Source organism: Papaver somniferum, unplaced genomic scaffold (genome assembly GCF_003573695.1).
Source record: "Papaver somniferum cultivar HN1 unplaced genomic scaffold, ASM357369v1 unplaced-scaffold_99, whole genome shotgun sequence".
Lineage (NCBI taxonomy): Eukaryota > Viridiplantae > Streptophyta > Magnoliopsida > Ranunculales > Papaveraceae > Papaver > Papaver somniferum.
The window spans coordinates 6,770,103-6,842,191 of record NW_020653081.1 but is presented as its reverse complement, the minus strand read 5'-3'; the positions used below and the strand labels follow the sequence as shown (position 1 = coordinate 6,842,191).

At 36.1% G+C, this 72,089-nt stretch overlaps 3 protein-coding genes and 1 pseudogene across 3 annotated transcripts; 3 read left to right on the top strand and 1 right to left on the bottom strand.

Annotated features, from left to right (window-relative positions):
• Positions 1-29,091: 29,091 nt before the first annotated feature.
• Positions 29,092-31,923, top strand: LOC113346512 (annotated as a pseudogene).
• A 413-nt stretch (positions 31,924-32,336) lies between these two features.
• LOC113346511 (long chain acyl-CoA synthetase 9, chloroplastic-like) lies at positions 32,337-38,614 on the top strand. The gene is made up of 12 exons (XM_026590060.1): positions 32,337-32,579; positions 33,360-33,856; positions 34,116-34,196; positions 34,687-34,956; positions 35,392-35,523; positions 35,651-35,824; positions 35,930-36,159; positions 36,653-36,770; positions 37,265-37,396; positions 37,520-37,654; positions 37,733-37,939; positions 38,174-38,614. Exons 2-12 carry the CDS (start codon positions 33,413-33,415, stop codon positions 38,345-38,347), a joined length of 2,097 nt encoding a protein of 698 aa, XP_026445845.1. The 5' UTR covers positions 32,337-32,579; positions 33,360-33,412; the 3' UTR covers positions 38,348-38,614.
• A 1,132-nt stretch (positions 38,615-39,746) lies between these two features.
• Positions 39,747-42,043, top strand: LOC113346319. Its single transcript, XM_026589861.1, has 2 exons — positions 39,747-40,506; positions 41,329-42,043. The coding sequence occupies exons 1-2, from the start codon at positions 40,152-40,154 to the stop codon at positions 41,730-41,732; spliced, it is 759 nt and encodes a 252-aa protein (XP_026445646.1). The 5' UTR covers positions 39,747-40,151; the 3' UTR covers positions 41,733-42,043.
• A 1,396-nt stretch (positions 42,044-43,439) lies between these two features.
• Positions 43,440-47,987, bottom strand: LOC113346280 (magnesium transporter MRS2-F-like; the record flags this gene model as incomplete). Its single annotated transcript, XM_026589827.1, has 5 exons — positions 43,440-44,027; positions 44,222-44,354; positions 45,304-45,455; positions 46,116-46,244; positions 47,379-47,987. Coding segments are annotated over 5 exons (1,329 nt in total), but the record flags the coding sequence as incomplete, so codon positions are not given.
• Between the last annotated feature and the right edge of the window lie 24,102 nt (positions 47,988-72,089).

Sequence of the window (72,089 nt, the reverse complement as noted above, 5' to 3'; positions counted from 1 at the left end):
GACGATCAGACATATCTACAAGGAAACACAAAAACAGTTTAGAGAAGAATACGAGGAGATCACTAAAGATCAAAAAACCCATAATTGATGGTTCATTCGGATAAACATGAGAAACTCTAAGAAACTAAAAAATACTCCATCCTAGGATAATACTCATACACAGACTCACAGACGCTATAGAAAAAGAACAGGGGCAAGCATATATGCTTCGACATATATGATCTTCATCACAAAACCAAGAACACAGTAGCAGGAGACAAACGAATAAAAATACAGATAAAACAATGGTGAACAACCGATAAGAAAATCCCATACCTGTATAAAAGAGGACGACAAGCAATAACTGCAGTAGAAGAAATGAGGATCAGAGGTATCAACAGATACAGGGGCAGCAACAATGAAGAACAAAAGAAGTAGAAGAAAGAAACAGAAAATTGAATGCTATATTCCTCACAAGGACGGTGATAGTAAATGACTAAAGAACAAGAACAAGAAAACAAGAAGAGAATGAACACTGACAAGAAGAGGATAAAAGTTTTTTTTTCACATTCTCTTTCCTATTTATGAAGCTAGAGAAGACAATAATTGCTCCTCGTACCAATGAGCAGTTACGGGAGAAGTTAATGCAAAGTGGGAAACGTGTAGGACTACCATTCTTATTCAAAATTGCGAAATACTCCCAAGTTAGAAGAAGAGGGGCAAATTGTATGTACACTTCTCATCATCCTCCACGTATACAGAAAGAGACATGTGGGAGGCATGTGAAGCGAGAAATCGAAACATGATAGCAGGCATTTCATCAGAAGATGACATCGGTCAGCAGATCTGACGGTCAGGGACAGAGGACCACAGAGGTATCATGGCACAGAGGAGCACCAGATAATACCCCTTGGGTATTAACGCGCCCAATCCCGAGGAAGATCCCAGATCAACGGCCGAGAGGAAGTTTGGATGACATAGATGTGACCAGACAAAGAGACACTTGTCTGACACGAGCAGACATCCATCTTCCCGCATTAAATACCAAAGAGATATACACGTGTCGATCAGCTCGTGGAAGAAGCGAGGATAATCCTTCGTGTTCAAGCTCAACCCGCGGCCTATACCGAAGACCTCTGCGTAATAGGCACAAAGCACAAGAAGATAAGATTACAACGGCACTTCAGAGATGGGACCCACGTTCTCTCCCTATAAATACCCCTCTCCAATAAGAGAGAGAGGGCGGACGATTTGGGAGAGCAATTAGAAGAGAATATAAGAGAGAGAAATAGGAAGAGTAAGTGATGCATTTACTTCCCCAGACCCATGTATATTCTAAAGTCATTCGACTATCTTTGTAACCATTCAGTACATAGTGAAACACCAAACCCCGTGGACGTAGGCCTTAGTGCCGAACCACGTAAATCTGTCTCATTTACATTTCTGCATCTTACATTCTGCATTAAACTTCATATGTTTTATATTTGTACTTATTCCATGATTTATTTCCTTGCACGAGCATTATTTGTGATAATATTTGACTAGACAATGACAAGCCCAAAGGCTTTGAGTCGATGAATCGATATAATCGTCCCATTACCTATACGATGTACGATTCTAGAATTAGGACGTATGTGAGTACTATCTGAGAATACTTGTTTGTGAACACTTGGATGGCCTCGTGATTTATGTGTTCACAACAGACAAGAACTGTCCTCCATAATACTCCAAAATAGTTACTAAGCAGCATAAGAAGTACGAGAAATTGATACAACTACCACAAGCCTCCGTGTGTTAACTATTCTACAAGAAAAAACCCAGACCTTAATTGATCTGACAGAACCTCAAAATAGTAAACCACGGTGTAGAAACTTAAACAATTTGATAGAGAGAAAACTCAATTGCCAGCAACACCAAAACAGACCATTGAAACATAGATACGAGCACTTTATGGACACTGTAGAAATATTAAAAGGTAGAAAACGAAAATGCAAGACTAGGACATCACATGATGTATGAATGATAAAATTCGCCTGGAAAAAAACAAGCAAAAGATGGAGAGGGAAGATATGAAGCCTATACGATGGATTGCATCCAAGAAACTAAAACAGACAAAGGTTCAATTGAATCCCCTAAAATAATAAGAATTGATGCTTATTGAAAAAATCAAACCTAGGTTGAAAGAGAGGACTCACTGATTGAAACAAATCAGAAATGGGAGAAAAAAAATATAAACGTTTGTGAAGTCCAGCTTTGAAAATTGATGTCTAATTCCTGGATTGTTGAAACTGCAGCAAAAATACGTCCACCAAGAGGGAGAAGATGATATCTCACCATAATAAAATAAATATTATTTTGATTCAATGGTTGCTATTAGGGATACATGGTTGGTAAGCCAAAAGAATTAGCCGGACATGGGGGATGAGTTTTTCGTAAATCCAACTTCAAAAAGGTTCTGAAAACTCACGGAAGAGATAAAAAATTGGATATAGAATCAAAACAACTGATTGTATATAAGAAAAACTTATCAAATGAGGACATGCAAGGATTAGTCGATCCAATTTTTCTGAGAACCGGCTGAGGTTGATTTGACTCGGTTTATCGTCCAATCCGGGGAGCTCTAGCTAGCCAACACTAATCCATTTCTTAGTAGATAACATATTTTTGTGAGGGAAGATATTTTCTTCTTAATCAAATTGTTTTATGTCACTGTTTGGATGTTCCTTTTTTTCCCTAGTGTCGGGCCTATAAGAGAGAGTCGGATTAATTTGGATAAATGGATTTATGATACTATGATCCAATTTAATTGCTTTTTTGTATGTACAGAGATTCAACAAAAAGTACAACCCTCAATATTAAAACGAAAAGAGTATAACATGGTGCACGGGTTACTTCCTAATTGTTAAAGCAATTTCAATAGGACTGCCCAAATTTGATAATTTGCTTGTCTACATGGATGGACAAAATAAATTTTGGGCAGGGGTAAATTAACCTATCGGGACCACTTTTTATATAAACAAATATTTTATAAATACAGTGGGACCCGTTTTTATATATTTCTTTTCTTATAATATCAAATGGGACACTTTTATTAAAGGCATCTTACATATTTAATTTAAACATGTATATAATAATAAAGAAATTAAACCGTGATTACGCGAGGGAATGTAATTGCCATACAGTCACTTAAGAGAATCTGATTAAGAAAAGGCGGGTTTGCGTGGTCTCATATCGTTGTCGACTAATTGTCTTCTTCGCACTTATCTGTTGCGAAGTTTACTATACCATCAAATGTTTGGTTTTCTTCTCTATAATTGTGTTGAATGTGGTAAGAAGGTATTTGGCGCATTTTTTGTTTGATTTCTGCAATCATTTGTTATATATACCAAGGAGATTTTGATGGTGTTTTGATGAAGCGTATGAGATTCTCAAAGTCCGTTTCAAATAGCACCCGTGGTCATTGTCCTTCCGTAGCTATTTTAGTTTATATGAAGGTTGCCCATGTGTCTTCCGTCAGCGCACTAGTTAAACCTGACAAGTTGTGCAAGAGCCATTATGGTTTGCGCGTTCGAGTCCCTGCAAATGAATCTCGCTCCTTCCATACCAGGGTGGCCTCTAGCAGCCCCATCTGTGTTTATTTTTATCCAACCCGAATCTGGAGTAGACCATCCAACTTGAATGATTGTTGTTGTTCTTGGGATGGTTGTTACAATCCTGGGTGTTGGATCCTCAGGTAGCACTGGCGGGGAAATCTTTTTTGGCCACTGAAATTCTTCTTGTTGTGCTAGAGATTTCCTCAGGATGAGATTGGGATTGGTTGAAGACAAGTTTATTTCTAGTTGTCCATAGCGACCAGAAAAGAAAACCAAAAGATGTGATGGAAGAAATATTGGTAGAAGGTTGCATTGGATGCAATATGGTTGTTTGAGGACTTAAGGTGATTGGTTGGTTGTTATCTTGTAGATGGTTTGTTGATATGCGGTTTAAAAGGCTGGTCCACGTCACTATTGCCACCGGAAAATGAATAAGCATGTGCGCCACTGTTTTCAGGTCGGATTATCATCTGGGGCAGATGTTTGAGTTGGTGAGATTGATTTGGTGTATTAAAGAGAAGGTTGGTAATCCTTCGTTGATAGCGAAAAGCTGAAATTTTTGAGAACATGGTAAGGTCCATAGAAATTTGGTAGTTGAGAGGGGGTTTATGTGTGTATGGTTATCTTGTTGGGCTAAACAGTTGTATCCAGAAGCAATGGTGTATTTTCCTGATTTTGAATATGGACAGATTTTTTTATTCGGGTTGTTGTCAAGGGAAGGTGGATATTGAAAATATGTTATATTGCATCAGGGGGAAGGTTGTTTAGCTGATGATGTATCCAATTATGAGAAAGAATGTCAATTATATCAGCTACAGTTTGGATATGGTAGCAACGGGTAGGATCATGGTTAGGAAAACGAGGTATCCAATTAGCTTGGATGGGAGTGTCTAAACCATTCCTTATGCGATGAAATAACTGTTATTTAACAAAAGGTATAAGGTATGCCATTTGCTTACATTGTGGGCTTGTAATGACCCGTCCCTCCATTGATACTCTCCCACTTAGCCACTGCGGTTATCCGGCAGTGTGGGGTTTTCAACGGACATCGCTGCGGTAATCCAGCAGAAACTTCCCGGATGGTCACCCATCCATGGATTACTCCCACCCGAGCACGCGTAACTGCAAAGTTTTCTGCCAACTCTGGAGCCAATTGTGCTGAAAATGCCTTGGTGTTAGGAAAGGAGAAATCATTACTTATATTCCATTCGGCCAACCACTGCCGAATATCGGGATATTACAATGCCACCACCTTAGATTGGAGCCGCCCTCAGCTCCGGAATATATTTTCAAGCCCAGATCTCCAACGTTCCATGCCCCTCATGAGAGAAGCACCTGGACTAACCCCGTCCAGTGTGCCTTCCCACCTCGACAGGTGACCTGTCGTCGGCTCTGATACCATTTGTAATGACCCGTCCCTCCACCGATACTGTCCCCACTTAGCCACTGCGGTTATACGACAATGTAGGGTTTTCAAAGGACATCGCGCAGAAACTTCCCGGATGGTCACCCATCCCTGGATTACTCCCGCCCGAGCACGCTTAACTGCATATTTTTCTGCCAACTCTGGAGCCAATTGTGCTGAAAAGGCCTCGATGTTAGGAAAGAATAAATCATTACTTATATTCTATTCGGCCAACCACTGCCGAATATCGGGATATTACAGGGCTGGCAGTAGAAGGAAAAGTGATCGTACCTCGAAAAATTGGTTGATGATGAAGGTATTTCTCTTCGTGGGATACAGGTGCAGATGGAATGTGGTTGATCGTGAATGTTCCATAGTCTTTTCATGAGCAAAGCTTTATTGTGATGGCTACTCTTCCTGATGTCGAGTCCTCCTTTCGCTATCGGCTTGCTGAGTTTGTTCCATCCCAAAGGGTGAAGGTTTTTAACAGAGGAATCATGCCCCAGGAAAAAATTCTGGTAATCCGATTGATTTGTTTATGAACATGATTGGGGAAAAGTTGCGTCTGCATAAGGTGGTTACAGGTTGGTGTTAAGGAGGTTTTAATGAGAATTAACCTCCCCGAAGGTGTAAGGAATTTTGTCATCCATCCTTGAGCTTTACGGGCAAGACTTTGAAGCAAAGTTTCGAAGATGTGACGGGAGGTTCTCCCGTGTTTGAATAGGTTGGCATGTCGTAAAATTGGTGTAGAGTATTTATGGCATGTGGTTGTAATCTCGGATGGTGGATGATTATTGATTTGGCTGTGTCTATTATTTGTCCTGCCGAAGAGCCATAAGATTGAAGAATATTTTTAGGTGGATGTTACTCTCTTGGGAGGATTTGTAGGTGATTAGGAGATCGTCTGCATACATAAGATGTAATATGGGTGGTGCTTTTTTCGATTTTCTGAGACCTCAAACCAGATGTTTGGCTTCCATTTTGGCAAGATTTGTTGATAGAATTTCAGCACATATAATGAAAATGTATGAAGATATGAGATCACCTTGTCTTATGCCTCTCGCTGGTGTGGTGAAACCATGAGGGGTACCATTGATGTTGATGGAGTAGGTGACTGAGCTGATACATAACATGATATAGTTCACAAATATCGCTGAGAAGCCTAATTTGGTGAAGGATTTTTTTAATGAAACCCCAGTCAAGGCTATCATATGCCTTTTTGATATCTAGTTTAAGAGCAATTTTGGGCTTTTTGGTGATGGTTGAAGTTTTGATGTAGTGGAAGATCTCTCATGCAATAGCGATGTTATCATGAATTGAGCGTTAAGGGACGAAGGCGCTCTGGTATGGGCTTATTATAAATGAGAGAAGGGGTTGAATGCGGTTGACTAGAATTTTTGATATGATTTTGTAATAGACATTGCAGAGGCTGATAGGTCTGAACTGAGATGATTTTGTTGGGTTGTCCACTTTTGGAATGAACATAATGTTTGTCTGGTTCATGAGGGGGTGGATAATTTAAGAACTAAAAAAACTCCATACCATGGCTATTATTTGAGTGTGTATGGTATCCCAAAAAACTTTGAAAAATTTACTTGTACAACCATCCGTCCCAGGGGAAATTTCTGAGTTGGTGGAGAATAGAGCTTGCTTGATTTCTTTTACTGTTACTTTCGCCGAGAGTAAATCACATTGTGTTGTTGTTAATCTTGGCGTTATTTCCTCAAGTCTGATCTCATTTATGAAAAGTTGGATTCATATTTTATAGACAATTCATTATAAAAACAAATTATTCTAAAGAAACTTATAAAAGTTCGGTAAACTCATAACACTAAAATAAAAAATTCAATAATCTAATAAGTACCAACGCAAATAATAATAAAAAGGGGGCTTTTAATATAATCAAACATCTTCAGAGATTAATTTATTTGTAGCTTTATAAAATGACTAAAAATAATGTTTGTTAAATTTTTTAAGCTTATGTTTTTATTCGAAAAGTAAATTACATACTTTTGGTTGGTAACCTAGCAACAAGCTGAGATCCAACACCTTTTTGAACAGCAATACCTAATCTATGAAAAATAAAGCTACCAACACCACTACTAGCATCATTACTAACTAAACAGTTCTTCAGACGCTTAAAAAAACATAAAGTATCCTCACTTAATTCCCTTAAGGTAGAGAAAGCTAATACACCAAGACCATATCCAAGTGAAACACACTTATCCAAGTATTTAGTGTGTTTTCGAGCAACATCATTAGAAATAGCTTTGCCAGGAACAAAAGAGCGAACGCCTTCACCCGTGAAGGGAGAAACCCCTGTAACATTCATGCAAACATCCTTACCATTTTCCCAGTTAAGGACGAGGATATCAGCCGTCCATAGGTCTTTGTCATCATTTGACAGAATCCCAAGAGAAACTTTCTTGCGCGAAGGTAGACTAGCTTTGTAACAAATGTCAACAACTATATCACGTACAAAGTCATGTCGAAACTTAACCCCAACATCCTTAGCACAGTGAAGCGCATGATATCCATAAATATCCATAGACTTGTTACAACTAGAGCATGAACCATTCTCAACAAACAATGGGATACCCAAGTGGTAAAAAAAAACATCTCTGAACTATCTCGACCCGAGGCACTGATTAATCCCACTAATAGGAATTGACAATAAATAATATTGAGCATGCTTAACTTAGTTACACAGCCACAAAATAGAATCTCTAGCAGACATGGAAAACTGGCCTGGGATTTTCTTCTTAATTGCATCAAAGTAAGTAACTGCCAGGGAACGCATGGAGGGGGGAGGGGTAGTATCATCAATGCAATAAGAAGAAGGTAGTCCACATACCTGAATAAAATTCTGTAGAGCCAACTGATAAGCATGACATTTGTTTGTTGGGAATAGGTCACCAAGAATCACCTTTTGCACTGAAGTCGTCTGACTCTGAGAAGCAATATAACAGTAGGCTTGGGTGTCTTCCATGGTGTAAATTCCAAAGACACCATCTTTGGTAGGCAAGGTAGCTAATCTATGCTGTAAAGGTCCAAACCCCGAGCCATAACCAGTGATAAGGAGCCTCAAGTACTTGAGCAAATGATCGTCAAAGATCTCAGTAGCTTGCTGAAGGGCAGCAGGATTGGTAGAGTGCAATGCAAAATATAATCTAGAAACACCAGTATAATTGTGAAGTAATAGCATCTCGCTTTGAGGATCCTTGAGTTTGTTGATGGCAGTCATAAGTTGAACAGTCTTGTTCACTCGACTCAGCAACATATCACTAATAAAGTTCAAATCCAAACTCACAGGACTACCCAAAAGTTTAACACCATTAGACGGTCTACCAATATTAGGCGGGAAAACACCATCATCAATACTTCTGGGATCAATAGAAGGCCAGAAGACTTCCGTTTTCTTAACATTGAGATGTAAACCTCTACCGGGTCCTTCAGTTTCTATAATGCATAAATCCTTAGACACCTCAAGCGTATCGCCAATGATTGTACCATCATCAAGGTACCAGGCGTGCAAATCGAGTTTACAGCTGGAAGCAATAGTCTTCACTAGAGGGTGAAGAGTCAAAGCAAATAATAAGAGACCGAGAGGGTCACCCTATTGGACTCCAAGGGCAGAAGCGTCTATTATGTGCCTTTACCTCATTAGCAGAAGCGTCATCGAGATCCTGATGTACCAAAGTAAGAGAAAACTATAAAAATAATCATAAAAAATTACTTGAATAGAATGTTAAAGTATCCTCTAATCTAGTAAAATTTAATTTATACAATAGAATATTTTGGTCGTCATTGGTACCGCAGTGATATACGTCTGTTCAGTGAAGTGCAATCTCAAATTTCCTGAACATGCCTGCATTTATCATTGAAAATTGAAACCACAACACCTTTCATGGCATTGTATATAGATACTTAAACTTTTCCTTGTGACTTTCTTGGTGACTTCATTTTTGAAATAACTGCATGTCAATATGGAGATACTCTTCTTTGTTGGATGGTCTTGTTTTCCATATTTTAATTACTCTGACTTTGGTAGAAGCTACAAGTGCTCCTCTTTCATGTCTGTTGAAAACAAGCTTTGGAATCTCTCCACATTATTACTGTACGTTATAACAAAACTGTAACATGTAACATAAGATTAAAATCATTATTATGAACTTGGGAGGCCGCATTCTGAAATTAATTACATAAAAAACAACTAATATTATAGTTAGAAATTTATAAAGCAGTTATGCCCATTTTTTTTCCTTTTTTTTTCTTTTTTTTATATACTTGTTTGTTTTCCTAAAGAAACAATATCAGAATACTTTTACAGTTTTAATAAACTCATGAATTGTTAATTATCTATATATATATATATCGTGAACTAAGATAGATTTTTTTTTTGTGTATAGAGAATCTAATTCTTTAGTTTTAGAAATAATTTCCTAACACCTAATTTTTATATAAAGTATACACTCCACTTTAGTTTTGTGTTATAAGATGTTTTGTTCAACTCTTTTTGTACATCAAATGATCTTCGTCATATTTGGAACTATATTTGAGGCTTAGAGGTGCGTTGTATTCAACTTCTTTTGTTGATCAGATGGTACTCTTTTCCCTCTTTTGGAACTCATATTTGTGTCACAGGGATGTTTGACGAACGATTGCAAACTTCACAATCTATCCACTAAAATTAAACATTGAATATCGCATTTTTGTCATAGAAAAATCAGTTATTGATAAATATTTTCCAACCTGAAAATAAGTATATTTTGCAAGCTTCACAATCTACCGAAGCATATGATGTAGCATTTCATAATGAGTATCCTATGTTTTTGTAAATCTTTATAGTATATTCTTTCTAGTGCAGAAATTTCAAAACTCTACAAATTAAGAGCACTGTAAAGCCTGCTTCCTCCGATCAGGCTGCAGTCATCCACTTAACCACTAGTACATACACTAAACTACCCTCAACCAAGATTTGATAAAACATTTTAGAAGCTATAACTGTGAAATACTTGTTACAAAGGAATCCAAAATACAAACTAGTGGATTATGTTACCTTTAGCAATATCTTCCCAATTCCAAATAATTTGTCACGTAGAATATCTGATAAATACATCGACACTTCTATTAATCACATAATGTGCTTGTGAGCAACCCTCTTTGGACAATTCCCACATGATGTTGAATGGCATTGGATCAATATCAAATATCTGCATACATCTGTCCTTAAGACCCCTTATCACCAATTTAAGTTCTCTGACTTCGTGCAGTTTCACCTGCGTCATTCTCAACATGTTTAATAAAGGTTCCCCATTTCTTCATCTTTATGTGTCACGAAGAAAGCACCAAGTCAAGCCACCAAGATACTTATGTTTTGCAGCATCATTTTTTTTTTAATACAGACTTATGAGTTCGAAGAAACCTGCTCTATAAGGAAATGATCCCTCATTCTCCGTCCCTATGGAAAACAGAGCACCTTATTTGTACTCCATCATCGAGTGTTTTTCACCAGTCCACAAATGAATCTCTCTTAGCTCGTGACATAGTTCCAGCAAAATCTATAAATTCTGCTGGGTAAAAAATGTAAAAAGTGCCAGCAATATTGAATTTAACTTATAGATGCTTCCTACATTGATTGAACAAAAATATTCAAAAACCTAGGATATTTGATATTTAACCTTTAAAATGTTAAAACGGAAAGATCTTTGATCAAGGTAATATAAAAGTAAGAAAAGTTTCGTATCACTATAAGAAATTGATGCCATCCAGACTAGTTGTATTGAATACAAGTATTAAATGTTAACCAACAGATACAAGAGAAGACACACCGGACAAGAGTATTCAAACATTATACTCTTGTCAGAATACAAACAAAGAAAGGACGATTGGTCTTCAGTACAGCCTGTCACAACTATTAAACATGACCGACACTAACACATACGAGTGATATGAGTGACTGTACAGAATCAAATACTACAAACTACACAGCTCTGCTATTACTTTAAGCTTGTGTCTGAGAAGATCAAACCGTGGACCAGCTAATCCTTTCGTGAAGATATCTGTTATTTGATTCCATGTGGAGATGTAAGTGACCTGTAGACTTTTGTTGTGAACCAATTCTCGCACAAAATGATAATCAATATCAAGATGTTTCATCTTACTATGAAATCTACAGATGTAGTAATAACAGAACCAGCCCAATCAGCATCACTAAATCCATGAATAGCTAAGAGACCCTTTGAAAAGAGAATGCCATAGTCTAGAGTGTGTTTAATGTATCTGAGAATCCTTTTTGCTGCTAGTAAATGAGAGTCAGTAGGAGCCTGCATATGTAAACAAACTTGATTGACAACAAAACCAATTTCAGGTCTGGTCCAAGTTAAATATTGTAAAGATCCCACAAGAGACCTGTATGTGCTAGGATTTGCCAAAAGGGTACCATCTGTTTTGGATAACTGAGAAGAAGGAGATATAGGAGTACTGCAAGGCTTGGCACCAGTCATATCAAACTTCTCTAGAAGATCAAGAGCATATTTTGTTTGAGACAAAACAAAGATGATCTTTATCCATTTTAACCTAAAGCCCAAGAAAATAATGAAAATTTCCTAAGTCCTTGAGGGGAAAATAGGATTGCAAAGTGGTGATAAATGAGTTCACAAAGTCTTGGGAGTTTTCAGTGATCAGAATATCATCAACATAGACTAAGATGATTGTTATTATTGAACCAATCTTCTGCACAAACAAAGAAGAATCTGCAACTGGGGGCTTGAAGTTATGACAAACAAGAATATTGAGAAGTTTTTCATACCATGCTCTTGGTGATTGTTTAAGTCCATAAATAGACTTATGTAGTTTGAAAACATGATGAGGCTTTGATAGACACATTTTTGTGTCTGAATTGTCCTCAGTGTCTCTATTGCTAGTGCTTAATTTTGTACTTATTATGGTGTTTTTATGTTTGTGTAGGTGTTTTTGAAGAAATACACTTGTGTGGAAAAAGTTGCTCAAAAAGTGCTATTTGGACCCCCGGAGGACACATGTTATTCGGACTCTGAGTTTTGAACAAGGGGCACCTAACTGATAAGGGGCACCCCAGGGAACCAACTGCTAATCGCACCCCATTACTGGTTAAGGAGGCTTCATCTTCTTCCTTGATTTGAAAAGAAAAAATTGGCGGGAAATTTGGTTTCAACGGTAAAGGATTTATTATCTTTAAGATAAGAATATCCTGCCTTACAAACATGAAGTTTTGAAGAAAAAGGAAGTTATCTTGTATTAAACAAGAAAGATATCCTTAGAATATTTTATCTTGGATTTTATTTTCCGAATTAAAGAAGACATGGGTTTAGTAAAGAAATATATAGAATAAAGAGAAGGAAAAATTCTGAAGATATTTTTAATTAAAAAGAAGAAGATTTTGGAGTTATGGAAGAATATATTTGAGTGATGTGTATTTGTGTGTATAAATAGAGAGCTAGAGAGAAAATTTGGGGAGGGTTTTTGGGAGAGAAAACAAAATCATTGTTTTATCATTGTTTCTCCCATTTCATCTTTGTAAACACCTTTGAGCAATAAAAATGAATTTTGAGTGTGTTTCCATGATGATGAGCTAATTCTCACGCAACCAAGGCAATGAATGAAGCTATCTATGCATGAATGATTGGTAACAATTTTATTTTCTCTAATTTACAATTTATAATTCATTCAATCACCGCTTTTGCGGAGTTCTAAATGTTCACATAATTTTCTTAATTACTTGTGATTCAATTTGATAGATTATACTTTGTTTAATTGATTGATAGTCTATTCTTAGGGAATACAATTAATATTTGGGAATATGTTTGATTATGTGTGAATTAAGAAATAAAGGACTTAAAGGATAGTTAGAGTTTTGAAACATATTTGGTATCGCTCATTCATGTGTAATAGTGGAATCTAGTGTCTTGGTTACTTTTAATATCTTGAAATCAATTTTGCAATAAGTTTTCTATTTTTAAGTTTTATAAGTCTAAAATCTTTTGCTTTCACAAGTCTCAACGAACTTATTACTACAACATCATTGAAAAACACACCAATTTTTGGCGCCGCCGACCCGGACTTGTTTTTAGGCTAGAGTTTTTAGATTTTTTTTAGGTTTTTATTTGTTTTTCATTTTTATTTTATTTGTTCTTCTTTACGTTTCCGGGTTTTTGTCTTTTCCTTACAGATTTTGGAATTTGTAGCGAAAGAAAAATTTGCCAAAGCTTTTGGTGAATACTTAAAGATTTGGAGTAAAAGCAAAGCGAACGAAAGGAAAGAAAAGGAGAATAAAAATTAATTAAAAAAGAGAGAGAGAGAGAGAGAGACAATTATTTATATATTTTTAGAAATTTTTTTCAGATTATCTTTTTCTTTTGCACTTTATTTTTGGACTTTGGGACTTTATTTTTTTAAACCCTACGGAAGGGTAGTTTAAATGTAAACTGTTTGCAGAGAAGGACGGCGATTGCGATATCGCCTCGGCCCCTCGGGTTCGTACATGACATAGGAGTCGTGGCCCGAGTCGACTTCAACGGTTCATCCCCCGTCTGGTACGGGAGGTAAGTTTGTCGAAACACTCGCGAATCTCCTGTCAGCGAGTTACCGTATTCCTTCGTTTGCATATATGCTGAGGATTTGAAAACGGCTGCTTTAATTTCCTAGTAAAGGGCAAGGACTGGCCATACAATATAAGGGTTCGGATTTTAAGCATGCTTCAAAGTTCATGATGGTTTCTGCGAGTTGAATACGCCGCCTGGTAACGCCGGTGAGGCCTTGGGTATCAAAGCTTCATTGAGCTTCCCTCGTCTCGATTCAACTTACTTAAACTCGGATTGATTCCAGAGGGGTTTGCTTAAATTGTAACGAATTCCATTTCGAAGGATTAGAAGCTGGTCTAGAAACAATCTAAGTGGAGCCATCATGCTTTTTGTTTGCTAGAAATATTTAGGTTTGCTTTGGTGGAGTCAGCCTACTTTGTGTTTGCATAGAACTTCCCTTCCTTTTAGGATTTCTTTTTCTTTTGTTTTGTTTTTCTAGTGTATGCCCAAGGTTATTAAATAGCGGGCTTGGAAAAGAAACACTCTAGGTCGTTTGATTAGTGATAAACCTAGTAGTTCTTCTTGTGAAGGCGGGGAGCTCGAAGACTCTTCTTTTGAGAGCCCTGTTTTTGGAAACTTCAGTTTTGAGAATCTGTCTCTTCGTGAGGAAAATATCCCTAGTACTTCAGATGTGCCAGCAATGACAACTTTGAAAGATTACATGTTCCCAACTAGGTCCACCCGAGCTTCGTGCATTAAATTGCCAGCCACTACGGCTAATTTCGAGATAAAACCTAGTATTCTGCAGATGATCCTTATATTCTTAGGAAAAGATGATGAGAACCCTTATTTTCATATTAGGGACTTTGAGGAAATTTGTGGGACAATTAGAATAAAAGACCTTACTGATGAAGTCTTGAAACTTAAGATGTTTCCCTTTTCCTTGAGAGATAAAGCCAAGACCTGGCTGAACAACCTACCATCTGAATCCATTGAAAAATGGAAGGAACTTATTGCTGCTTTCTATATGAAATTCTACCCTAAGCATAAAACTGCGTCTGTTAGGCAGAAAATTAGTGCTAGTGTGCAACAAGAGGGAGAGTCTCTTTATAGGTTCTTAGAGAGATTCAATGTTCTCCTATCCCAGTGTCCTCACCATGGATTTGATAAGATGAAACTCGTAGAGATTATTTATGATGGTTTAGACTATTCAACCAAAGCCATGGTTGAGTATATGTGCGCTGGTGAGTTCACTAGTAAAAGTTTTGATGATGCTTTCACCTTCTTAGGAGCTGTCGCTGAAAAATCCCAACGTGAGAGCCTTGTGTTGAACCCCCCAAAAGACTCTTGGTCAATAGAAGTAGCACCAATGTGGTAGATACAAGCTTCAGGTTTGATGCTAAGTTTGCTGCTTTGTATAGAAGGTTAGAGGCTTTGGAATTGAATCATCCTAAACATAGGTCTCTTGTTGAACCTGATGATGGGTTTAGAGCCTCTCAAGTGTCTAATTGTGGAGTAGAACCCAATAACTCGTTTTGGGAAGGTCAGGTTAGTGAAGAGCAAGCCCATGTTGTCTATAAAAATGCTAGGTTTGAGAACCGTCAGAAGTTTGACCCATACTTAGAGACTTACAACCCTGGTTGGAGAAACCATCCTAATTTTTCTTGGTCTAAGGGTCAAAATCAAGGACAGTCTAGTAATTCTCAGCCTCCCCCGGGTTTTGGTTATGCTAAGAACTCTTCAGGTCAACCCCAGTTTCAGAATGATAAAAAGATCTCCACCTTAGAAGAAACCCTTACTATGTTAGTAAAGAACCATGAGATGTTATCAAAGAACCACTGTGGTCTTCAAGAAGAAACCAGGCAGAATTTTAAGAATAATTCCCAGTCTCTTGCTAACTTAGAACTTCAAGTCGGCCAAATAGCTAAATTTCTTAGTGAAAGAGAAGATGGAAGATTCCTTAGTCAAACTGATCCTAACCCTAAAGGAGATAAATCGTACAATCATGTGAATTCTATAACAACCCTTAGGAGTGGAAAGAAAGTTGACAATAAGGTTGCAATGCATGATAGTGAACATGCTATAGTTCACCCTTCTGAGCCAGAAAATGAGGAGACTGATAGTCCAAAGAGACCAATGAGGGTACTGCTGAGCCCGGCTTTGTTCCCAGAGCCCCGTTCCCCCAGCTGCTAGTTCCAACTAAGAGGGAGTCCAACTTTAATAATATATTGGAGGTTTTTAAGCAGGTTACTATCAACCTCCCATCGTTAGATGCGATTAAGCAGATTCCCGCTTATGCCAAGTTTCTTAAGGATATGTGTACGCGAAAGCGAAAACTTAGTGTCCAGAGGAAAGCCTTCCTAGCTAGTCATGTGAGTTCTATTATTCAGAATACCACTACTCCTAAGTATAAAGACCCAGGTTCCCCTACTATTTCTTGCACAATAGGTAAATACCGTGTCGAGAAAGCTTTGCTTCACTTAGGAGCCAGTGTGGACTTACTGCCATACCATGTGTACCTTAAGCTAGGACTTGGTGTGATGAAACCTACCCAGATGACACTTCAGTTAGCTGATAGGTCCGTTAAAATTCCTCGTGGTGTGAGGACGTTCTTATTGAGGTCGACAAGTTTATTTATCCAGTGGATTTTGTTATCCTAGATACCCAACCTGTCCCTGACCCAGAGAACCAAATACCAGTGATTTTAGGTCGCCCGTTTTTAGCTACATCCAATGCGATCATTAACTGTCGAAATGGTATTATGAATTTGTCTTTTGGTAATATGACTATTGAGCTGAACATTTTTAATATTAGTAAGCTACCCTCTGAACTAGATGACTCGAACATAGAAGAGGTGAACATGATAGGAACATTAGTCGAGGAGTCATTACCAAACACTTTGTTAGAAGATCCATTAGAGAAATGCCTAGCCCACTTTGGGATTGATTTTGATGATGACGATGTGATTAATGAGGTGAATGCTTTGTTAGATTCAACCCCTTTGATAGACACTAGTAATGGCTGGAAACCTAAGTTCGAACCTCTACCCGTTTCTGAGTCTACCCTAGTTCCTTCGTTAGAAAAGCCTCCTAAGTTGGACCTTAAACCATTACCAGATTCCCTGAAGTATGTGTTTTTAGGCCCATCTGAAACTTTACCTGCGATTATAGCATCCGACTTGGATAGTGATCAGGAAAGTAGGCTAGTGACTGTCCTTCAGAATAACAAGGAAGCTTTAGGGTGGACCATAGCAGACATTAAGGGTATAAGTCCTACTGATTGTATGCATCATATCTATTTAGAGAGTGACACCAAACCTTCTAGGGAGATGCAACGTCGACTGAACCCTAATATGAAAGAAGTAGTTCGAACCGAGGTTCTTAAGCTGTTAGATGCAGGCATTATCTACCCCATTTCAGACAGTAAGTGGGTCAGCCCCGTTCAGGTTGTTCCCAAGAAATCCGGTATTACTGTAGTCCAGAATGATAACAATGAGTTAATCCCAACCCGGGTGACCACGGGTTGGCGTGTCTGTATTGACTATAGGAAATTGAACAAGGTCACTAGGAAGGACCACTTTCCCCTTCCCTTCATCGACCAAATGCTAGAGAGATTAGCTGGACGTAGCCATTATTGCTTTTTAGATGGATACTGCGGTTATAATCAGGTTGTTAGCCCCAGAAGACCAAGAGAAAACCACTTTTACCTGTCCCTTTGGTACCTTTGCGTATAGACGCATGCCTTTCGGGCTATGTAATGCCCCTGCGACCTTTCAGCGTTGTATGTTGAGCATATTTTCTGACATGGTAGAACGGTTCTTAGAGGTCTTTATGGATGATTTTTCAGTGTTTGGTTCGTCTTTCGATGAGTGCTTGCATCATTTGTCATTAGTTTTGACTAGGTGTAAGGAAAAGAATTTAGTGCTTAATTGGGAGAAATGTCACTTCATGGTTCGTTCAGGAATTGTTCTAGGGCATATCGTATCTTCGAAGGGTATAGAGGTAGATAGAGCCAAAGTTGACCTCATTAAAACTTTACAGGTCCCAAAAACCGTAAGAGATATTAGGTCATTCTTAGGGCATGCAGGTTTTTATCGTCGATTCATTAAGGATTTTAGCTTAATTTCTAGACCTCTTTGCAATTTGCTTGCAAAAGACGTTAAGTTTGTCTTTGATGATGCTTGTTTAGAGGCTTTTGAGAAGCTTAAGAATTTACTCACTACCGCCCCCATAGTCCAGGCACCCAACTGGAACCTACCCTTTGAGATCATGTGTGATGCTTCAGATTATGCTATTGGTGTTGTGCTAGGTCAGCGAGAAAATAAGTTACTTCATGTGATTTACTATGCTAGCAAAACTCTGAATGATGCCCAGTTGAACTATACCACTACGGAGAAGGAACTATTAGCTATTGTGTTTGCCTTAGACAAGTTTAGATCCTACCTCTTAGGTTCTAAGGTCATAATCTTTACTGATCATGCTGCTTTGAAGTATCTTCTTTCCAAGAAGGATACTAAACCTAGATTGATTAGATGGATCCTATTGTTGCAGGAATTTTCCTTAGACATTAGAGATAAAAAAGGTGCAGAAAATGTAGTAGCAGACCACTTGTCTAGGCTTGTTGTGGATACCCTTAATGATTCTCCTCCTGTTAGGGATAGTTTTCCTGATGAACAACTGTTCTTTGTTACCCAAGCACCTTGGTATGCGAATATAGTGAATTATCTTGTTACTGGTCGAATGCCCCAACATTGGGGTAAACAAGATCGTTCTAGGTTTTTAGCCGAGGTGAAGCACTTCTTTTGGGATGATCCTTATTTGTTTAAGTATTGTCCAGACCAGATTATTAGGAGATGTATACCTGAGAGTGACCAGTCCAGTATTATTTCCTTTTGTCATGATCATGCTTGTGGGGGTCACTTTAGTGCTAAGAAGACTGCTGCTAAATATTGCAGTGTGGATTCTATTGGCCTTCGTTGTTTAAAGACTCCCAGTACTGTGTTACTTGTGAACGTTGCCAGAAATTAGGAACCATTTCCCGTAGGAACATGATGCCCTTGAACCCTATTTTTGTTGTTGAGGTCTTTGATGTGTGGGGTATTGACTTTATGGGTCCGTTTCCTAATTCTTTTGGTAACTTATACATCCTTGTCGTGTAGACTATGTCTCTAAGTGGATTGAGGCGGTTGCGTGTAAAACCAATGACCATAGGGTTGTGATTGAGTTCTTGAAAAATAATATACTTACACGTTTTGGTACACCGCGAGCTATAATTAGTGATGGAGGGTCGCACTTTTGTAATGGACCTTTTAGGCTTTTGATGAAGAAATATGGTATTACACATAAGGTAGCTACCCCATATCATCCACAGACTAGTGGTCAGGTAGAGGTTTCCAATAGGGAGATAAAGCGTATATTAGAGAAAACAGTTAATCCTAATCGGAAAGACTGGTCGTCTAGGCTTACTGATGCCTTATGGGCTTACCGTACTGCGTTTAAGACCCCCATTGGAATGTCGCCTTATCGGCTTGTGTATGGAAAGGCATGTCATTTACCTGTTGAGTTAGAACATAGAGCTTATTGGGCTGTTAAGTAGCTAAACTTTTCACTTGACAAGGCAGGAGCCCATAGGAAACTCTAGCTCAATGAGTTGGAAGAGATTCGTATAGATGCTTACGATAGTGCGAAGGAGTATAAGAATAAAATGAAACTTGTGCATGATAAGAATATTTTAAGAAAGTCATTTTCTCCAGGTCAAAAAGTTCTTATGTATGATACCCGCTTGCATCTTTTCCCTGGGAAGTTACGTCCTTTTATTGTTCGCACTGTCTTTCCTCATGGAGCTGCTGAGATCGAGACGCCATATGGTAGTAGTTCTTCGAAGGTTAACGGTCAGAGATTGAAACCCTTTTTAGAGCCCTTTCCTACAGGTGATGTTGAGGAGGTCCCTCTGGAGGACTCTGTTTACCCTTGATTGACCATCGAGGCGATTGTATGTTGTATATTAGTTTTTGATTTCTCTCTTCACCCAGGTACTATCTTTCCGACTTCTCTCTTTACTGATTCCTCGTGTTACCTTACTTTTTGGTATTGCTCCTTCATTAGAAACATTGAGGACAATGTTAGATTTAAGTTTGGGGGTGGGGAAGAAACTTTTTGTTAGCTTTTAGTTGCAATAAATAAACTCCAGAGCCTAGAAATTTATGCTTATTAAGGTTGGCACTAACCAATCTAAGTGGATGGGAACATCTTGGTTGTAGGAGTTGAGGAACCAATCTGATTAGATGGAAACATCTAAAGAGTCTATTCATAAAAGCACAGAGCTCAGGTGTTAGAATTAAAAAAAAAAACATGGTAGTTTCGCCATAACTCGTTGAATCCTAATTCCTTATGTTTTTATTTCTTAAGTGATTTTGTGGGGCACACGACTCAAGTTGTTACCATTTCTAGGGTGATTGAGATACCTAAAAATTAGAAAGAAAAAAAAAGTTTGAGACCAGACCATCAGACCAACCGGAATAAAATCAATAAAGTCGACCACTGGTGCCCTTGTATATGTCAGTTGTGTTGACCTAGAGTTAGGTTTATCGACCACTGGTTCCCTTGTATATGCCAGTTGTGTTGATATTAGTTAGACCGGTATCTCAGTCCATTAGGATAGGTTCATCTTGGCAGAGGCTTTCAGACAGATATGGGAAACACCGTTCACTTTTACCATCTATTTTCTCTTTATCCATCTTCTTAATCTTTCCATATGATTGGTTGACTCCGGTTATGATGTCTAGAAACTATCTGAGTAGAGCTCTGTCACTTATATATGAATTTTAGTATGCTGAGTGCAAACTCGTGTACAACAATTGGAATTTCTCATCAGGGTACTTCCTTCTATAGTCAATGATTGTATGCCAACCAAGGAGATTCTTTAGTGCCTTCCAAGGTTCAGCGTAGATAGCTAGGGTCTGGAGTAAAGGTTTTGTGGGTACACCTCTGGTAAACCCTCCGGAAACAACACTCCGCCGCTAGGGCCACCTAGCGGTTTAACGGCTTGCTGCACGTGCTAAGTGTAGAAATTTTATATTAGATTTGCTCGAGGACTAGCAAATAATAAGTTTGGGGGTATTTGATAGACACATTTTTGTGTCTGAATTGTCCTCAGTGTCTCTATTGCTAGTGCTTGATTTTGTACTTATTATGGTGTTTTTATGTTTGTGCAGGTGTTTTTGGAGAAATACACTTGTGTGGAAAAAGTTGCTCAAAAAGTGCTATTTGGACCCCCGGAGGACACATGTTATTTAGACTCTCAGTTTTGGACAAGGGGCACCTAACTGATAAGGGGCACCCTAGGGAACCAACTGCTAATCGCACCCCATTACTGGTTAAGGGGGCTCCATCTTCTTCCTTGATTTGAAAAGAAAAAATTGGCGGGAAATTTGGTTTCAACAGTAAAGGATTTATTATCTTTAAAGATAAGAATATCTTCTTGCCTTACAAACATGAAGTTTTGAAGAAAAAGGAAGTTATCTTGTATTAAACAAGAAAGATATCCTTAGAAGAATTTATCTTGGATTTTATTCTGCGAATTAAAGAAGATATGAGTTTAGTAAAGAAATATATAGAATAAAGAGAATGAAAAATTCTGAAGATATTTTTAATTAAAAAGAAGAAGATTTTGGAGTTATGGAAGAATATATTTGAGTGATGTGTATTTGTGTGTATAAATAGAGAGCTAGAGAGCACATTTGGGGAGGGTTTTTGGGAGAGAAAATAAAATCATTGTTTTATCATTGTTTCTCCCATTTCATCTTTGTATAAACCTTTAGAGCAATAAAAATGAATTTTGAGCGTGTTTCCATGATGATGAGCTAATTCTCACGCAACCAAGGCAATGGATGAAGCTATCTATTCATGAATGATTGGTAACAATTTTATTTTCTCTAATTTACAATTTATAATTCATTCAATCACCGCTTTTGCGGAGTTCTAAATGTTCACATAATTTTCTTAATTACTTGTGATTCAATTTGATAGATTATACTTTGTTTAATTGATTGATAGTCTATTCTTAGGGAATACAATTAATATTTGGGAATATGTTTGATTATGTGTGAATTAAGAAATAAAGGACTTAAAGGATAGTTAGAGTTTTGAAACATATTTGGTATCGTTCATTCATGTGTAATAGTGGAATCTAGTGTCTTGGTTACTTTTAATATCTTGAAATCAATTTTGCAATAAGTTTTCTATTTTTAAGTTTTATAAGTCTAAAATCTTTTGCTTTCACAAGTCTCAACGAACTTATTACTACAACATCATTGAAAAACACATCAGGCTTCTCTGCATTAACAAAACCAGGTGGTTGTTGCATATAAACATCCTCCTCCAAATCTCCATGTAGAAAAGCATTACTCACATCCAATTGTTAGATTAGCCAAGAGTAATTCACAGCTAAGGACAATATAAGTCTTATGGTAGTTGGCTTAGCAACGGGACTAAAAGTCTTTGTGTAGTCAACACCTTCTTGTTGATGAAAACCCTTAGCAACAAGTCTAGATTTAAATTTTTGAGTGGTGCCATCTGAGTTGTATTTGATCCTAAAGACCCACTTACAGCCAACAACATTGTAGAAAGGATCAGGATCTACTAAAGACCAAGTACCAACATCTTTTAAGGTTGTGTGCTCTTCAACCATTGAATACCTCCATTTTGGAATTTTAAATGCTTTAGAAAAGCATGTAGGTGTAGGTTGAGGTATTTCAGAAACCAAATTTGCAGATAAAGCATGTTTAGTATTGAAAACTTTAAGTTTAAAAATACCTCTGTTTCCTCTAGTTACCATTTGATGAGGATTAAGAATTGGGACTTTAGAAGCAGTAGTTGTATTGAGGAAAGCATCATCTACAATTGGTGAAGAACTAGCAGCTTGAACTGAAGTAAAATCTGCATTTGATATAGAAGGAATATCTTCTGAAATATTTGTAGGAGAACTAGCAACTTGAGATGAAGTAGAATCTGTATTAGTAGAAGAGCATGTAGGAGAACCTGATACTGAATTAGAGACCAAAGGAAAATCATTCTCATTAAATACAACATGTCTTGAAACATAAACTCTGTCGATCTTAACATCCAAACATCTATACCCTTTGTAAGTGGAGCTGTATCCAAGAAAGATGTAATGTATGCTTCTAGGCTGTAATTTGTGAGTTTTATAAGGTCTTAACCAGGGAAAACAAGAGCAACCAAATGATTTGAGGAATGAATAATCTGGTACTTGATGAAATAACTTTTCAAAGGGAGAAATAAATCCAATGCTTCTAACATGTAGTCTATTAATCACATAGTTTCCAGTTTGAAAAGCATCAACCCAGTAAGAATCAGATAAACCAGATTGGATAAGAAATGTTCTACCTGAATCAACTAGGTGTCTATGTTTAGATTCAGATACTCCATTTTTCTTAGGTGTATGAGGTCATGAAAATTCATGACTTATCCCATGAAGACACAAAAAATCCTTCAGTTCATTATGTAAGAACTCTCCCCCTCCATCTGTTCTTATTGTAATAATAGAAGCATGAAGTAAATTTTCAGTCATGGACTTGAAAGATAAGAAGATTTTCTTGAACTCTGATTTGTCATACAAAGGACATATCCAACAAAACTTGGAGTAATCATCTATAATGTTGACATAGTACTTAAAACCACTAATAGAAGGTACATGACTTGGACCCCATAAGTCCATATGTAATAATGCAAGAGGAGAAGTAGCTCCATGAGTAGAAACAGAAAAAGGTAATTTGTGACTTTTACCTAGCTGACATTCATTACAGAACAAAGGTGTCTTGACAATGTGAGATAGTTCTAAAGTTTTACACACTTTTTGGAGCACTTGGAATGAAGGATGAGCAAGTCTTCTGTGCCATGTAGTAGCTGAAGTTGTTATTCCTGAAAAAGATTTGTATGAACTTTGCTTGAGAAATTGCATAGGATATAATCCATCTTTATGTGGCCCTTGGAAAGTTATCCTCCCAGATAGAAGATCCTTAACAGTGAAACCAAGAGAATCAAATGTGATGGATCAATTATTATCACTTATAAATTTGTGAACAGATAGGAGATTTTGAGAGGATTTTGGCACAAGTAAAACATCAATAAGAACAAAATCATTTGAAGCTATTGTTTTAGAAGTATTTCCAATATGAGTTATTTGCATACCTTCACCATTAGCAGCTTGAATTTCTTCAGAACCACCAAAATGAGTAGAGTGATGTAATTCAGTTTCATTATTGGTAATGTGATTATTTGCTCCAGAATCAGCATACCAAGGATTCTCTCCCATAATGTTGGCAGTTGCAAGCATAGCACTTAAGTTGTGAGGAGTATTAGAGATTTGATAAGCAAAATTCAATCTGTGTCTACAGTCAAGAGCTTGATGACCATGTTTCTTGTAGATTTGACAAGGTGGATCTGTAGTAGATGAGGAGGTTGAAGCTGAAACAGCAGGAGTGTATGAAGTAGAACCATGGTGAGGTCTATATTGAAAATTTGGCACAAATTGAGGTGTTGGATATAGTTGAAATTGAGAATAACCTCTGGGAAAGGTATATTTCACAGGAAATGAATGCTGAAAAGGTGATGGTTGAGAAAATTGAGAATAACCTCTACCTCTACCAAAGTGAGAATTAGGTCTAGCATTAGCAGCAAAGGCTTTGGCATTAGCTTCATAGAGCAAATCTTTCTATTTTGTTGTGACAACTACTTCTTCACTGAGAAGTAAGTTATGTAATTCCTTAGATATAACAGGAGGATTGCGAACACGAATAGAAGTAGAGAAAAAACCATAATCTGGTCCTAAACCATTAAGAATGGTGATAACTAATTCCTCATCTGAGATTCTAGATCCAGCAGCATATAATTCATCTTGAATCTTCTTAATTTCACCGAGAGAAGCAGAAATAGTACCCGAACCAAGACGTAATGATTGAAGCTTTAAACGAAGTTGAATTGAGTGCGTAGATGAGCTTCTTGAAAATCTTGATTCAATATTATCCCATAGATCCTTTGATGTATCAACTCCAACTACATATGGAATTACATAATATGAAATTGACATCTGAATCCACAAAACAAGTGTTGCATCATCATCATGCCAAGCTGTACAACTTGGATTTACAGCGTTATCGACCAGATATGAAGGACATTGGATGGATCCATCAAGAAATCCATAAACTCGATATATTTTCAGCAAGGGAAAGAGTAAAGACTTCCAGGTTAGGAAGTTATGTTCTTTCAGTTTATAAGAAAGAATGCTAGAAATTTGATTAAGAGGAACAGTTGAGATTCTTGATTCGTAGTTCTCCATTTAGAACACAGAGAAAAGAAAAATCAAAGGACAATCTGATGATTAATAGAAGAAGAAAATAGCAGCAGTAAGATCTGAAAGAAAGAAAATAAAGTAAAAAAATTCCAGATCTGAAACAGAAGCCATTAATGGCGGTGCGGAAGCTTTACTACTGATACCATAGTTGTATTGAATACAAGTATTAAATGTTAACCAACAGATACAAGAGAAGACACACTTGACAAGAGTATTTAAACATTATACTCTTGTCAGAATACAAACAAAGAAAGGACGATTGATCTTCAGTACATCCTGTCACAGCTATTAAACATGACCGACACTAACACGTACGAGTGACATGAGTGACTGTACATAATCAAATACTACAAACTACACATCTCTGCTATTATAGACTTTATTTTTTCGAAGTTGTGGCAACTAATCAAAGAAAAACTCTATTGAATAAAATGTAAAACTCTCTCCACCCAAAGAAGAATCATGGTTGTGGGCCTAGTGGTGCTAGAGAGAGTTATTGTCAGACTCATGAGTTCCTATAACAAAGTTCAATATTTGGCCTGAACGACCACCATTGCGTTGTCATGTACAATCAGGAGGATACGTGGAAGTGGTTGCTATCTCCTTGATTACAAAATTCTATTTGTAGGCGCCAAAGGAGATGCATAGCCCCCGAGATGGGATCTTCATCTCTACCTCAACCATCCCACCAAATGCGATACGTTTTCTTAGCAAATAGTCGATCATGAGAAGAAAAAAAAATCTTATTCAATATTCCAAGTTTTTAGCACCATTCATTGAGCTAACTTTCTCTCAAAAGTAGTACAATCATTAATCAGTAACTGCAATCAAAATTATTGCACAGGTCAGATGTGAGGATTTCTGGTGACAATCTTAAGAATAACGAAGACACCAGGCAGGTGTTTGAGTTGCCATCGTCTTACATGATGTACATGCATGTCTATACCAATGATTTCCAATTTGTTATTGTACCAAAACATGCATGCTGCAAAAACATATACATATTATTGGACCGCGTATTTCTGTTGGCTTAGATAGATAATAAAACGCTCAAAAGCTACATGAGAAAACCCCAAACCCAAAAATATATTGTGCTCGAGTCATCATACCTAATATTTTGAACCTGCCGTAAATATCAAAATTCGGAATTTTCCCAATACATAAATATCAAATACTGTTGGCTGAGGCATGTGGCTGCGAAATGCAAAACGGCCTCTGAGATGAAGATTGGAGATGATGTTTTGCTGGGTAGTTATCCTGATTTTGTTGCATAAGTGAAAGTAAAGGAAAACTTTGCATAAGTGAAATTAAAGGAAAACTTTCTGCTGTAGTGGCCAATAAATTCAATGCGTCACCCATGAGAATCCTAAGCAGTATGAAGATTCTATACTTTATGATTCAACCAATTCCAACCAAACATCAAACATGAATCTGAATATTTTAGCCAACGATTAATATGGACATAAACCGTATAAAGTTGAGCAATTAAGACCAAAATCTAGCAAGTTTGGTGCTTATCTCACCCGTCCGTACAAAATACCACCAGAAGCTAGCAAGTTCTCCTCATACAAAATGCCCCGTCCAATCCTGAAGCAAAAGTTTGCTTCCATATGCACCTACAAAACAACATCTACAAAGTAAAAAGAAAATGGCATGAGAAAAAAAGAATATGAAAATTAAGTATCACCTTATGACTATGATTAGGAATAGTGAGCACCAAAAACAACACCGGCGGAAAAGATTGTTCTGCAGCAAACAACTAATAAAATGTACAAAACTAAATCAGCAGAAATAAAGCGATTTTTTATATATTTCATTCATACAACAACCGGATTAAAAGAAACAACATGAATAGGAGAAAAAGCTGTCGATTACACTTTCTTGGACTACACACTGATAATTCAACTGCAAAACAAACAAAATACACATATCAGTCAACAAAACCTTAACAAAGCGAGAAGCGGGGAAAAACAATAGGAGTTTTGGCTTTTGCTCCAACGCCATTTATAGAGAGATACTGATCCTCGAAAAAAAAAACGCTATTTTTGAGAATTATGCTAGTCAAGATTTAAATATGTCTACAATTTTATTATTTTTGTTTAGCATATTAATCTTCATTACTTATTATAAGATTCTTGACTAATTCGTAAATATATTTCTATATGTTAAAATTCAAATTTATAAGAAGATTATACGGCGTATCGGTGATAAAGAAAAAAAATCTCTCCTTTAAAGATTTGTTTCCAATTTTATTTGATTTTCTTGGTATTACGCTTCAAATACGGAATTATTTCTAAGATATACCTTAATTAGCTAAATTTACGTAGAAAAGTAGATATGTTTTTGGGCAGCGACGTTTACTTTTTACAATATTTTTGTACAAAGAAATATTGAGAATCTCTAAGTTCCATTACTCGGTAATTCATCATCAATTGATATCTTCAAATCATTTTCAGCGCAAGCACCATTCATTGTTTGACTTGTTTCATCAACCATTCCACTTTTAGCGGCATCCCTCCTCTGAATCTCCTCATCAACATAATCTTTTAGACTCCTAATCTGCTGATTTTCAGCGATGCCTTCCATAATTGGTTGGAATTAGATAAGATCTCAAAGTTCCATTAAGAACAAAAATCAGGGTTTTATCTACTGAATAATCAAAATATCAATGGGAAAAGGAATCTAAAAACGAAAATCATGCTCAAATAAAAAAAACCTTGAAATATGATCGCGGAAAGAGAAAAACCACCTTGAAAATATTTCCGATTTTTCCGGGTTTTAGTCCGCAGCAAAGCCAGAAAGTCCCGATTTCTTTGGGTGTCAAGTACCTGAAAACCAAAATAACCACCGGCAATAACCACCATTATTTATTTTTTTAGCAAAATTGATAAACCCTAATATTCAAAACCCTAACCGTGTGTAAAGAAAAAAAACTACCGGGAGAACGATGAGATTCCACCCTTGTTGCAGTACCTTATATAGAGAGCATTATGCAAAATTTTACAATTATATATAACGATGAAATAGGAAAAAAAAACTGGTTAACGTTAACAAAATCCCATACAAAATAGGCGCAATTAATTAGTAACCATGAAATAAAGATTATAGAAATCATGTATTAATTATTAAATAATATTTTTTAATAAGGAAAATAATATCTTCAATATTTTGCTTACGTTTTCTTTGTTTGTTTAATTAATTATCAACTACTGAACATGAAATTAAAAAAAATTAATAAGGAAAATAATCTGTAAGGATTTTGTTTGTATTTTTTATGTTTTTTTTAATTATAAAAAAACAAATTAAGAAAAATAATTTTTGGAAATCATAGTTTCTTGAATGCTTGTTTGTTTTGTATTAGCGCAATTTTTTTCTTTTTGTATTAGCTTTATTCAAATCATAATTTTTGTTCCAAATCATTCATACAGATTACTAAAAAAATCTAAGTGATGTGCAGGACCACCAACAAAGATTTGCAGAAAAGAGATTCATGACCGGGCCAATCAAGTTTTGGAGAATAGAGATTTATGACCGGGCTAATAGGTTTTTTTTTGAAATTTATTTTTTTCTCGATTTAATTGATAGTTTGGGGATGTAATTAGGAAAATAACATTTTTTGTGTATGTAAACGGACAATGGACACTGGACACTTGATAATCATTCGATCCATTTTTTTCATCACGTGATGATTATTCGATCCATTTTCTCATCACGTGATGATCATTCGATTTATTGTTTTGATTATCATGATGGAATCATGATTTGATATATTATTGTCATGTTAGGAGATTTTCAAGATTTTGTGTTATGCGAGGCAAGAAAAAGATTTTTCAAGATTTAATTATTTTATTTTTAGAAAAAACATTATTCTATTAGTTAAAATTTAATATTCTATTACTAAAAAAGAAGGTGATGGGCCAGAAACGAGAATTAACGTGGAGCTCCGATGAATAAAAACGCTTTGAAACTCTGTTATTATACAGAGAATATATTTATATATAAAACTAATTTAACTAACATTAAACTTTTTATTCCTTTTTTTTACACCAGTCCTATTGGACTTGCTCCCATTATTTTTCTCCTTTTTTTTTGTGTATAGTGGGGTGCCTATAGCAACGTACCACATCTTTGCAGAGCCCCAGACAGCTGTACCTTTTGTTCTCCCTCTTACTATTATCTTCTTTTCTTTTGGATTTCAAAATCTGCAAGGATGAAATGTTGCACCAGCTTCCAATTTCCTTGTCAGTCCCAAAACCCTCCTCCTCTTCTCTTCATTTTCTTCCGATTAATAAGAAAACAAGACCATTAGCAATATTAATTCCATCAATTAAGAATGGGAAAAGAATGTCAAATTCAATTAGGGCATTAGTTTCTTTAGACGATAATACTCTTATTCCATCAAATGCCCAACGTCATAAAATCGATCCACAATGGCGAGGAGGATTCAGTTTTGGTGTAGACCTTGGAATGTCACGTACTGGGATTGCTCTCAGCAAAGGCTTTACAATTCGACCTTTAACTGTAAGTAATCATAGAACAAACAATTACCTTTCTCTATGTCATCTTACTTTATTTTATCTTAGGGTTTAATGTTATCTGGTTTAGGTTTTGGAGTTACGTGGGGAAAAACTGGAGCTTCGACTACTTCAGATTGCAGAAGAAGAGGTGCACACCATTGATTTTTGTTGTGTTCAATTACTGTTAAATTTAAGTTTCTGAGTTAGTTTTGAATGGGTGCTTGATAAATTGTAGGAAGTTGATGAGTTTATTGTTGGGCTCCCTAAATCTGCTGATGGGAAGGAGACACCGCAATCCAATAAAGTTCGTAGTGTTGCTGGACGGTTTGCAGTTCGAGCTGCTGAGAGGTGATTCTATGCAAATTTGTTATTTATAGATTGTAGCTAAAAACATTACAAACTTAGGAGTTTATACTCCTTTTACTTTCTAGTGTAATTGCCTTTTGCACATAGTTTGTAACAAAATTTTGTAGATAAGGTTGCCAGTGCATTTTGTTGGTTGTGTCAACATGACGTTGTCATGCTGTAAATCATTGGCCTTCCCTTCTTTTCATTTTACTAGAAAAACCAACATTTATAACTGATTAAACATCAACATTTACATAGTCTGGATCCTTAGTCAGGATCGTAATTACATATATTGGGGAGCTTGTCCATATTTCATCATGTTTAAGCGTTCTAATTTTTTTACAATACAATCAGGTGCAACGTTACAACCTCTGTTGACAAAACCTATCGAGTGCACGAGGACTAAATGTATTGATTAGAAATCAGTAAAAAGTTAATCATGATGTCCTGTAGTTCTAATATGAAAGCCACTAAACGAGAGATTATCTCCCCAGCATCCTGGGCTTTTCTACATGCAAGTGATTTGTAGCAATTGGACATTATCATTAATTCAAACCTTTAAACTACTGGACCTGGTTTTGGCGCAGATGCCTCTGTAGTAGAGTGGTAAAATCGTTGGGTGTTGATACCCATGACTGGAGTTTGAAACATGTCAGCGCTCAGCATTCTAATTCCTACTGACCGATCAATCTAAGTGATGACAGTTTTTACCGAGATACAATGTGACAGTCTCAGTTGGGTCTTTCTTGGTTTCTAACTGTTCTGTCTTGCACTTTTCTACATTCAGTTGATTCAGTGGATATCAAATCTCAAGATGCACATGTTCGATAATCTCTCAATAGTATTAGTTGCAATTGATATTAAAACCCCAAAGGTGGTATGTTATCTACTTGTAGTATGTGTTTCATCCAGTACAGTTTTTCTTAAGCTATTTTTGTGTCTTGGCCAGTTATGTAAATGTGTGTGTGTGTTTTTTGTAAATTTTCAATAATAAACTTGCTACTATGTATATATCTGTGCATTGTTTTAGAATTTTAACTTCCATTTACATTGATAAACAGGGGTTGGAGAGTATTCTTGCAGGATGAATATGGCACATCAATGGAGGCCCTTGACTTTATGATTGATATGTAATTACTTTCTGTGTTGCATTCAAATTAGTTTGAATTTAATAGTTATTAGCTTGTACACCAGCACGTTCTGCAACCTTCCTACCAATCTCAATTTACGTTGCATACTCATGTTTTCTGATAATGTAGTATAGCCTTCTTTATTTAGCAGTTGCAAATATGGTATCAAGATGATAGCTGGTAAACTACCTGTGCACTATGTTAATATATCTTGAACATAATATAACTTTCTTAACTTATCTTTAGGGGTGTCAAAAAATCTGCTCGGCAAGGATGCATACGCTGCCATGGTGCGCAAGAAACCTTTCATTTTAACGATATTATGTCAGTTTTTGTATTGAGATTTTATTAGTTCGCACTATACAATATTCAGATTTTCAAAATTTCTTTTGAACCCAGATGGTGCTGCAGAGGTATTTTTCATCATCGGGTGAAAGAACTGAATTAGTTCTTCCCAAGCAGTTGAAACTACAAGAAAAATTTCGTCAAGGTCCACCGAAGGATTTAGATTTCTTCCCTGAAGAGCTTGATGCCTGAGATGTCGCTGTTCAAGAATTCAACATTCTTCCCTTGATTGACATGGTTAGTATAGGGGCACAGAAGTGGGCTAATGTTGGTCAAGCAATTTGGTATAAAACATTAGCAACTTTGCAACCATGGCCTTTTATGAGACAGGTGGCTAGGTGGCCGTAGCAGGTCAGTAGCTCCTCCATCAGAAGAATTACTCCTTAAACTGGGGTTATTTGGGTTTCAAACCAAACCTTGTTGCATATGCAGATTGAGGAAGTAGTGCTTTTTGGTCAAAGGTGAGATTTCTTGACGCATCTAGGTTGTATTTGTATTTTGGATTTGGTGTAACTTCGGTGTGCCACAGAATAGCACATCAAAGAATAAAAAGACCCGAGTCAAGCTTTCTCATGATAATAAGATCATCAGACCATGTCAGAGTTTGATTTATTTTCGCAAAGGTCCGTATCTTTTGAAGTGGTCACATTTTACAGCCCTTTGGTACATGTTTAACAAATCAAATTCAATTTGTTCCCAGTCCTTCCCCTTTCTGAAGCTTTCACCTAAGAGAAATTTACATTTGTTGTCAAGTGCATTTTGGGGGGTTACAAATTTGCGTCCCTCTTATTATCAAGTGCAAAGAGAATTGGTTTTCGCTCAACAACTATGAAACAAAAGTGATGCAAGATCAGCCATTCTCGTTTTGTTCATCAAATCAGCCCGACTGGCTAACAAAATCCAACCGATCCGAACGATTTGGTTCTTGAATCGGGGGTGTCAGTCATTTATTAATGAGTCAGGTTCTCAAAAAAGATCAAATTTGTCCGCGACTCAGTGTTGCAGTATATTTATACTCCCTGGGGTTCCAGTCAGTTTAAACTTTAAACTATCCCCCTAGATTATATCACCAGATTCCGACACGTAATCATGGGAGTTGGGTAAAATTGCCAACAACCAGATTTACAGAATCAGAAGTTGTTCAGGAATCCTCCTTTCACAAGAAAATCCAAATAAAAAAAGGAGAGAGAAATTATGTTCTGAAAATCCTAACCAATAACTAGTTGTTGTTATCTCCGCCCATCTCTTTCTCTTCCATACATCCTCTGCTGCTCTTATATATAAAAACAAAACTCACAGAGATTAATTTAGGGCTCTGGTTATTTCTTCAGGTATGGTTTTCAATCACTTCTAATTCTTTTAATTTACGCGTAATCTGTAATTGTGATCGTATGTTATTCTGATCAATTTGGTGATGCATTGATATATTTCGATTATTTTTTTGATCGGATTTGATAATAGATTTCTTTAATGGCTAATTAGTGAAATTTGGTAGAATAGTGATAATGCGAGAGGTTTTAGAGTAATGTAGGTTGAGTTAGGTATCAAAGAAACCTAGATTCTGGTAGCTGGAGTTAGCTAACTGTAATTGATTAGGATTTGGGAGGTTTTTTGGAATAGGACTTTGAGATCTTCTGTCAATGTACTACTATACCTTCTACTGCCAAGAGGACTAGTTCATCAAGTATTTGGTAAACGTTTATTTGAATGAAAATTCTAGTAATGTAGCTTGTTATCGATGATAAACATGCTTAATGTAATTAAAAACATAATAATAAATAATTTCTTGTTTCTTACATTCATGAATTTGAAAATGTTATGAAACTACTTATCTTTATTTGAATGTATGGGTAGGTTGAATTTTTGGTTATTCTTGCTTTGTATTGAGGATTAGTAATGCATGAGTATAATTAGCAATTACTGGAAGGTCTGTCAGTGGGTATGAGTCAGATAGGAGTGACACACGTTTTACTAGTGAATTGATCAATGATGAAGTTTATTTGCCAGATTTTGAGTTCCGTTGATTTGATTAATTCTGTTGATTTGGTGATATTGCTAACCGTATTATTAGATATGCATTTAATTGACGGAGTATTATTTTTTTCCTGAAGATCTCAATCAAAAGAGTTTTGCTGCAAGAGGGAAGTATAGCATATGCTTGAAAATGAGTGTGTATGCTGTTGGAATCCTTGTTCCTCTTGTGTGCTCTATTTTACTCCGGAATTCAAAAAGAGATAAACGGAGAGGATTACCAGTTGATGTTGGAGGCGAATCTGGATATGCAATTCGAAATCATCGTTTCGATTCCCCTGTTGAGTCAGCATGGGAGGGAATTCTAACACTTGCAGATCTTTTTGAGCATTCTTGTAAATTGTACAGAGATAGGAATTTACTAGGAACCAGAAAGGTAATTGCAAGAGAGACTGAAGTGGTTGGTGGAAGATCTTTCGAGAAGCTTCATCTGGGAAACTATGAGTGGCTAAGCTACGGGGAAGCTTTTCAAGCTGCCTGCAATTTTTCATCTGGTTTAGCACAGCTCGGGCATCAGAAGGAAGAGCGTGTAGCGATTTTTGCTGATACACAAGCGGAGTGGCTTATTGCATTACAGGTTATTATCTCATCTCAGCCTTTCCTGCATCTCACATTTGATGGATGATGTTGCTAATCTTGCGTCATAGTTATCAGTTTCATATATATTTTTATGACTCGCTGCTAACTTTTTGTCAGCGTTTGTAAGTCACAATAAATGCAGAACTTCTAGATTGAATGATATACTAGGATGTATTTGGTCAAAGCATTTGTTTGTCTTACTCTTTTAGTAAAGTTTTTCTTCTTCTAAGATATTAATGGCATTGATGTTAATACAGGGATGCTTCAGGCGCAATATCACAGTTGTCACTATATATTCTTCTCTGGGAGAGGAGGCACTAGCTCACTCACTAAATGAGGTACTTATCCATTTCCCTTGCTCTTAATGTCTATCGATCTTTGAACCTGCATAATGTTATTTGTTTGCGAAGAAACAAACTAAATGGCTGCCTGCCAGAATAATGCACTGTGCGTGTGTGACTACTTTATTGGGCTTGGGTGTGCTTATGTAGAATTAAGGAGTCGGAGGAATTTGGGTTGTGCCAAGGATGCTACATAACTTTTACTTCAGTTGTTTATCTGATACAGTTGGAATATCTGCCACACTAGTTAGATATTTAAAAGATATAGTGACATATGCTAGTATAAAGTTACCTGGAATACTAAATTCAAATTCTGCAAGTATCTCTACTCTGTCAGGGGACACTGTTACTTGGACCACGTTTTTTCTCCAGATATACATCTATCATCTTTGCAGATTTTGCGCTGTATCTGTATCCAGTCTAATATAGTTTATGTATAACAATTATGAATGTACTCAGAGGCTTTCATATTTCTTATTGTTTTCAGACAGAAGTTTCAACTGTCATTTGTGGAAAGAAGGAATTGAAAAAACTTGCAGACATAAGTGGACAGCTGGACACTGTAAAGCGTGTGATTTTCATAGATGATGGGATTCCATCTGATATCTCATCAGTGGAGAGCAGCACTAGCTGGTCAATCACCTCATTTGCTGAAGTGGAGAAAATCGGTGGAGAGAATCCTGTTGAAGCTGATTTGCCATTAGCAGCTGATACTGCAGTTATAATGTATACCAGTGGGAGTACTGGATTGCCAAAGGTTGGTGGAAGCATTTTTTTTTGTTGCTCCTTCCATCTCTCTTCCTCTCTCCAGATAGTAAACTCTCAGTTGAATACAGATGCACAGACTTCTATCTGTGCTCCTTATTGCTCCATCACTTTGGTATGCACAAATTTGGCAACTGAGAAAAATGTGTTGCAAAAATTGAAGGATGGCATCCTACGTAGAGGCATCCTTGTATAAGGAAGTGCACAATCCAATTAAGTCTAACTCTTGCCAGTTCTCTCGAACTGTGTTTATAGTGACTTATTTTTAATTCAAACCTCTTGCCAGTTCCCTCGAACTGTGTTTATAGTGACTTATTTTTAATTTTTGATCATATCAATTCAAAATATCTATGGAACAGTTCAATAACTTGATTACTTCTGATCCCTGGCAGTGCTAAACATTTTTGTTATTTTACACTGCGTGCAGGGAGTAATGATGTCCCATGGAAATGTGTTAGCTACTCTTTCTGCTGTTATGACAATTGTTCCAGACCTGGGAAGCAAAGATATCTACTTGGCATACCTTCCACTAGCTCATATTCTTGAATTGGCAGCTGAGGTACAGGGATTCTTCATTTACTTATGAATTCTATGTTGTACGACTGGAGGAATTAGATAGCCATCCTATGCTAGTGAAATTAGAACCTAAGATATATCTCTTATGAATCTGAATTTTTCTATTGTAGAATTTAATGGTTGGTGTTGGATCTTCCATTGGATATGGTTCACCTTTGACTCTTACCGATACTTCAAACAAGATAAAAAGGGGCACAAAGGGGGATGCTTCTGTGTTAGGGGCAACTGTGATGACTGCAGTGCCAGCCATTCTTGATCGTGTTCGAGATGGTGTGAGGAAAAAGGTTTGTGATAAAAACACTTATTTTTCTTAGTTAAATTAGGTAACAACTTACGAAAATAATAGTAATAAAAGATCTCTATCATGAATGCCTCTTTGTAATTCTCAGGTCGATGCAAAGGGTGGATTTTCCAAGACCCTATTTGATTTGGCATATAGGCGTAGAATGTTAGCAGTGAATGGAAGTTGGTTTGGAGCATGGGGAATCGAGAAGCTGCTTTGGGATATGCTTGTTTTCAGAAAGGTCCGGGCCATTTTAGGTGGACGCATTCGCTTCCTGCTCTCTGGAGGAGCTCCTCTTTCTGGTGATACACAAAGATTCATTAATATATGCATCGGGTGAGTGTTCATTATATTGGATCTGGTTCAGTTATACACTAAATATAGTATAAAAAGGTCATCTATCATTGTCCGAGATGCATGCTTCGTATTTTTGTGCTTATTAACTATTTCACACTTGTTTACCTGTAACTGATTCACTGTGTTTCTTTAGACTTGTAATAAAAATAAAAGGTCATTAATATCAAAGGGAAAATTTGATTGTAACAAATGTCAATGTTCAAATCCTGCAAGTTTAGCTGATCACTAACACAGGTCCTTCAATTATGCTTTTCCCTACCCAAAAGTAATCTAAAGGTTTAGGTGGAATGCTTAAGATCAGTACGGTGGTGATCCTGATAACCACAGCTGAGGTCTCAAAATTCTATTAGCGGGTGGAACTGAAGTATATTATTTACGATGTTGATAGTCGAACAGCCCTTGTAATTGGAAAGACTTATTTGCTTGGTTCTTGCATTATTTATCTCTGTGACATGTATTTTTTTTCTTCCAGATCTCCAATTGGGCAAGGGTATGGTCTCACTGAGACTTGTGCTGGTGGGACGTTTTCTGAGTTCGACGATACATCTGTTGGCCGTGTTGGTGCTCCACTTCCTTGTTCATATATTAAGGTACAGAAAAACTGTGGATATATTCCTTTCCATAAAAGAAAGGTATTTAGACAAATGTGTCATAACCTTTTATGCGCATCACCTCTTAACTGATGACTAGTGGTCTGGGAAAAGAGAGGTTATTACTAGTTTATACTTGCTGCGATCACATTTCAAAGAGTTCTGTTCAGGTCTTCCTGATTAACTTGCAGTTTTTCCTTCTGCATCAACGTAATATAACTAGTGAACGATTTTGGGAACTTTGTAAGTTGCCACAAGTTGTGACTAATGGATTTCTCTAATTGATAAGTTGCACATACAAGGAGAACCTGAATGGGCTTTTGTTACTTGAGTTACTTTACTCATATCTTATTCTATAGTGTTTGGTTTTACTTTAGGTACTTATATTCTAAGACCCGTGTTTACACTTGTTAGCCTACTTAATGACTTCAGTCAAATATTTTATTGACAGTTGCATCTCCTCTTGTATTAAATAATAATGTTTCTTTGTGCAGTTGATTGACTGGCCTGAAGGTGGGTATTTAACAAGTGATTCACCAATGGCTCGTGGGGAAATAGTTATTGGTGGTCCCAATGTGACACAGGGATACTTCAAAAATGAACAGAAGACAAATGAAGTTTATAAGGTATTATCACCTCATCATCGCTTGAGTATTGACTACAATTAATTACATTCTAGAAGAAACTAAGACTGGACAAAGAGAAAAGTAAATGAGGGATGGTAAATAATAATGTTGATGCATATGCAGGTTGATGAGAGAGGAATGAGATGGTTTTACACTGGAGACATTGGGCGATTTCACTCAGATGGCTGCCTTGAGATAATTGATCGCAAAAAGGACATAGTAAAACTTCAGCATGGAGAATATGTTTCCCTTGGAAAGGTGGGTGGTAGTTTTGGATGTTTATAATTCTTTTAGGCCACCTCTTGGTTCTGTTGTGACTTCAATTTTCTTCCACAGGTGGAAGCTGCCCTTTCCGTGAGCCCGTATGTAGACAATATTATGATGCATGCCGATCCATTCCATAGTTACTGTGTGGCTCTTGTTGTAGCTGCGCAACATGCTATAGAAGACTGGGCTGTAAAGAACAACATCGATTTTACTGGTTTCTCAGATTTATGTCAGAAAGAACAAACCGTGAAGGAAGTGCATGGATCACTTGTGCAGGTGTGCATATGTCAACTCAATTTTTGAATTATATCTTTGTTGATCATGTTTTCAGAGCTTTTGAAATATACTACCCTCTATTTTTTTGTCAATTTGTTGAGTAACACATGAGGGTGTTCATTAGCCAAATGGAAAATTGAAATGTGCATCTACTTTTTCTGTTGTGCGTGCTTACTTTGTCAAGCGAAACTGGAATCATCACGGCCCGTAATGTTTTTTCTTGTATGTTTGTAGGCGGCAAAGAAGGGTCGTTTAGAGAAGTTTGAGATACCAGCAAAAATTAAATTGCTGCCCGAGGCATGGACTCCTGAATCTGGTTTGGTCACTGCAGCTCTAAAACTCAAGAGAGAAGTCATCAAAAAGGAATTCTCTGAGGATCTCTCCAGCTTTTATGCATCTGTGTCTTGATTAAACACTTACTAATGTGATAATTATAGTAAAAATAATACTTAATTAGGCACCCTCACCAAGGAGGGAAGTTTCCGGTCTTTCAGGTAAAAGTTAGGAAAGGATCTGTTTCTTTTTCTTCTGTCCTTCTGAAAATACTTACTTTCCCAATTTTCCCAATATTCCGTCTCAATCACTTAAATTTCTCTGCTTTTTTACTTGTTGTTTTTCGGTATGAAAGTTGGTTCTCTGGTTTGAGTATTCGGCACGAAAATTGTTCCTTCGATCTTTTGGGTTTGCATTTATCTCTGGTCTATCTTTGTCTCAGTGGGCTATGAACTGTTAAATGTGCCATAAGGGTCCTAAATTCCTAATATGCTGGTATCTTTGTCTAGCCAGGAATTCAGACATTTCTTATTCTAACTATTGTTATACTGTTTAAGTGTTTATATATATGAACGGATATCAACTCCTTAAACTAAATATTGTCCGAATCATCGATTGAAAGGGGTACACTACACGTAAGGGTCTCTCTCCCCCATGTGATAGCCTACTAACACTTTTTGTTGGCCGATTGGGCCAACAATGGACTTTGTTGGACATCAATGGTGGTTGAGAAAGTGGAAGGGAATATATCTTCCTAATAGATAATCAAATGTTCTTCTCTTTTAGGTTTATGATCACCAAAGGGGGGGCCAAGACATAACTATTACGGAGTATCAAGGTTATATGCTTGGAATTCTATGCTTGGAATTTGATAAAGAATCGGCCGCATTTGTTTATTACACGATACCTGTGAAGGTTTAAAAGAAAATAAGTAAAGAATTGAAACGAAAAACAAAAATAAAAACGTATGGAAAGTTCTTTGTCTGATTAACTCTTAATTTGCAGACAGTGATTGATTACAGTAATACAAAAAAGAATTCTTCACAAATTTAGCACATGCTTAGATGACCATGCGGATAATCCTCAATCCAGTACATCACTTTTTTAAGTTCGCGTAGAACAGCATCCAAGGATACAAGTACTGCATCACTTTTGAAGTGGTACCTTCTTGTTTTTTAGATGTCAGGCAGAGGGGAAACCTTGAGGCACAGATATCAAGTCCTAAGTGTGGGGACTTTCCGAGAGTTAAAGGTAAGGCACTAGGGAAGTGATAATCACCCCCAAACTTAGAGTTTTCAGTGTCTCTAGATAGACCTCTAATTATTTCTTGAATTTCCGTATCTTTCAGAGTCCTTTCTGCATCTAGAAGTTATTCGGAATTTTCATACCTAAACTAACTTCTTGTTTTCTATTTCTGGATTGCTATGCACATTTGTCATCACCTTTAGATCTGGGGTTGATTTTGCCAGAGGAGGCCGAAGCCAATGATGATCTTTAATGAAGTCTAGGTCAGTTGTCAACTTGCCATTAGGTCAGTCTGTAGTTTACAGGGCATAAGCTCACCTCGAGTCCCTAAGGCCTAAAACATTTAGAGACGACCTAAGTCCAACAAGTTACAGTAAACCTATGAACTATGAAGATGCTCGGTCTCCACTCTTCAGTCATCTCTGACAGATTTCCATGGGGTGCTTTTAAAGGGGTGTAAAACGATACTAAATATAAATAAATAAAATATATACTAAAATATGGAAAGGAGTTTATATTCTAGGTGGATCTCATGCCTTGCCATTATTTATTTTCACATCTCCAAAATCCCATCTCTCTCTCTATCTCCTTCTTCCAAAAACATCTTTATATCTCCCTGAAACATTCATCTTCTCCGCAACAAACATCTAATTCACCTAAAGCAATTTGAGTAAGCCAGCCATATCTATTCAACATGAACAACTACCGCCACAGGGAAGAAAACTCACCATTATGTGATTTTCATCCAAAGCAAGCCATTATAGGAATATGTCCGCTTTGCTTGAAAGAGAGACTCGTCATATTAGCTTCAAAACAAGGAAGTCTTGATAACTTCATTCCTTATTACAAAGAATCATCATCAACTGTTCATCATGAAACCAGTACTGCCACTTCTAACAATGTCCATCACAGGAATAAATCTGTCCTTGCATTAAAAATATTCGCTTTAAGGTCTTTCCTTCACCGGCATCTCGAGTTCCGCAAGTCATCGGACAATTTCCATGTTGTTGATGCTGATTGCCAAGGTTATGAATCAACCAGCCAAGAAGGTACTACTAGTCCTTTATTTATTTTTATGTTTTTGTTAATCTCTTATGATTTGGTTTGATTATGCTAGAAGCAAAAAAAGAAACAGAAATGATGATTATGACTATAATTTAAAGATTTTTGTAGCTTTTACTTTGCATGATGTGCACATAATACCTTCAAAATCTTGGAGAAATATTTCTTTTCCATTTCAAGTTATGAAAAGAGATCTAGTTATCATCAAATGGGGTTCAATCAATTGATAATATATTGCTTGAATGTGAAGATTTTGCAATCAAGTGGAGTGTTTTTTACTGTTTTTTTGATGGGTATAGAGTACTGGTGATGATCATGCGTACCTGTCCATATAATCGTTAGATATGTCCGATATCCTTGCCAAAATCTTTTCTTTTCTTTCTCTTGCATATATTCTTCTTATACCTTGCTTGCGTGTGGGACCAAAAGTGGTTATAAATGTGACTTTATGACTTTATTAGGTGATTTTTTTGGCGAAGATCTTTTCACCACCATTTCAGACCAACTACACTTGAAAATGATAACCACTCTTTGCCAAATCTCTTGGGGAGCTGTTGTTATTATGCCTATTCCCCCCCCCCCCCCCCCCCCCCCCCCCCCCCCCCCCCACTGACCAGGAACCAAAACTAACTTTGGGTCAAATGGTTTTTGTATCTAGAATTGGACCCAAAAAGTTATCATTTTCTTGTAGTGCTGCCTAGGTAATTTGCACAATATAATAAATAGATTTTGATGGAATTCATAACTATTCTTATTTTTTAATGATGGAGATTTGAATTAAACTCGTGTTGTTTTTTAAATATTTGCAGATTCATTCATCTCAATCAAGTTCCAAGACAATGAAGTAGTATCATGGGATAAGGGGACAAAGAATGCAAAGGAAGAAAACCTTGAAAAATTGTCTATCAACTTAACCAACAAGGAGCAAACAAGAATCAGTGCTAAGAACCAGGATATAAGATTGCCATCAACAACAACAACTACTAGCAGTATCAACAAGAATAATAGTAGTAGTGTGGTAGAGCATGTGAAGTCACATGCGGTGCTTAAGTGGCGTAAACGTATTGGCCAGTTATTTCAGATCATGAGATGGAAGAAAAGATCATCAACTAGTAGTAACAAAACTAATGTCAACCATGTGATGATCAACAATAGTGGGGGTGCTAAGATGAGGAAAGGAAATTGGATAAGAACCCTAACAAAGAGGAGATAAAGAGAGCTATAATGACTTGTGATGAAAATATTGGACCATCTTTTGGCAAAGGGGGAAAACAAAATGGGTGGCATAAGAAGACGTTGTAATACTTGTCTTTTTTCACACTTTTTTCTTCTTCTTTCTGTTAGCATTTGTTTTTCTTCAAGCTTAGCCCCACTTTCCTTGTGGTGTGTGTGTTAGGGTTAGGTTCCACTTCCTTCCAATGTCATACTGTAAAGCTATATAACATTATTGAAAAAGAAGAAGGCAGCAAAGAGTCAAAAGAGAAAGGTCATCTTTTTATTTATAAATCTCTTTTGATTAGTGTAGTATGGTTTATTTCATCTGAATTTTTTAAAAGCTTTAAATCATCAATCAAATCAATATGCTGCTGTCAATCAGTCAATCAAAGGAATAATGATAGATTTGGATTTTGTTTACTGTGCACTTGACTTATCAATGTCGTCTCAATAAATAGGTTCAGCTTTTAGATATGTTTTTTTATTCGTGGCGTGGGAACACGGTTGGGATAACACCAACGTTCAAACTTCAAACCAAATTCAAACGAATTCAAGATGTCCTATCCAATGTAGGAAAAGAACATTTCAGAGTTCAGATGGGATCTCTTGATGTTGATGCTTTACCTTTCGATATGAAAGAAACACCACGTTTGAGTTCAATGTTTTTGAGGATACGTGAGAACAATATCATTGCTCTCTAGAGGGAAAGAGTGTTGATAGAGTGTTGATAGAGTGTGGAGCCAACTTCTAGTTCTAACACAACTGCCCTCCAGCCTTGACTAAAAAGTAAGGCAAACTGGCAAAGGGAGGGGGAAAAAGAGACGGAATGTAGAAATGGTGCAAGCTAAATTGGAACTCCCGAACTGTAAAAACCACATGAGGAACTCCAAGTGCACTTTTCTGTTTTCCTCTGTATGCTCACGTTGGTGTTGCGAGCAAAAAAGTGAACGACAGCAAGCCCTCCGGTGGTGTTTCAGATCACAAAAAGATAATCGAAAGCTAAAGCAGGAAACTCGTTCTCTTCTAAATAAAAGGAGCAAAACCACAACAACCGAAGTTAAAAAAGCAGATAGCCGGGACCAGGACTGTTTGTACACCAAGGAAAGTGGATTTAATAATGATCAGCAGCCAGAATAAGAAAGGAGGTTCAACCCAAATTCAAACTAGAACTTCAAGATAGTCGCGTCCAGCTTCCATGCAGGGAAAGAGCATTTCAGAAATCTCTTGATGTTAACGCTTTACCTTTTGATATGAAACTCCACAATATAAGATCAACATTTTGAGGATAAGTAAGAACAATATCATTGCACTATTGAGGGATATAGAGTTGGACCAACTTCTAATCAAGTAATTAACTACCCTCTCAGCCTTGACCACTAGCCTATTGCCCTCTTAGTCTTGACTGAAAAGTAAAGGGAAAAAAGAAAAGGTAGAAATGGTGCAAGCTAAATTGGAAATCTCGACTTTAAAAGAAAGAACTTTTAAAAAACTCTGGATATTTTAATTCAGTGCACGTTTCTGTTTTCCTCTCTATAACATCCAGGTTTGGGTATAGCCAAGCAAAAAACTTAATGCCAACAAGCCCTCCCATGGGTGTTTCAAGTCACAAAAAAAGCGCAATTGGAGCTAAAGTACAACACTTTCTCTTTTAAAAGAAAAGAAAAAAAAGAGAGCTAAACAACAACCAAAAATATGCTTCAAAAAAAAAAGGAAAAAAGGGTACAGGATTGTTTTCAGTTGTACACCAGGAAAGAGGATTCTTAGTAATTACTCAACAGCCAGTCTAAGTAAAATATCTGTAGGAAAGGATGTAGCACTGGTAGGAAAGGAAGGCAGAGGAACTTTCATGTATAAACGTAAAGGAATTCAACTGTACAAATTGGGCCTTTCTTCAATGAACATGTCTTAGGATTGAAAAATAAAGAATATGCAATGGTTACACTGATAAGAGCTGAATTAAAAGAGGCATACCTTCAGTTGAATCTGCTTATTCCAGAAGTCCTCTTTTCTTACCAAAGAAGATGGAAATGAAGTATAATATAAGGCAACCAACTAAAGTACCACATGTAGTTTGCAGAAACCTTGTCGAAGAGGCATTATTCTCGTCTTCTCCGGGAAGAGGATCAAAGAGATCGATGTGAACATTCATGCCAAAGACTCCTACAACTACAATTCCTGCATTCAGTAATAAATTCGCTGTACTAAGTAAAACTCCCATCTGTAGAAGCTGATTTTGTTTGTCATCTAGCATTATATTGATGTAATCCTCTGTGTCATCTATGTATTCCCTCATCTTCAGTTCAAGAAAGAAAAAAAAATGATAAGCAAAAACAGTGATCGGAAATATTCAGTCCAACCAACTCAACATAAACTAATAAGCCTGTTGTTTGAAGGAAATAAAGTATATCAATTCAGAGATAAAGGAATATTCATACTAGTCAAGTGTAGTAGACAAAGACAATAAATGAAGAGTTAGTGATAACATACAGTTGATAGTTTGTTTAATGTTCCTTCTATCTGTGCAAAGTAAGCTTCTAAAAGCATCTCCAACTCTTCAACATTTGGCTTAAAACCAGTTAGCATACTGCTCTTGTTGCTCTGCGATTCATCATCATCATCACTGAAAGTGAAAACGGCACTAAGAATAAGACAATGTTTGTACAATATTTCTTTTAAAATCGTTTAACAACGGTAAAGTATGATGGTCAATCACGACACAGAAACATGACCAATTAAAAGATTGAACGAGTAAATCATTTACTTGAGGTACATGAGCATTCTGACAGGAAATGGAGTAGGATATTTCTAACCTATGTAATCAATTAATAATGAAGACAGGTCAAGATTCCACCAAAGTCGGCTTCATACAAAGAGCAATGACTTGATATGTACTTGCCATTCTTGTACATAATAACAATGAGAAAGTACATTAAAATTAAATAAAAGATGGTTGAAGAATATAATGGAAGAGATAGATACTGCTGATCGCCATCTAAACCATATTCATGACATGTGACCCCTTAAGTGATAATCTCTAAAGTTTGAAACCATGGACAATAAGCCAATGACGATCTCACCAAATAAATAAAGACATATTCTTCAAAATCCAACAATTTAGAAGAGTGACTCACCTATATCTGCCTTCCACTCATACACTGCCACTGCTCTCTAGGAGAGTTGACTTGCACTTAGGCCTTACGGCCAACACTAAGCCCTGTATTTCGACTGAAGTCTAAAGTGGGGAGAATAATGGAAGACATAGTAGGGTGAGTCGTCATGACAGAGTGGTATCAGAGCTTGGATGTTTGCACACTGTAATTTCTACATTAATTGGGTGGAGCTTAAAGTTCAATCCTTAAACTCACATATTATCAAGGGCAACTGGACTAAGCTTGAACCTAGGATCTCCTCAAGCACCATGTAGGCAGGGACACGGCATGACTTCATACTCGAAAGTAAGTGAATGTATGGTCAATTGTAGGACGTCACCAATTAAGAACCAGACGTGTTATGAATATTGGTAATAGTGTGGCTACACATCGCTTAAATGAGCGAGCGTAATGACTTACCTTTCATTGTCTGACTCAAATTCATCATTGTTTATTTCATTATCATCCTTTGAAGCAGCTTCTTCGGACCCCAAATGTACAAGCTTCTCTGTCAAATACATCTCAACCATATCCATATCATCATCCAGCAAGTTTTCAAGTTCATCTCGAACCTGAAAAGGTAAAGAGTTAGAAAGGGGGAAGTGTATTTCTGAATTGGGCGGTATATGTGAAAAATTGAATGGTGCAAAAATTAAAAAAAATGCCCTGGTATAACTTCGATCGTAACTTGAATTTTAGTCACTAAAAGAGATTCAAAAAAAGTGGTCAAGGTCCAAGGATCACATTTATGGAAGTGCTCAATATTTTTACTTCAGCCTTACTGTTTTAAGGTGCAAAGTATCTAACAGCAATTCAGAACGAAATAAGTTTTCCTTTTTCATTTGCATCACCTAGTTTGAGTACATGTTTTCATGAAAGAAACCCGTTTGAGGATATTAATCAATTATGGAGTGTGATTCTACTAATGTTCACCTGGGACAGGAGACAACATCTTGAAATTCGGGATCAAAGAGAGGGTACAGTTTTCTGTTTAGGATCAAACAGAGGTGTAATGGTTCGAACAAAAGCTACTTATGAAATATAAAATAATGAGTTTGTGCTTCAGTTTTAGAGTCGAATTTCAAGGACTAATTAATAGCTGCCAAAATCCAAATTATTGAGAAAGTTTCAATTAATTTCAACCGGTTTTTAAGCCATACTTCAACGACAGAAACGATACATGCTACTCATTATTTACTCTTACATATAATGAAACACAGAAAATAACTTACCTTTTGCACACGTCCAAACACTGCAACTAGACGACTCTTTATATGTCTAGCACGTTGGAGGTTAAGCGTACTGATTTTAGAGGTCAACTCATCTAACGCTGGATATGCTTCTTGTTCCAGTGTGGATGTCTGGGCAAATAAACCAGGAAACATTCAGAGATAATAGCAAACTTCTAGTTTTTACAAACCCAAGAAACTTGTGAAGGCAAATTCGACAGTGTTTACCTCATTACTTAATGGAGACAACAAAAAATAACTGTTTATTTATATCCAGTGGAGCAGACATGACAGGACTTTTAAATCTTCTCACATGTATCTACCGGCATATAAGCAGATCATCTACCATCTCCTACTACTTACTTGGTGTCTTATATTGGATCCAAGAAGCAAGAGGGTCCAAGCTTACCACGCTATAGTTTAGATTATTGGACCAATGGTTACTAAAAGTCATTGGTTTCTTTTCGTGGCCACAACTCAGTTGTGGTAGCTACTATTCTATTCAGGAAATTATCAACTAAGGCATTAAGCATTTAGAAACACATTGTGGTTCATCACCAATTTCCAGGATTGTTGTTATTGTGACATGTTCTTTGCCTTCAAGCCTTCAGAGTTTAGATCTTTCAGGATTTTGACATTTTTCAGGAAGTACATATCCATCGTATCAGTAATTCTCTACTCTGAAGTTTTTTCAAATAGGTTCTAACTACCAAAGTTTGCTTTTCACGTAAGGCAATTTACTAGTTCAAGGGTTTCTCCTACAACTCCCAAATGTAATAGCAGAACATTGGTGAGAGGCATAGGCTCCGGTGACATGAAATTAGTAGAGTTTAATGCCAATAAACCACATTTAAGTACAGTTCAAATTGATGGTTAAGTACAATATCAGAATCCAAATAAATAACTAAACGAATTAGCATGTTAAAAATTCTGACGCAATGGTATATCACTAGGACTATACATTATACTTCCTACTGTAGAAAAAATTACAGTTCTTATTGAAAAGTTGGAGCATACCCAGAACAATGTATGCATGTCCAGGCGCAGAACCAGTCCATAGGCGAAACCGGAAGAACCAAAATCTAAAACCATGGTTACAACAACAATACTCTAAAACAAATGTCCCACACTTGGCAATGAAACAATGACCTAAATGTGCAAACAGCATTGTTTGTTCCCTAACCATTGTCAACGAACAATCAACACAGCATTATAAGTGAGATAATAACACAATGTATAAGCAATAAGTAACCAAAGCAAATATACCTCAGTTTCAAGACTCTTACAAGCACATTCAAGACAAACTTCAAGCGCTTTAAACTCAAAAGGCAAAACCACAGGCCCACCCGTCTTCGGCGCATCTACCAGTCCCTTTGCCGCATTATCATCACCATTCTTAGCAGGTGAATTACGAAATGAATACCTAAACTGCCTCAATCCTTCCTCCTCATTAACATTTGGTGATTCCTCCTCAGTAACAGCTTTATTAGGGTTTTCATTACCAGAAACCTTTTGTTCAAGATCATGAACAAAAGGAGAAACAACAGGATCTTTAAAATTCAATACAAATACTTCAGTAGCGGTAATAATCGCTTTGATATGTTCTAAATTAACAACAATAGCTTTTTCTCTACCAAGTATTGTTGATGGATATGAAAGAACTGGATCGAGAATTCTTAAATCACGCGCTGGTAAACCAGTTCTTCTCATAATTGGATGTTTCCCTACTTCTTCTACATGTGATTTCCCTGAATCTGATACTACTAACCATGATCTGATTCCAGCCCCTTTTCTTCTTGGTTGTTGGTGTGGCGGTGGTGGTTGTTGGTGGTGCGGTGGTGGTGGTGCGGTGGTGGTGTTGTACCTCCTCTGTGATCATGCATTTGTTCTTCTGTTTCTTAGGGATCGTCGGGAACTCGGGATTTTGAATTTCTAGGGATTTCTTATTATTTCTTTAGATTTGGATGGTGGAAATTGGCGAAAGTTATTTTATGCGGTTGACTCAAACCGGTCACGGAATCTGGCTTCTTTTTATATTAGGGTTTATTTTATTAATAGGGACCATTTATATTCTCTGCCTGGAACGTTAGGTTTGAGATTTCTATTTTTGGCGGGAGCTTCGTGGAGAGTGTCATCGGTTCTGTTTTGTTGCTCTCTCTTGAACTGGTAACAGAGTGGTTGGGAAAATTTAGGGATGGCCGAATGCGGGACAGAGAAAAAGGGAGAGGGAGTGTTGTGGCGCCCATCCATGCTTCACACCAGATGTATCCCATGCTAATCTATGGTACGAGGGGCGATCATCTTCTTTCCCGCATCAAGACAATACTTTTTATCGAGTGCGAATTCTTGCACGCTCCTTAACGAGTGTATATTTCACATTTTAATCTCTATCCTTAATTTAATTTAGAGAGTTATGTAACGAAAATAATGGGGTCATCAATTAAATAATCAACCAATCAGAAGAATATGTGAAATATACACTCGTTAAAGGAGTGTAAACAGATTTGGACTCCTTTTTATCCCGCGTCTAGTGGGATCGGTGAATTTATGTCCAACTATTTTTTTTTTCGAAAACACCTCTTTCTCTTTTTTCTCCGGAGCAATGAGAGAAACATAAAACCTTTGAGCGCCTATCTGAATGGACCATTATAAAAAACGATATTTTCTTCCTCTCTTACTTCTTTCTAAATGTTTTTAGGTTTTGAGCTTCTGGTTTTAGTTTTTATTTACAGGGTTTGTGTTGTTTGATTTTCCCTGTTTTTGTGGATTTTGAATGATGGGAATGATTGTCTCTCATTGGGTATAAGGAAAATCTCTGGATATATTGTGCTTCAATCACACTACAACTACAATAGCTTCCTCAAAAAATTTAGGCCTCTCAATTTCGGCTACTCAATCTCTTTTTCTAACGACTCGATCACGTTGTTTCAGCAACATCATCACTGGATACTAGAACAACAACAATCTGCAGCATCAAAAACTCTATTCGAAGTATTATTATGCCCGATTCACACTGATTCCTTTTGATTTACACAACCTCATTGTTTGAAAATGTTAGGTACATGACAAATTTTGTAATGTTTTACTGAAATGTTTGCTCATATATGCTACCATGTTATCTTGCTTTTTTGCTGAGTTGACTCTATAAACATGAATTATGTACATGTGAACTGTAAGCAGTTCTTACCTAACCACAGTTGTCTCTTTGTTGGTTTTTGATATATATGACTTAGTAAACCTAACCATAAGGTGTTAAGATTAAAAGGGCAAGATAGAAATGAACTTCAATTATGGATAAAATTACCTCTAACTTAGTGTGGTGACATGTGATTGGAGAATTGCTGGTGAATGTTTCTTTTATTTGTGGTACTGTGGATTTGTTAGCGTTGTTTTTTGTGTTAAAAGACGATGTCAGCTAGCTTTATGCTAAGTATGTTTAAAAGTAAATAACACTTTCGAAAAATGAAAATGTGATCATGATTACTATCTTAATCGTTAGGATCAAAAATGAATGAAAGCTCAATTTTAATTTCAACAACCTAGAGATTAATGACTTGCTCATGGTAAACTCAATTTTAACTATATATACTTACCAATTATTCATTTACACAAATGATTGTCAGTGTCATTTATTTTGGGATGTTCCCTGGATAGGCATCTGCAATTCATTATTAATATTTTGTTGATTAGTAAATTGAAAAATTGACATCATTTTGTCTTTCTTGGTCTTTTCAGGAATTATTTGATGGGGGACATAGAAAAGTGCATCTACAATAGAATGGTTGGTAATTGAGCTCGCAAAAGTTCTCAAGTAACAACCGATATGAGATTAGAATTGTTGTTTGTGGTAGGTCATAAGATGGTCAAGTAACCCGGTATACCCAACCTTCCATATCATCAAGCTTTTGTTAAAGAAACTCTATACAACTTCATCCACCAACTCTAGTGATAAAATAGCAGCGAGTTGGCTATAACAGAGGCTTTAACATCAACAAATAAATCAACTATATCAAGGAAGAACACTGCAGTTTCTGCCAGGTATTCCAGAGTCGTACATCTCATGCGGGAAGAGCATTGCTATTGTTAATGCTACTATATAATCAATCTTCTTTTCCTTCTTTATTAATGTCCATGTGTAGTGTGGGTAGGTTAAACCAGACACCTCTTCAAAGATGAAACTTAGTAAGCTTAGTTGAAGATGAATTATGGAAATGACATGACATTGTATTATTATTTACAAATCTTTGAGTAGAACTCGAAATTTGATTATTTTATGGATTTTTTTATGGCACTGCTTATATTAATACATTAGTATCATATAAAGCCTTTGATACTTGATAGATGTGTATCTGTGTCTTTATTAGTCCCGATAATATATATTGCTGGTTCTTATTTTTGTACTAATTCGGTTTTTTATTGTATTTTATAGGTAAAATAATAAAAAGGAGTTCTGGCGAGGAAAGTGGCTAAAAGATGACTTGTGCATTTTTTTTAACCGATCAAAACTAGTCGAAGAAAATATGGGATGCATATAAAACGGGTTAGAGTTAATTAGAAGATTTTGGACTTTAGAGCTTGATGGTAAACGAGCCTACTGGTTTTGGTCGAAGTTAATTATGGTCCAAGGACTGTTTGGCTTGCTTCGTAAAAAGGGGAGGTTTTTGAGAAAAACGGGGGTACAACAACCACACCCAATATTTCGCTTAGCAATCTGTATGGACTAACTCCAATATACTTTCAAGAGAATCAACTACACTCAATCTTAATAAAGTATATCAAAGAGTTATATTATCTCAATCTCTCAATTTAATCCTTACTCAAGCAAATAGAAATTTGCGAGTCCGATTAAATATAAGAGAGATAACTTGGATGGTACCAAAGACCAATATCCAAGTGTCAATCAATGTGTCGGAAATTCTAATTGATTGAACTAACGCATAACCTGTGATATTTCAATTATATAACAAAATATAATGCGGAATAGAAATAACGCAGACACCAGAATTTTGTTGAAGAGGAAACCGCAAATGCAGAAAAACCCCGGGACCTAGTCCAGATTGAACGCACACTGTATTAAGCCGCTCACACACTAGCCTACTACAAACTAACTTCGGTCTGGACTGTAGTTGAACCCCAATATATCTCACACTGATCCAAGGTACAGTTATGCTCCTTACGTATCTGATCCCAGCAGGATACTACGTACTTGATTCCCTTAACTGATCTCACCCACAACTAAGAGTTGCTACGACCCAAAGTTGAAGACTTTAGTAAACAAATCTGTATCACACATAAAATTATATGGTAATAGATAAATCTGTCTCCCACAGAAATACCTATGAGTTTTGTTCTGTTTTTTGATAAATCAAGGTGAACAGGAACCAATTGATAAACCAGACTTATATTCCCGAAGAACAGCTTAGTATTATTAATCACCTTACAATAATCTTAATCGACGCGGTGAAAGAAGACATTGTGGAATCACAAACGATGAGACGAAGATGTTTGTGATTAGTTTTATATCTTGCCTATCGGAGATATCAATCTCAATCCAATCTTTACGATTGTACTCGTACGATAGAATATGCAAGATCAGATCACACAACTACGAGAAAGTGGTATCGGTCTGGCTTCACATTCCAAATGAAGTCTTTAAGTCGTTAACCTGGTTTTCAAGAAGAAACCTAAGGTTAAAGGAGAATCGACTCTAGCTAATACAACTAGTATCACACAGGAGGTGTGGGTATTAGGTTTCCCAGTTGCTAGAGTTCTCCCTTATATAGTCTTTCAAATCAGAGTTTGCAATCAATGTTAGCTTGGTAACAAATCATTCAATATTCACCGTCAGATGAAAACCTGATTAGATTCAAGCTAATATCTTTCAACCGTTGGATCGAAAACTTAGCTTGTTACACACAAATGAAATGCACGATTTTAGGTTTGTGTAACCGTACCCAGGCATGTACATTTGTTGGTTTAACAATAGTTAACCAAATGGTTATCCATATGAGCACTTTCATATCAACCATATTCTTCTTCACCATAACTAGTTCAAATGACTCAAATGAACTAGTTAGAGAGTTGTTTAATTGCTTAGATCTTATGGAAGTATACAAAACACAATCAAAGCAAAAACGATTTGATTCACTCGAATCTATTCATGAAATTTGTAGCCACGGTTTGCAAACTTGCATTCCTTAGTTTATATAAATATAAGTTCACAAATAATCGTCTTTAGAAATAACCAATTCAAGTACGCGGACTAAGTTCGCGGACTTAAGTTCCCGGAAGGAGTTCACAAACTCCAGCAGATTTTCTCAGGATGAGAACCTCCGCCAGTTCGTGGACTGGGTTCGCAGACTGAATTCGCGGACTGGGTTCGCGGACTGAATTCGTGGACTGAATTCGTGGACCGAGTTCACGACTCTTGTTCCGGTTTTCCTGGTCAAAAAAGTACGCATACTTTGGTTCAAAGAATAAGGACTTATACATATATGTGTTACCACACAATGCTTATGTCCAACATTGGTTATATATTCTAAACTCTCATTTCAATCATTTGAAACATTCTTAGAGGACGTTATATAGTTGTTATTCACAAACCATTTTTCTTCAAAGCCATTTTCAAAGTGATTGAAACGTAACATGACTTTCGTCATTGGGTAAAGATGAACTTGGCCAAAGCGAAAGCTTACCAACACATATTTCGAGAAATAGATAATCGAGATAAACTCGGCTCGAAATAACAAATGTGTATAATCAAAGTCTATACAGCAAAATGACTTTTATCTCAATATAGGAGATAGAGTAGATAGACTTTTGAGTTATAGATAAGTTCAAGTCTCCACATACCTTTTAGTCGATGAAGTTCCACCAGTTCCTTGAGTAGTTCTTCGTCTTGTATGATGATCGCCATGGAGTTCTTGAGCTCAACCATACTTTCTATCATAGTCCGAGACTTAGCTATAGTAGACTAGAAATCAAGACTTATAGTTTTGATCATTAACATTAACAAACATGCTTGAGATAGCAACGCATGCGAGTTCGACCGAGTAGTGCTCTAAGAGTTTTGGTCACAACGAAAAATAACTCGTGCAAAATGCTTGCCTTGTAGCAAGATCATATATGTGGAAGGGGGGAGCCATTTAAAAGAGCACATATCCAGCACACGATTTGGAAAGGAATCACATATCACACACATGGAATAAACGTGTAGTTGGTATCTCACACAAGTTTGAAAGATTCCATACCAAATACAACAAGTTAACACGTGAAATAGGAAACAAATGTTTGCATGCAAAGATGATTAATTAAGTGTGAAAAGATCAAGGTGTGGAAATATGTTTTCAATAGACAAAACTAGCAAACCTCACAAATCCGTAACTTATGACTCCCGAAAAGCAGCCTAGTTAACCACATATTAAGAACAATATTCGAAAGATCAACTAAGATAAGTTTTCAGATATCTATCTTGAGGAATCATAAAGTCTGAGACGAAAAGAATTTTGCGATTTTTATTTATCTCGTCTGAAAGAGATTACGAGAACCTCGATAACATAAAAGCAAGATCAGGATTCACAAACTATCAAGGTAAAGATATAGTTGGACCTGGCTTCACGAATCCCCAAAGCGAAGTCTTTTAGTAGTAGACCTAATTATGTTTCACAGAGGAAACCCATGTCAATATAGGATGACTCTAGAATCAACTAGGACATAAAGTGTTAGGGATTAAATTTCCCAGTTGAAAAAATATCTCTATTTATATTTTTTCAAAGACCATGGGTTGCTTAGAATTCAAGCTGAGGTAACTTGAGAATCAAGCAAACTCCATTCTTAAAGAATATAATAGAAGAATATACACTTAGGCCCGGTTACGGAACCGTGTATAATGACCATTCGGTTTGGCAAGTTAGCCAACAAACTAAAAACAATTCAATATCATTTAAACACTTAAGAATTTAATCATGATGCACACACACAAGTGTTTAAGTGATCAATGAAGTCTTAGAAATGTTTAAGAAATTTCTAGTAATGCTAAACATATTATGAAAATAAGTCTTGAGCATATACTAAAATATAAACTGGGACAGTTGGTAGGACGGTATGCCAACCTCATGGCTTGTTCACGATTCAGGGTGCAACAGTTCGTGAATCAGGTTTGCCAACCCTACAAGACTACCAAACTCAGTTGACAACGGTAAGTGAACCGAGTTTTCCAACTGCTAGCCTATTATACCAACTTTGAAAATTCAGTTCATCGCGGTTTGCCAACCAGGTTCGTGAACTGTACCCAACTGAACTTGCGGTTTGCGAACTGGTTCGCCAACCTTCATGTATTTCTAAAACTCAGATATTTATGGTTTGCAAACTGGTTTGCCAACCTACCATGAGTATAAATATCAACAAGTTAGCATTTCTCTCTTATGATGTTTGAAATATTCCCAAGTAATAAAATCATTTGCATGGGCAATTTTTTAATTGATCCACAAATTAATTCATAAATCTAATATTTTTAAAGACATTTGAACATCTTTTGCTTAGAATCATATTTCGAGGTTTTTTACAAGACAAGCTTGACTGAAAACTTCTTTTTTTAAAATCTACTGGAAGCCATACGACATAATGTCAATGGATATAATAGCGAGTTAGTGAGTAAAATAGAATGGTTTAGTATTCTCATACCTGATACAGAAGTTCTCCAGATATATTATGTTAGAGCATTGCTCGGTCGAACTCACATGTGTATTGATCTAAAGCTTGTTGTCAAATTTAGTCGATCAAAACTATATTTTTATTTCTAGTCTACATTTAATCAAGTCTCGGATTAGGATAGAAGTGTGTACATGAGTAACAGACATCACTGTGTTCTACCGTTTGAATGAGAAGATCAATAGAAGATTCTGGAGAACTTCATCAACAAAAGGTAAGTGAATATTGAACCCCTATTACTCAAGTTTTCACCTTTCTATATATGAGACTAATTCGCATGACTAAAGTGGACTTTACATGCACAACAAAAATTTCGATTCAAGTTTATCTTGTTAATTATTCTCAGAATATGTTGACTAAGCTTAAGAACATTTGTTGAAAACTTGATGAATTTGGTTAAGAACAATTTACTGTTTATGACCTAAATCGTGACTCAAGTTAATCATTTGAAAATATCCTAGAACGGTGATATATGTCATTGATGTTATTTGGTAATGTTTCATATTGATTATTAGAGAGATATAAAACTACCGTAAATCTGGATACATGACAATATGCATACCAGTTGACATACTGGGAGAACTGTTATGAGTCTAGAGGCGCAGTATATGTACCTAGTACACGTACCATCTTACATACTGGCGCAAGTGTTATAGGTCCGGAGCCGCAGTTCATGTACCCAGTACACGTACCAGCGTAATTATAGATCAATGAATTTTGGTAGACATACCAAGTATGCAAACCCAAAAAGTTTCGTTAACTCGTGAACTCAGGATAGTACACATACCTAGTATGCATACCGAAAAAGTTATGTGGACTCATGAACTTATTTTGTCTTAAGGGTATACAAAACCGATACACGTACCAATGGAAAGTAAGTACACGCACTTACCAGTCAAATATTTTCAGATGCATCAGAATTATTTTTATGAGATAATCGGCATTTGAACAACTCTCTATAAACACATCTAGACATATTTGATCACATTATAACCTATGGTTGTGACTCAAGATTAAAGTTTTAAAGTGTTATATGAAAATAATTAAGCCTAGAGTTCGTCAGGCTAGTTTCGGCTAACCTTTCATGAACAAGTCATTATACATCGTTCAGTTACGTTCGTCTTAACCAGAGTGTATATATTGATGTGTTAATATCAAATCAAATATTCATCTAACGATGGGTATTGATTAGTTGATTCCAAAGCTACCTTAACTTAAATCTAAAGCAACCTTTGATTTAGAAAGTATATATGAGGAAAACCTCAAGCAACTGCGATCTTTGAATCCTCGACACTTTTCTTGCGTCCTAGGTATAAACTACAGTCGTGCTCTCTTTTAAAACTTTTTTACGTTTTGCGACTAAAAAGACTTTGCTTAGGGATTTGTGAATCCAGGTACGACTATATTTATTTTGATAGTTTGTGTATCTTGATCTTCCTACTGATTGTTAAGTCTTACTCCCATCAGGCAAGATAGATAGAAATCACAAAGTTTCTTCGTCTCATACTTTGTGATTCCACAAGTATATCCCTTTATAACGATTTTTTGTTGAAATCAGAGTAGGTTTTACTTGTGAGGTAAATAAAAATCTAGGCTAATCTTGGGGAGTCGTAAGTACCGGATTTTGAAGTTTGTTAGAGGTTTTCTATTGCAAACGATTTCCTATCTCACCTTGATTTTTTGATCAAAACGAAAATCACATATAGGCTTATCTGTGGGAGGCAGATTGGATTAAAGTCTTCAATTGAGTTGAAGCAACTCTTAGGTTGTAAAGGACGTCAGCTAATAGAATCAATTGCGTAGAGTATTGCGAGATTCAAGAGGCGTAAGGAGCGCGACTGTAAATGAATTACTGTGATGGTGGATTCGGTCCCAACTATATTCCAGTCCGAAGTTTTAATAGTATGCTAGAGTCTGTAGCGGCTTAACACAATTGAGTGTTCAAATCTGGACAAGGTCCCGGGGTTTTTCTGCAATTGCGGTTTCCTCGTTAACAAAATTTCTGGACTCTGTGTTATTTCTTTTTCCGCATTATATTGTTTATCTTTATAACTGAAATATCACAGGTTATACATAAATCAATAAATGTAGATTTGTCCATCGTAATTGTTGGATACGACTTGATTGATCTTGGATATTGATCTTTGGAATCGTCCAGGTACTCTCACAGTATAATCAGGTTCACATACTTGTTTCCGTTTACACATCGATTGTGAGAGAAAGAGATATAAACTCTTAGTATAATTCTTGATTGAGATTCATTAAGTTGTAACTCTTGGAATTCTATTTGACTTTATTCCATACAGGTTTCCTAAGAAAAAGTTGGTGGTCTATTTTGGTACCTCCGCATTTTCATTTTCGTCTATCTTCAAGATACTCAACTACAAATTATAACCTAGTCTGAAACTTGACTTAGTAGACTAGAAATCAAGATATAGTTTTTATCACCTAACATTGATAAAAATCTTGAGATAGTAAAACTTGTGGGTTCAACCGAGCAATGCTCTAATAAGATGAACATGTATGAGGAAATGCACAGTTCCCAAATGGTGTTTGATCTAAGCGCAATACGTACCCACCAGAGATACCCTCCATCTCAGCATCCAAAACGTTTTTTTTTATGGGTAAATTTTTTGGTGTTGACGAGTTTTAGCTCTTGCTTTAGGATTTCATGCTCATGAAACTTCTATTAAGGTTTGTGTAATAAACTCGGATGAATATGTTTTGATCTAATTTTTTTTAGTTAGGTTTTGACGTTTTGTACTAATTTTTATTTTGATTTTGTGGACATAGTTAACATATATGAAACACCTTACGGAACTGATTCTTATGATGGGGATATGTTTGTTTTCTGAAATAGTCAAAGTACATGTATGTATTATTGGTTTAAATCGTCTTTCTTCTCTTTTATTTTTATATTCTATTGATCAAAGTGATTAAGTATACTAAAAGTAAGTTATGAATCAATGAGTTTTGTATGTTAATCAGTTATTATCTTTATACAATGCCTAGTATCATATTTAAGGCATAGATCTCTCACCAAATATAACTTTAGAAGTGGGAATTTGTACTACTTATCGATATTTAAATTACTCTATTATGTTTGCAATGTACTCTGTGTAACATTGCATTAAATTCTATTAACTTCCATTTTTAATCAAATTTGAGTAGACTTTGTTCTTGACTTAAACGTATCGACATCAACAAACACATCATCCTTTAGTTCAAGGTTAGTAACGATTGACTTAACTTGTTCCATTTATATCCTTTTTCTTTCAAGTCAGTATTTATTGAAAACATATCATACAAAATAAAGTTTATTTGCATGTCTCTAGTAATAACGACTTGGTCATTATACCATGATCAAAGTATCAAGGAATAATATATTAGTTGTTTCATGATACTTGAGTATATGAATTTACAAAGTATAGTTTATCGAGGATCTCCGTGAATCGAAATTATACAGATTGGTAACTTGTTATTATTTAGTCTATTGAACTTTCGTATGAATTCAACCCTTCATATTATGTTTGAAAGTAGTTTCATAAATAAGTGTTAGGAAGTATACTTGTAAAATTCTGTTTCGTAGTTCAAATTAGATTTAGAATCGATCCTAGTTTAGGACCAACCCCTGGTCAATACTGATCCCAGGTGCGATCCTTAGTAGTAAGTTAATTATAACATTTTTGAATATGTTTGTTACATTCGGGTTTCTATGAACATCAAGATGTATACGGATTGAACTTGGAATGTCCATAAGATATTTACTTAATTAGAACATGTGCTAAACTCTTTTATATTTTAATTTTCTTGAATATGTTTGTTACATTCGGGTTTCTACGAACATCAAGATGTATACGGATTGAACTTGGAATTTTCATAAGATATTTACTTAATTAGAACATGTGCTAAACTCCTTTATATCTTAATTTTCAAGTATTTTCATTTGATACTCAAGGAAAGATCCAGAAACACAAATTTGAATATCTTTTAGATATTCGAAAATGTATGTTTACCATATCCCAGAGATTTTCATATCTATGGTTACTATATTATTAAAGTATATGAATGCAGTCAATAATAAAAGGAATGCAGCCGAAGGATGGGAAACTGTTTCACTTTATTTACTAGTGTCTCAGTTTAACAGCAAAAAGAATACAACCAAATGATGGAAAATATTTTCACTTTGTTTACTAGTCTCTCCAAAGTGAACTTCAATTTGTAAGTTCACAAAATGTGACAAACTAGTAGGGATGAACATAGATAAATAGATGAAGATAGACGCTAAGGATGGGAAACTATATTACTTCATTTATCATTGTTCAGCTAAACAACAAAAGGAATACAGCCAAATGATGGAAACTATGTATATTTCTATGTGATTTGTTGTATGGTTAAGAATGTTTGCGTATAATAGATTTTATATGTCGTAAAAATTCATACTTGACCTCTGAATCCATAGGGATCTTTAGAAGTTAATTACCATTGTGGCGCCCAGATTCCAGAATGTAATAATGAAGCTACCAATGTGCAATACTCCCGAGCCGCAACAATAATTTGTTTTGTATATCAACTATATACGGCAGTTACATGTACGCTATATTATCTTTCACATTTTTATGAAAAAGTTGATCCCGAATGTTATTCATCATGTCTGACTTCGCACCAGCATGCAAAAAGATAAAACTATGCGGCCAGACTTTATACCCATTCTTATTTTTGATTAACGTTTGTACTCTGCCTCCAACTCCTGCATATGGTCTTATTGGATAGTCATAATTCTTTATGTCCCTTGATTTAAAGTGTGAATACCATTGTATTTATCTCCTCCGATAACATTTGAGTAGCATCCTTGTTACCGGGAATAAAAATGTAAATGGATATTCAAATTCCAAAGTCAAAATTCCATGGGACATGAATGTATTTTGTTTTTATTCAATGTTATTACACGCAAAAGTCAGTGTATTAAAATTTAAAAAATTCAGCCAATCTCTATGAGAAGTTGATAATGATGACATGGGAATTTTGCTTGACATCTAATTGAGCGTTAACATGATATTTGAGTGATATGATTTAATCTTTTGACTTTTTTGGTACTTAATTGTATGTTTAATGGCAATTTCTTTGTATTTTCCTTTACAATCTGACTAATTTTCAACTCTCTTTATATGCAGGTTCAACAATATTCTTATTTTTGTCGAAGTACTGTTGCTGACAACTGACGTTGATTATGTTAACTCCATCACATCAAGTTTACTCTGGTTTGCTGAAGTGAGAATGAGATACAAATACCTATAATTGTCCTAAAATAGTACCCACCCTTATATTTCCTTCGTTTTATCCTCCAACTATAATTTCCCTGAACAAATTAACAGCAAAGACAGTCAATCCCAGAGATTTCAGTGCTTCTAAGAAAGAAGTGTTGGAAACTAGCGATCTTAGTTAAAGGTCACTAACCAGATCGGTGGAGGGAAGTTCCAGCTGGAAATACCGTATGCAAACCACTTAACAATTGTGTTGGTTTTGTTTGTTATGAATACGACCATATATTTCCATTTGCAAAAGGTAACTAAAATTTTTGGTTCTTTTTTATAGAAACTTTAAGGGATGATATTTTCTGTGTTCTTCGCGTTCTAATATTTTCGTTACAAAGGGTAGATCAGATGTAAAGAATTTTCAAATTCTTCAGACAAAAGTAAATAGAATCAAGTCGGATAAGGAAAATGTGAAGGTGAAGGAGTTGAAAGAATATTCTTGCAAAGTGAAGTTTGGCCGTAAGTTTTACCATGCTTTGTGTATGATTATGTACATATTTGTAAGGTTGTATATCTTATGGAAACTATGTTTCTGGTAATTGCTCAATATTTGATTTCATTTCCTATGAAAATAAATAAAAGAACAAGAATTTATTGATAATAAATGAGGTTAATGATGATAGGTATCTATGTGTTTTTTTCAATCCATTTTTGCGGTAATTCTCCTACGGTTCCTCTTTACTTGCTTCAAAATCCAAACCCTATTTCCTATACTTTCCTTTCCCCTTCCTTTATCACACACACTCACTCAACTCGCCCCTATATATTTGTGGGCTAGGGAAGCTATTAAACCCACCAAACGCGACCCCCATTTTTCATGTGTTGTATATGTCATCATTTCCTTCTTTTTTGTTTTTCTGGAACGCGAAATAAGCACATCAATTTTTCAAATAACCAGGACGCGACATGTTATAAAATCAACAATATTTCCTACAATAATGTATATATATATATATATATATATATATATATATATATATATATATATATATATATGATTTCTCAATAATACTAATAAATTGTTGAAAACTTTAAGCACATCTGCAAAAGAATAAGTATATATACTAAATACTAATGTATAGCCCGTGTACAAAAAAAGTTGGGCATTATTAGTATACATTTATACTAAAGTTGAGTGTGTTTTGTAAGTCAAACTTGATATATGTAAAACTTGATTAATGGTACAATTAGAATTTAAAGATCTCAATTATCTTTATAATTATATTAGAAAATTCTAACATATTCCCATAATATTTTGATTTTATAGAATAAAAAATAACTATAATCGTGTCAATCACGTTAAATATAATAAACATATTACGATTTTCTATATTCGAAATTTTCATTTTCATATATTTGTTGGTTAATTGAAAATTGTCACGAAAGTCAATACATTATTTGCATATCTATTAATGGATAGTAGACTATTAGTGGTGATTATTAAGTTGTGTCAAAAGTTGTTGATGATCATCGTTGGTTGATCAGTTGATAAATATAAAGATAATGATGTTATGCATAATTCAAACTTATACCCTTGTAGTTGTTCATATTGTTTTAGACTTTCAGTTGTAGTTTCTTATTTGCGATAATTCTACAAAGTTGAACATGTACTTGTTCTGCTTAATATATATGTCCAATGCGACGCCTTGGTAATGCACGAGACGCCAAGCTTGCACAATAAACAACATAGGTTTCGTTGATTGTTAGAGAAATCTTGGTTGAACCCACCACGCGTTGGAATGTCAAATTTAGTTCCAGAACTCAAAGCTGCTTGATTTGATTACTAGAGTCAATTTCTTTGGGTTAGACTAGGAACAAATAAATATTAATACTTTCTATGTTAATCATGAAGAACATGAAAATGTATCGGCATCAATAAACACCTCATCCTTTATAGTTCAAGGTTAGTAACAACAAACTTGATTAGTTCCATTTATATCCTTGTTCTTTCAGGCCAGTTTATTGAAAACATAACATACAAAATATAGTTTAGTTACTTGTCTTTTGTATTGATAACTTGGTCATTATTGTTAGAGCATAACTCGGTTGAATCCACCAAGTGTTGGTATGTCAAGTTAGGTTGTCATATTTTAGTGTGTCAAAACTCATCTAGGAGTCGCTTGATTATGTACTAGAGACAACTTCATTTAGGTTAGACTAGAAAGTCTACGAATATTGAGACATACAAGTATTACTCGAAGACCTAGAAAACTTGAAAAAGTAACGAACGACAACGACGACATCGTCCTTCCTCTCGAGGTTAGTAATATTGACTTGAACTGTTTCGTTCCTAACGTATCTTTCAAGTCGTGTTATATCGAAAACATAACTGCGAAACTGTGTATTGGATATATTACTCTAGTAGTAGACATGATCACATGACCATAGTATAGGGAATTAGACTACGAAGTATAACGCTTATCTTTTGAACTTCGTAGATATGACATCAACATAATCTTATGAATGTTGTTATAATTATGTGAATGGGTAATGTTGAAGATTTAATCATAGGAAACAATGTTTTACATTTGTTTAAAGGAAGTATATTCATGAACTTGTTTTATGAATCGAAATGGAAATCATTAGGCTTATTGGTACGGCTATTCATTGCAAATCTTTGGATTACCAATATGTGTGAAATGGTAGAACCGATCATAACTTTGTTATGTATCTTGGTATAACTAATCACAGTGCCTGACTTATGATTTGGTATGACTAGTTTTTATTAATTGATGTAACCGATACTAATTAATCACCATGAGATGGTATGATCGATATTTGTAATTGGTGTGACCGATCCTAGTAATTGGTGTGACCGATCACAAGAGCTTGTGTAATCGATCCTTGTAATTGATGCAGCCGATCCTAGTGACCGATATGACCTAATACAAGTAGATACCATATATATATGTAAATGATCCTACCTAATTATTTTTATAAGGTAGTACTGGTCTCTACCAGATTATTTTTATAAGGTAATTGGTACCGGTCCTGGTAACTGATGTAACTGGTCCTGGTAACTTACGTAACCAATCCTAGTGATTGATATAACCGATCCTACCTGATTATTTTTGTTGGGTAATACTGACTCCTACCTGATTACTTTTATAAGGTAGAATCGATTACCTAAAGATGTCAACATACTTTGAACACGTACAGTAACTCTTATCATTTATTGTTTAAAGAAATTCCTTAGTACTCACGGAGATCCTGTGCAGAAATAAATTGAGAATCTTTTAATTAAGGTTTTTGGTTTTATATGCTTTTAATGACCAGCAATTAAATTCATATCTCTAGAGAATAAAATTAGTAATGTGCATTTACTAATTGGAAACTTTCTATTGAGAGATTTCATAAATATTGGACAAGCATTTACTGGAATTATGAAAATCGAATCTTTCCATCCATTGCATATCTTGAGAAACTTTTCGTCTTAGAAATTATCTGGTGTCCAAACATCCTTGGTCTTTAAATACCTAAGTTTGAATTTCTAGCAAACTATCCTAAGAGCCATGCAAACTTCATCTTTTTGTTGTTTCTGGTGGAGCCGTCTATCCGGAGAGGAAAGTACCCTAATTAGGCAAAATCTCTTATGAGTGTGGGATCAAGAAGCTCTACGAGTACCGTTGGTGGGAACCTAGATGATTGCAGTGTTATTAGTTTTTGATTGATTTGATTGACTAACGGTTGTTGAAACTTTTATTGCACCTTGTTTGTTATTCTTGAGAATCTTCTCTTTTGATATAAGATTCACTCATACTAGATCGAAGTATCGACGGGATCTTTAGAGTTGTTTGTATATCTAATCACATCTTGTGATAATCCATTGTTAACAGACTCTGTGTGTGATTGATCACAAGAGATTCAAGTGGTATTTTGCATATTTTAATTGAAGATTAAAGAAGATTTGAAGACGAATAAAATTTCTTATTGTTTCTTATATCTTTGTGTGTTGCACAAACCTTGATAGGATGTGATCCAACTATAATATGATTTATTCGATTGATAGTTGCGTAAGATCGGTAACGCTTAATAGTTCTCTTGAGATCTATTTTGATTGTTACAAATCTGAATCTTATTACTTCGGTAATAAGATTGGATTGATCTAACCAGGAAAAGGAGTTTATTAGCTTAAATGGAATAGCCTTTTCATATGAATTGATATATCTTATCTTAAAGAATCAATAGATTTGTTACCAAACAGATTTATTGTTCCTTTACTGTTTGGAATACGATCCAAAGGAATTTTTCTAGTGCGTGCACTCATCGAAGTCGGAAGCACATGGATACTGAGGAAACTAAGTGAACTAGGGGTAGTTGCTTGGTCTCAACTATACGAAGTTGGTTTAGATTTTTTATAACGGCTTAATTATGAGAGTACTCAATTCTGGACTTGGTCCTGAGGTTTTTCTGCATTTGCAGTTTTCCTTGTTAACAAAATTTTGCTGTGTGATTTACTTTTCTATTTCCATAATTATATTTATTTATATAATTAGAATTAAATTACACAAACGTTAACTCCTCTTTACTTGGTTAAGCCCAAACCTATTATCAAGTAATCACACTTTGGTATTCGTATTGTCTCGATCTCGTATCCATAGACAATCACACAAAGGCTAAATACTGATTTGTCGTATTGTCTCGACTTTGTCCACAAAAAATCATTTTCGGTAAGAGGACTTATAGGTGGATAAATTAAACATTATGGTGTATTTGGGTACCCTCGTCTTTTCAATTGGTATTAGAGCAGGAAAACACGAAAACACGAAAATATCTAATTATCTGTGTTTGGTGCGATCAAACCTATAAGACTAGAATCTAAAAATCGCTTTTATTGAACGTGAGACCGATTCTGTTAACGTAATACAAGATACCAAGAGTTCTGAGTTAACTCTTGATAACGAGAAAAACATTTATTCATCAAATACAGAAACATCTCAGTCAAAAGAATATATACGAAAATTTTCTTTCATGTTCAACCGAACTAATTCATGCATTAGAAAGAGAAGGAAAGCTTTTAGACAATATAAGATGTTTGCAAGCCATGAGTGATCAAATTTTTATTGATCTTGCCTCATCAAAGGTTGAAAATAATTTTCAACATATACGAAATCTTGAGGACAAAGTAAGTGCTAGTCTTTCTCGAGCGAAACTTTTAGAGAAAGATCATAATGCTGCTCTTGAAAAAGTCTATTTGTTGGAAAAGAAACTTGTTGAATCTGAAGCAAGGATCTACTCTCAACAAGTAAGTTTTGAAGAGAAAGAAGGTGTATATCTCTCTCGAAAAAAACACCTTGAGGACAATCTAACTGGAGCTATTGATAAATTCAAGATGCTAGAAGAAGAGAATTTGCACTTAAAAAAGCGCATTGATAGCTCAAGAAATATAACCTCAATGTTAGAAGCAAGTAAAAATCACGGTGATACACGAGGATTGGGCTATAAGGGAATAAATGCTTCAAATATTAGCAAAGAGGTAAAATTTGTTAAAGCTACAATTCTTCTCAACCAGAGGCTTCCACTAATGTCAATGATGCTCCTATTTCTTGTAAATAAGAAAAGCCTATCATGCCTAAGAATTGTGTTTAACCAGACTCATCAAGTGCAATCATCAAAGAGAACAATTCTTTTAATGTCAAAAAGGCAACAACATTGAACAAAGATAAGAATAAGAAAAAGAAAAATCATCAATCTCCAATGGAAGAGGATACACAAAAATGTAACATTAAAACAGAGCCTTCGTATGTTAATAGGAATTTTTATTATTGTGGTAATAAAGGGAATTTGCAATGAGGATGCAATATTCGTAAGATGCAAGATACTGTTAAAGCATAGCTCGGTTGAACCCACCAAGCGTTGGTATGTCAAGTTTGGTTGTCATATTTTAGTGAATCAAAACTCATGTTAAGAGTCGCTTGATTATGTATTAGAGTCAACTTCGTATAGGTTAGCTTGAAAGTATTAGGATATGAGACATTACAAGTATTGCAAAGACTTGAAGATATGAAGAAGCAAGGAGCTACAACGACAACAATCATCCTTCCACTTGAGGTTAGTGATATTTGACTTGAACTGTTTCATTCCCTAACGTATCTTTCAAGTCGTGCATATTGAAAACAAAACTGGGAAGCATGTTTGAACTCTAGATAGACATAGTATTAAGGAATACAATACGAGGTTTATTGCTTAATGATAGACACATTTTTGTGTCTAATTTGTCCTCAATGTCCGTATTGTTGGAACTCTGTTTTTGTACTAATATTGTGTTTTTATGTATTTTTAGGAAATAAACATTTTTGGAAAATTCGGCTCGAAAAGTTGATTTTGGCACCCGGAGGACAAGTGTTATTCGTACTCTCGCTTTTGGATAAGGGGAAACCTAATTACTAAGGGGCACCCCCAGGTCACCCCCAAGGCAGCTGCTATTCGCACCCCTACTCTGGATAGGGGGCTACCAGTTTCTTCCCCATTTGAAACGATTTTGGCGGGAAATTTCTAAACAGTTCTGGCAGAATTTCGATAGTCAAAATGAAGGGGTTATGGGTCGATTCAATGGCTGAAATTTGGGTGACATGATCGATCAAATTTGGCTGGAATTTTCGGTATGATTCACACACCCAAAACAGAGCACGTGTACTGTAACACGAGCAAAATTGAAGTTCTTGTGTGCATGGGGGAGTTCTGCTGGCGTTGGAAGAGTGTTGGGGCGTGAATAAGACATTTGGGAGCGTGCAGGATCAAAGTTAACGCGTGCATGGGATTAAAAATGGAAATTTTCGTTATTATTGGCAGCCGAGAATATTTGGATTAAATGGAGAACATATGCAATCAATGGTCGGATTTTTGGCTCCAATTCACTATAAATACAAGGAAAAACAGTTTGGGAAAGGCTAGCAAGTTTAGAGAGAATTGGGAGAGGTTTAGAGCACTACAAAGCAAGAAAATTGAAGTTGCAGAGATTCTGGTTCTGCTGCTGCTGCTGCTCGAGGAGGAAGAAGAAGAGGAAGAACAGACTACCAAAGGCAGTCGTTTACCAACAAGACAACGACTGTCGTTCGTGGGTCATAGTTTTTCACCGACAACAGCACTTTATCTCTATCGTTGATTCTGGACGCCTTCTGTGGGTCGCAGAATCCTGTTTTATATCATTTTCTTGTCTTTCTCTTCATTGTAAAACACTTTTGAGCATCAATGAAATATTTTGAGAGGTTTTCCAACATGATGAGCGGCTAAAATACTTGGTTACTGAGGCTACGGAGGAGCTATTCACTCATGTTTGATTGGTAAATTCTTTTTATAATTTCTTAATTGTTTATTTTAATTAATTCACTTGGATCAATACAAAAAAAAAGATAAAAATGGTTTTCTTAATTAGTTGTGAATCAGTTTGATGTTTTATGCTTAGAATTAATTCTTTGATAAATCATGCTTAAGGATTACAATTTAATATTTGGACACCTTATAGATTAATAAGTGATTTAATGAAAAAAGAGCTAGATAATAATTATGAAATATTTTTGTAACCAATCAACTTGAAGTAATAGTGAATCCGGAGCCTTAGTCCATTTTAAATCTTGACATCACTCTTTGAAAATTAATTTGCTTTATTTTTATTAAGTCTAAAATTCATTGCCTTCACAAGTCTTAAAACAACCCTTTTATCACTATCTACAACAACTTTGAAATCACATCAAATTTTTGGCGCCGCCGACGCGGATTTGTGTTTAGGTAGCATTTTTAGATTTTTTTATTATTATTTTCATTTGTTCCTTTTTACGTTTCTTTGGGTGTGTCTTTGATTTGCAGGTTTGAAGTTGGATACTAAGGACTTGGAACAAAGCTTAAAGCTAAAAGAAAAGAAAAAAAGAAGACAAATAATTTTTTTTAGGATTTAGTTTTATTATTTTTTTTAATTTTTTTTTTTAGAATTGTATTAGGAATTTTTTGTAATATTTTTGCACTTTACTTTGGACTTGGACTGTGACGTTGGACATTTTTAAGTTATTTTTACCCTACGGAAGGGTACCTTAAATACAAACTGTGTGCAGGGAAGGACGACGATTACGATATCGTCTCGGCCCCTCGGGTTCGTACATGACATAGGAGTCATGGCCCGAGTCAACTTCAACGGTTCATCCCCCGTATGGTACGGGAGGTAAGTCCATCGAAACACTCGCGAATCTCCTGTAAGCGAGTTACTGTATTCCTTAAGGTGATTCATTGATTGAGGACGAATTTGGACTGTTTTTAAATTCCTAGTAAAGGGAAAGGCCTGGCCAATACAAGATAAGGGTTCGGATTTCATCACCATTCCCTTCTTGCTCGCCTTAGGAAAACGAAACCAAACGCGAACCTAAGCTTTAAAATTTGGAATAGAACGAGACCTATAGGGTAACAAGCTTAGTAGGAAAGTCGTTCGAAAAATATTGGTTACTCTTTTAGCATACTTCGAAGTTCATGATGGTCTCTGTGAGTTGAATGCGTGACTGCGCCGCCTTGTGATAGCGGTGAGGCCTTGGGTATCAAATCTCCACTGAGCTCCCCTCGCCTCAATTCAACTTACTTTGACTCGGATTGACTCCATAGGGGTTTGCTTAAATTGTAACGAATTCCCTTTCGAAGGATTAGGAGCTGGTCTAGAAACAATCTAAGTGGAGCCATCATGCTTTTTGTTTGCTAGAATTCAGTAGGTTTGCTGTGGTGGAGTCAGCCTTGTTTGTGTTTGCGTAGAACTTCCCTTCCCTTTTAGGGCTTTTCTTTTTAGTCTTGTTTTTCTAGTGTATGCCCGAGGTAGAATGGGCTTGGAAATGAAACACTCTAGGTCGTCTGATTAGTGATAAACCTAGTAGTTCTTCTTGTGAAGGCGGGGAGCTCGAAGACTCTTCTTTAGAAAGCCCCGTTTTTGGAAACTTCAGTTTTGAGAATCTGCGTCTTTGTGAAGAAATTTTTCCTAGTCCTTTGGTAGTGCCAGAAATGACAACTTTAAAAGCTTTATTGAACCCAACTATAACCTCTCGTCCTTCTTGTATCAAGTTAGCTGAAACCGAGGAAAATTATGAACTCAAACCTGGGACTTTACAGATGCTCCCAACCTTTTTAGGAAAAGAGAATGAGAACCCCTATTTTCATGTTAGGGAATTTGAGGAAGTATGTAGTACTCTGAAAATTAAAAACCTTAGTGATGATGCACTGAAACTTAGGTTATTCCCCTTTTCCTTAAAAGATAAAGCCAAATCTTGGCTGTATAGTTTGGATTCTGAGTCAATTGAAACCTATGAACAACTTACATCTGCCTTTATACATAAGTTTTTCCCAAGGCACAAAACATCGTCTATTAGGACACAAATTTGTACTTTTGCTCAACAAGAGGGAGAATCTTTATATAGGTATTTATAAAGGTTCAATGACTTAATTTCTCAATGTCCTCATCATGGTTTAGAGAAGGTTAGGTTAGTTCAGATCCTCTACGAGGGTTTAGACTATTCAACAACGACCATGGTTGAGTCCTTATGCACAGGTGGGTTTGAGAATAAAACTATTGATGAGGCGATGACATTTTTGAATGAAATCGCCAATAAGACCCAACAATGGGAAAATAATAGGGAACCCCAGAAAACAATTCTTCTAAGTAGAGGAAATGTCAATAGGGTAGAAGGATCCTATGAGTCAGATGCTAAAATAGCAGCCATAGCAAAAAGGTTAGAAGCGTTGGAATTAGGTCATTCTAGTGGTACTAGTGGTAGAATAGAGCCTTTTTGGGAAGACCATACTGTTGAAGAGCAAGCCAATGCTCTTTATAACAACACTAGATTCGATAATCGTCAGAAGTTTGACCCTTATTCAGAAACCTATAACCCTGGCTGGAGAAACCATCCCAACCTTTCTTGGTCTAAGGGCCAGAATCAAGGTCAGTATAGTAACTCTCAAGCTCCCCCAGGTTTTGGCGATCCTAAGAATCCTTCAGCCCCGGCACAGTTTCAGAACCCTTTGGATAAGAAGATTATGAGTTTAGAAGAGTCTCTTGCTTTGTTAACTCGTAACACTATGCAGTTTCAGCAATCTGTTGCTCAAGGTATAGAAGAAAATAAGAGAATAGGTCAGGCTAACTCTCAGGCTATTTCCGAGTTGAAAACCCAGGTTAGTCATATAAATGAGTCTTTGAGGGAAAAAGGTAAGTTTCCTAGTCAAACTCAACCCAATCCTAAAGAAGAGAAATCGTACAATCATGTGAACTCTATTACAACCCTTAGGAGTGGAAAGAAAGTTGACAATAAGGTTGCCATGCCTGATAGTGAACATGCTGTAGTTCACCCTTATGAGCCAGAAAATGAGGAGACTGATAGAGTCTCCAAAGAGACCAATGAGGGTCCTGATGAGCCCGGCTTTGTTCCCAGAGCCCCTCCCCCAGCTTCTAGTTCCGACTAAGAGGGAGTCCAATTTAATGATATACTGGAGGTTTTTAAGCAGGTTAATATCAACCTTCCATTATTAGATGCAATTAGGTAGATTCCCTCTTATGCCAAGTTCCTTAAGGACTTGTGTACGCGAAAGCGTAAGCTCAGTGTCCAGAAGAAATCCTTCATAGCTAGTCATGTGAGTTCTATTATTCAGAATACCACTACTCCTAAGTATAAAGACCCAGGGTCCCCTACCGTTGCTTGTACAATAGGTAAGTACCGTGTTGAGAAAGCGTTGCTTGACTTAGGAGCCAGTGTGAACTTACTGCCATACCATGTGTACCTTAAGCTAGGACTTGGTGAGATGAAACCTACACAGATGACACTTCAGTTAGCTGATAGGTATGTTAAAATTCCTCGTGGTGTGATCGAGGATGTTCTCATAGAGGTCGACAAGTTTATATATCCGGTGGATTTTGTTATCCTAGATACCCAACCTATCCCTGACCCAGAGAACCAAATACCAGTGATTTTAGGTCGCCCGTTTTTAGCTACATCCAATGCGATCATTAACTGTCAAAACGGTATTATGAATTTGTCTTTTGGTAATATGACTATTGAGCTGAACATTTTTAATATTAGTAAGCTACCATCTGAACTAGATGACTCGAATATAGAAGAGGTGAACATGATAGGAACATTAGTCGAGGAGTCATTACCAAACACTTTGTTAGAAGATCCATTAGAGAAATGCCTAGCTTACTTTGGGATTTATTTTGATGATGATAAGGTGATTAATGAGGTGAATGCTTTGTTAGATTCAACCCCTTTGTTAGGTACTAGTAATGGATGGAAACCTAAGTTCGAACCACTACCAGTTTCTAAGTCTACCCTAGTTCCTTCTTTAGAAGAGCCTCCTAAGTTGGACCTAAAACCATTGCCAGATACCCTGAAGTATGTGTTTTTAGGCCCGTCTGAGACTTTACCTGTGATTGTTTCTTCCGACTTGGATAGAGATAAGGAAAGTAGGCTAGTAACCGTCCTTCAAAACAATAAGGAAGCTTTAGGGTGGACCATAGCAGACATTAAGGGTATAAGTCTTACTGTTTGTATGCATCAGATCTATTTAGAGGAAGACACCAAACCTTCTAGGGAGATGCAACGTCGACTAAACCCCAATATGAAAGAAGTAGTTCGAACTGAGGTTCTTAAGCTATTAGATGCAGGCATTATCTACCCTATTTCAGACAGTAAGTGGGTCAGCCCCGTTCAGGTTGTTCCCAAGAAATCTGGTATTACTGTAGTCCAGAATGATAACAATGAGTTAATCCCGACCCGAGTGACCACGGGTTGGCGTGTTTGTATTGACTATAGGAAATTGAACAAGGTCACTAGGAAGGACCACTTTCCCCTTCCCTTCATCGACCAGATGCTAGAGAGATTAGCTGTACATAGTCACTACTGCTTTTTAGATGTCTACTCTGGATATAATCAGATCGTTATTTTCCCAGAAGACCAGGAGAAAATCACTTTTACCTGTCCCTTTGGTACCTTTG

Bases quoted from the DNA above. Each gene is read 5' to 3' on its own strand.
- LOC113346319 (XM_026589861.1), top strand. From the start codon at position 40,152: ATGAACAACTACCGCCACAGGGAAGAAAACTCACCATTATGTGATTTT. The intron at 40,507-41,328 runs GTACTACTAGTC...AAATATTTGCAG, and splicing joins TGAATCAACCAGCCAAGAAG to ATTCATTCATCTCAATCAAG.
- LOC113346511 (XM_026590060.1), top strand. From the start codon at position 33,413: ATGAGTGTGTATGCTGTTGGAATCCTTGTTCCTCTTGTGTGCTCTATT. The intron at 36,160-36,652 runs GTGAGTGTTCAT...TTTTTCTTCCAG, and splicing joins TTCATTAATATATGCATCGG to ATCTCCAATTGGGCAAGGGT. The intron at 37,397-37,519 runs GTATTATCACCT...ATGCATATGCAG, and splicing joins AGACAAATGAAGTTTATAAG to GTTGATGAGAGAGGAATGAG.